Source organism: Euphorbia lathyris, chromosome 5 (assembly GCF_963576675.1).
Source record: "Euphorbia lathyris chromosome 5, ddEupLath1.1, whole genome shotgun sequence".
NCBI lineage: Eukaryota > Viridiplantae > Streptophyta > Magnoliopsida > Malpighiales > Euphorbiaceae > Euphorbia > Euphorbia lathyris.
Genome location: NC_088914.1, coordinates 71,194,219 through 71,266,307, shown reverse-complemented (window position 1 = coordinate 71,266,307; position 72,089 = coordinate 71,194,219). Strand labels below are relative to the sequence as shown.

The 72,089-nt window shown below is 37.1% G+C and overlaps 2 protein-coding genes and 1 pseudogene across 2 annotated transcripts; 1 reads left to right on the top strand and 2 right to left on the bottom strand.

The window, feature by feature from the left end:
- Positions 1-11,499: 11,499 nt before the first annotated feature.
- Positions 11,500-12,975, bottom strand: LOC136230564 (lysine-rich arabinogalactan protein 18). Its single transcript, XM_066019669.1, has 2 exons — positions 12,304-12,975; positions 11,500-11,772 (listed from the first exon to the last, which is right to left on the bottom strand). The coding sequence occupies exons 1-2, from the start codon at positions 12,862-12,864 to the stop codon at positions 11,692-11,694; spliced, it is 642 nt and encodes a 213-aa protein (XP_065875741.1). The 5' UTR covers positions 12,865-12,975; the 3' UTR covers positions 11,500-11,691.
- Positions 12,976-19,728: 6,753 nt separating this feature from the next.
- LOC136231371 (uncharacterized) lies at positions 19,729-22,705 on the top strand (annotated as a pseudogene).
- Positions 22,706-23,308: 603 nt separating this feature from the next.
- Positions 23,309-39,917, bottom strand: LOC136228584 (suppressor of RPS4-RLD 1). The gene is made up of 24 exons (XM_066017011.1): positions 39,583-39,917; positions 39,327-39,436; positions 36,532-37,355; positions 36,385-36,429; positions 36,088-36,189; positions 35,926-36,006; positions 35,467-35,533; positions 34,969-35,069; positions 34,777-34,884; positions 32,368-32,438; positions 32,122-32,178; positions 31,706-31,814; positions 31,521-31,601; positions 30,720-30,806; positions 30,242-30,442; positions 26,919-27,247; positions 26,384-26,470; positions 26,217-26,316; positions 25,916-26,007; positions 25,786-25,824; positions 25,557-25,647; positions 24,525-24,622; positions 24,124-24,433; positions 23,309-23,543 (listed from the first exon to the last, which is right to left on the bottom strand). The coding sequence occupies exons 1-23, from the start codon at positions 39,702-39,704 to the stop codon at positions 24,145-24,147; spliced, it is 3,291 nt and encodes a 1,096-aa protein (XP_065873083.1). The 5' UTR covers positions 39,705-39,917; the 3' UTR covers positions 23,309-23,543; positions 24,124-24,144.
- Positions 39,918-72,089: the final 32,172 nt, after the last annotated feature.

Here is a 72,089-nt window from a genome sequence, read left to right as displayed (position 1 = left end):
CCTCTACGAGTATGTTGAGTTCAGCAGCACTGATCATGTTGACGACAAACACCTAAGATTTGCCTTGCCAGATGAGTGCTTCAGTAAGACCAGCCATGACTTGGTGAAAGGTCTTTAAAAGGGCTGTGTCGTAATACTGACGTTGAATATTGGTATGACGAATGTGGTTGAATGTTTGTCGTGTGATAGACAGCATCTCATTCTGTTTTATTGCATCAGTATCCATCTCTTGCTTATTCAGATTCAGCAAGCGAACATCTTCACCAATTTGCTCCACTGAGCACTGATTGTACGAGACCATTTGCTCATTGGTCTTAAGTTGCTCGGTGTGAAGCTGAGCAAAAAGCATCTTTACCTCATCAAAGGTTGCATATCCAGGTTGCACAGCTGACAAGATCTGTATTTGCTGTTGTAGAGCGTTCAAGTGTTGCACAGTTGTCAGCTGGATCTTGGCCAGCCTGGCGATTGAATCCTGCTTAGCTTGCTGTGCTTGAAAAGAAATGATGACATTCAGCAAGTCCTTGAGTCCCTTAACTTCGTTGAGAAGCTGAGTGACCTGGGAGAGCTGAGTAGTCTCAATAGATGAAGACCCAGCAGCAGGAGGAGTGGACTGTTGAAGGTCTCTGATCAACGCTTGCACTGAGTCAATGATCTTTTTGCCGGACTCAGTGGCATTCAGATAGCTTTGAGAGCCTTCAGGTACATCAGTGTGACCGGTATGAAGAGGAGTCAGAGGAATGACATGGTCAGTGACTGGAAGTGTTGTACCAATCTGCACTTGTGGTTCTGGGATAGTTGATTGATCGGCAGAGATGTTAATAGGAGAAGTAGAAATGCGAATACTGTCTGTGCTGACGGGGGCGGATATGTTTGGAGTCAGCACCATGCTTGAAGAAATAGCATTTACAGTAATCGGCTCAACCTGACTTATTGAGGTGGCAGAAGCATTTTGGTCGGTATGTTCCTGTTGAAAAGAAACAGAGGCTTGCTTTTCTAAGGACGCCGATGCAGTAGAAGTTGGTTGGCGTTTGAAAAATTTGATCTTAACTGTGGAGGGGTCCTTGGTTGGCTTTGAAATAACAAAGTCAGGAAGAGTTGGTGGTGGCACAGGAGGTTCACTGACAGTCTTCTCACTGGCCTTAACCAATTTTCTTCTTCTACGTGGTGGAGTGTTACCGTGAATAGCATCTCCTGAGTGAGAAGGAGAAGATTCATGTTGCTCATCATGAGGTTGGTCAGTTTGCACTTGGACTTGATCAACATTGTGTTGGTCAATTACTTGCTCTTCTCCAGCAGCCAACACAGTATTGGCATGCTTAGTCTCATGTTCACTGGCTGTCTCCTCATAGTCCTCAGCGTCATCCTGACCGCTGGCCTCTTCTTCTTCTTCTTCTGTACTGTCACCATCGAGTTCCTCCTCAACTTGTGAGATGAAATGATCATCCAGTTGTAGCTCATGTTCGTCATGCTCAGCTACTGTACCTTGACACTGGGTGAAGTGAGAGTCACCAGGTACAACGATGTCAGTAGGTATAGCGCCGAGTGGAGTCAGTGTAGAAGGTTTCTGCTTCTTCTGAGGTTGCTCAGTAGTTTCCTCAGTTCCAGGCTCACCTTGCCTACTTCGTTTCTCAGCTGACTTCTGCCTTTTAGCTGGAGACTCAACATTTTTGGAAGGAGTCTCAGCAGCTTTTCTTTTTCGGGAAGCTGGGGCCTTAGTCCTTCTTCCTTGCTTTGGGACAGCAGTTCCCTCAGCGGCAGCAGCAGCAACTTTACCTTTCTTCAAGGGCTGTCCGAACTTTAATGCTCTCAGCGAAGCCGTTGTGATCTCAGATCCTCGAGTCATCTCCTCATTGACAAGATCAACTTTGTGGTCAATTAGGATTCTGATGATGATCGATCCTAGCCTCATCGTACCAGTACTTCGTAGGAAGCCAGCGACAAGAAAGACTGGCATATTGATTGGTGTGTACATCAGCATATGCCATATAAAGCATTGCTCGAAGTTCGTTGCTGAGGTAGTGCAGTTGATCTTCGGATAGATGAAATAGGTCAGCAGATAATGAGCCATCTTCTGGTGCTGACCCATAGATGAAGCTGAGATTTCTCCTGAGTGGCCCTCAGGTTTGCAGAAGTTGACCTGGTACCTAGTACCATCCTGATCTCCTGATCTCCTTAGCCTTGCTCCCTCAGTCTTTAACTGGAGCAAGTTTCCTAGGTATAAAGGGTTGATGAAGATGGTTTTCTTTTTCACCTCGGTGACCAGGTAGTCCTGGTTGTCGTTAGCAACGCGAAGGTTGTGGTAAAATTCACTCACAAGTCAGGGTAAGTATAATCCCTAATTGAAAATAGCCCAGTCCATCCATTCTGTGAAATCCACTCGCAGAAGGGTTGTTTGTTTTGTACGAAGGCTTCAGATACCCATCTTGAGGGCTCAACTTTCCATTCACGGACGTTTTCGAAAACCTTTGAGTAGGTTCTGACTTTTACAGGCTTTTTCTGACCAGCTTTTCCTTTGCTGGGTGTTGGAGGATTTTTTGTAGGTTCATCGGAGCTAGGTTTAGAGTGACCAGCGCCGGAGATGTTGAGAGAAATCCTAGTCATTGTTGAAGATTTGAGAGCTTATAGGGGTTTTTAGAGAGAAAGAATTTCTTTGCCAGAGAGTTCGATAAGCGTAAAGAATAAAAATGGGGAATTACCTATTATTTATAGAGGTGAGAAATGGATCTTATCGAATCCATGTGTCAGTTTTGCCTCGGGATTGTGAACCGACAATAATCCTGGCATTTATGACACATTCGGCGCGTACGTCATCCTAGGTGGCTATACGCGTGCTTTTGCAATTATTCTAACGGATATAACACTCAACGTTTATAATACTAATCGTTTGATATTCTGAGTGGTCAGTATTGCGTAATGGGATGATTTCTAAGTTTAAGTTTAAACTAACTTACTCAGTGTGCAAGTTTACTCAGTATTTGCTGTTTAATTAATTTCAATGAGTACACAGCAAAAACAATCATTCAGCATAGTAATTCACTCAGCATGCATATTCATTTAGTTCAGGAATTTACTGAAGAGGATTAAACATACCAATAGCTTCTCTCAGTATGCTGAACTGCTCACGGGCCAGTGGCTTCGTGAAGATATCCGCAAGCTGCTCGTCCGTTGGGACAAATTGATGTTTACTCAGCGCCGCTGTTAAAACCTTTTTTCCTTAGAAAAAGAAGTCTGCCCTAATTGCGAAAAAGTTTAAATAGTTCCTAACCCCCATTGGAACTATACTTGCAACCCTTCAAGGGACCAACAACGAACACTCGGTTCATAAAATCTATGCCATTGGGTGACAATGGGAGGCACTAGAAATCCAGGTCTTAAATAAAGACATATGTAGTGTTCAAAACCTCCAAATGACAAATGACAATCTCTCGCTCTGGTGGTCTTTCATCGTCCGAACACATCGGCAATATAGTACAACATCCTAATCGTGGCGCAGTAAAAAGGAATATCACTGCATTCAACACAGATATAGCAGCATATAAGTCATTCGGACTCACCATCCAGTGAGATTGACCACACCCCGCTCATGTCCATCTAATACGCGTGAGGGCATCATCTAGTCGGTTCCAGAACACTGGCGCATACAGATCACGGTGGGCTCGTACCTCATTTTCTATAAGCACTCTCATCAGCTTCCACTCCTCCTGATTATTTGTGACAGCGTCGGCTAAAACACGAAATCCACAGTTACCATCTGATACAACATCTAGGTATCCAGTAATATATGGTACGATTAGTCCCTGAACCCTATGTAAATGTTGGTATCCGCTGATATCCGCATCAAATCCGGCTGCAAATATGAACATATGAAGTTCGTCAGTGATAATATATTTACTTTAACATGAACTTATTTATTACGAAAATAAAATATACCCGGCATCTCGTTGTTATGTACAAAGGACGATAAGCTTCGACCTCGACTACAACTACTCCTCGAAGTAGAAGATCGAGCACGACCACGTGCACCCTGACTGCACTCCCATGCACTCGGATTCCGCTTCGTAGATGAATTTCCCTTTGGTCTACCCCTAACTGTGTCTTTGACCTTGGGTTCTTTGTAATTTCTTTGATCCGGGTTAATTTGATCATTGATGTAGACAGATATGCTTGAAGGAAAATAGGCTAACGTATAACAGCGGAAATATAAAAATTTTAACCTATTTCCATTAACCCCAAGATCCGTTAACCGTTATTTCATACAAAGAGGGATAAGAAGAAATACTTTTTAGATGTTCTATCTACCGTTGCAAACGAAGTGCCCACAACTCTTACTTCGAGTTCCCGAGCACAAAACAAAACAATAGAAGATCAAGTTAGAATCAACCGTTTATTAACAAGCAAAGTAGATTGTCTCTAATTAATCAACACAAGATCAAGGAGAAAGAGAAAGAGATAAAAATTAATTGAACGGAAGGAAGCGGTGGAAAATCTCGTCCTCGAGCTAGGGGTCGAAATTCTCTCTCTTCTTCTAAGGGTTGGAATTCGAAAATCTACATAGGGGGGTATTTATAATCTTTCTTGTATCTAATCCTTAGTTAGATAGAATTAGGTTTATTGAATAAGAATTCAATTCGGAATAGAATTCTTAAATATTATCTATTAATATATCTAAATATAAAAGATAATAACAATAACCTTATTGGATAATAATAGGAGTAATATAATCTAATTAAAACTCCTAACTTATTTATCCTTTAATTAATTTAATTCATAATCCTAATCTAATTAGGATTAATAAAATCAAACTAATTATTTATGTATCTACATACATAAATCACCCCCCTTAAGTAATTGGGCCTTATTGGGCTCAATTGGGCTTCCGACAATTAATTAGCATATGTCTCTCTTTTGGGTTCCAAGTCTTATGTGTGACCCATTAGGTTCTTATTGCTACTAGCCGTATGCAACTTATTAAATTAATTTTCAAAGAATTATATTTAATCTTTGCATAACGGAATGTTGTACAAAGTATGTGATTAGCAAGTCCGTAATCATTCCCCTAGAGCTATAAGAAGACAGGTTGATTCTGTCGTTGACCTTTCCGTATTAGTTACGGTATAATTCGATCCTTTATCAACTACGTCCTTGAACTGAATCTTATGACTATGGGTAATGTCAAGTCACATATAGCGAGACGTTCGTTTTACTTGTTCTGGCCGAGTCAACTCCAATTAGATAGGTTAAGAGAAATCTCATTTCAATCTTAAGCTATCACCTTGCAAGGATTTAGAGTCAAGACTTCCACAAGCGATCCATGGACATATGTCCCATTTATCGAGAGTGATAAATGCTCAATCCAATGTATAACGATCCCGCAATCACTTCCTGTGATACCCAACCTCTGCTGTTCACACCCCAGAGTCATCTCTGTTAAGGATCGTGTTACAACAGGATCAAAGCGTCACATTCAGTAATCCAGAATGACCAATTAACATTCCTTTGAGTCTGAGGATTATTTATACCTATTAATACCAATGAGATGAACAGGTGACAAGGATGAATCTACCCATCCTGTTATCTCAAGTCGGGTCCCCAATCCTAATGAACTACTTTTCATCGGATTCATGTAACTGTCCAGATATCTATATATATGAAGCTTGTGAGATCAGCTTTCTGTCGGACAGAAGACATTGTTACATGCAAGTCTCAATAGTGATATGTCAATCCTAAACATATTACTTGACTTGGGGTGGTTTTAAGTTTGTTAGTTTATTACAAAGTTTCGTCTCACTTCATGCTTGTATGAACACTTTATAATCACTTTAAACAAACTTCGGATTTCCTTTTATTAGACTTTATTTAGTGCTTAAAAGGGATTGCCTTTATATAGTTATAAAACATATATCTCATTAAAACAAATGATATAAAGAACACTTCATTTACATTAAGTTTGTATCCTAGAACAATTGTCTATAGGACACTAAACCCCAACAATGCTACACACCATTGCAGGATCTAATTTGTCAACCTTTTCCACAAGAGAGTGAAAAAATTGGTGATCCTCGGACCCGTCACCATATACGGGAGCAGTAACTAGTATGTCACTCAAACCATCAAATGCAAGAGCTCTCCAAAAAGGATGGATGCGCTCCACACTAACCGACGTATTCGACTCAATATATTTTTTAATTTCACATGCACAAGGAATACCATGAGTCATGGGCAACACACATCCGCATTGCTGAAACACATCCACACTCAAATCGCACATACGTACCATCTCATCATACATTACCCGCAAACAGTAATGTGAAACATGTAAGTTGAGGTACGTGAAAGGAGCTACACAGTGAGACACTACAGATCTTCATCTCGAGTCCTCTAGTGAGTATCTGGTTATATACAGTAAAACACATTACAAAACTATAGTTAACTCGATGCCAAGCCAAATCGTCGTCTGTTTTGCCCAGTTAATAGCTTCTTGGTATGACTCAAACATCTGTACAGGAAAAAAATTCCGCACTGTAATCGACACCGTTACCTCTGAAGTCTTCTAACGGAACCTGCAAATGATAGCTAACGAACATTAGACTCAATTACGATCAATTTCGTCAATTTTTCGGTGCCTAAACTCCTAAAATCTAAATTTTAAGGTACTGGACATGTGAACATCACGCCCCACCACAAGGTGGGCGTGTGGCTATCACGCCCACCTTGTGGTGGGGCGTGATGTTCATACGCCCCACCACAAGGTGGGACGTAATGTTCACACGCCCGACAACAGAATTCCGAATTTTTTTCTAAAAATTTAACAGAAATCATTATATGCTCAATCAGAAAAATACATCGACTTCAGCAACTTGGTCATTCTCGTCTCTTCCCGGTGATAACAGATTGCTCGCCATTGTACGTGTAATCTTTGATTTCGGAAAGAAATGAGTTTGAGAGAGTTTAGCGATTTTGAATTTTTGCTATAGGGCGGTTTTGTCTTTTTACGAGGCTGGGGGTGGAAAATTGGGGCTGGGTATAGTAATCCACACAAAAAAACGTAATACATCATTTAGTGCCGATCTTGTCCAAAAAGTTTGGTGGATCCATGAACTTTTAAAGTATCTCGATAGTCTATTGAACTTACGTAAAATGTTCAGTTAGCCCACTGGATTTACATAAAATATGATTAATTAATCACTAGGTTGCAAAAAAAAAAAAAAAATACAAAATATATATTGTACACGTCTTATATTGTTATTACATAATTCATAGATAGATTAAAAATGAAGTTCTTACTTGCTTAACTATAAAATTTGACTTCTCTAATATTAGAATCGCATACACCAATCTTGGTCGTTTTACTTTTTTTTAAGATGTATACATATATTTTTCTCATTTAAGTTTCTTTTTTGCAACCAATTGATTATATTTTACGCAAGTTCATGGGGCTAACTGAACATTTTATACAAATTTAGAAGGCTATTGAGACATTTTGAAAGTTCATAGGGCCAATCAAACTTTTTGGATAAGTTTAGAAGATAAATGATATATTAAGCCTATAAAAAATTAAAAAATGCCTCATGAATGAAATTTCATTATTTTGCATTCGAAGCCAACAAGAGTGAAATACTTTTGCAATAATGCAAAAGATGTTTTAAAATTGCTATATTGTGTATTTGGGATTTTAACTTTCATTTTTCATATCTTTTTAAACTGAAAATGTAGCATGCTAAAAGCTCAGTTTAGAAATGAGTGAGTTAAACCTAAAAATGTTAATTGATACATAATTTACACGTACTTTCATATAGACTTAAAAGAATCTAATAATGCACGAGACAACACGTTAGGATGTAGAGTAGAAAGTAGGCGGATTCTTCGGATATTTTGGAGGTGCTTGATATTTCCTTACATGATTTCCTGAATCCGTGCAGGGTTTTTTTTTTTTTTTTTTGCAAGGAATAACTTTTCCGGACCTAGTCTCGGGTAGTGACTCCATTCCTTATAACCGGTCCTATCGAGTTTATCCAACGTTCCAATTGAGACCAAGTTCAAATAGTGTGGTAGGCATTATGGAGAGGATTATCCGCTAGTGAGAACACGATCCGAGTAGTGCCACCGACAACATGCAAGAAGTTAAAACGTTATAATCTTCTTCTTCTTTTTTTTTTTTTCATTTCTATTCCCTCTTCCCCTCTAACATGTACAGATATCGTTTGTTTTTTTTTTTCTTTCTTAGAACTCATTTAGATCACTTTGGCCTTTTCTTGGATGACATTTTTCGAACAAAAATTGAGAATCCTTGATTTTCCAGAAATGGGTTGTTGATGTTTAAGAAAGGAAAAATAAGATTGTCTTTGGTTGTTGGTTCATTTATTTGGACCCCTTTTGTTGGACTCGGAACCAACTAAACTTGGATTTTGACCCAATTGAGGACTTGGATCTGTTGACCTGATTCTGTTGATTTGACCCGATTCTAGATTTGGACTTGACCCAATTCTATTGGATTTGATCTGGTTCTACTGGACTTGAACCGATTCTGTTTGATTTGGCCCAAATTCTGAAATTAGACTCCGGTTTTTGGAATATAATTTAGGATCAAATACATGAATATCATAATAATTAAGTATAAAATTACAACTAAGTCATATCATCAAATTTAATTCTTAATATGTCATTATTCTTTATATATTATGATTTACACCATAGTTTAAAAATTCTAGACTTCAATTTATAAATCATAAACCCTAGAAAATATATTCTAGACTTCTAATTTATAAATTCTAATTCTTAAATTATATTAAAAGTACTGATTTTACTAGTATAATCCAAAATTATAACATAACATAGTTATAAATAATTGTAAAAAAAAAATGAATTTCTGTGTAATTTTTAGTATAATTTAGATTTGAAATGGTTGTCTAATTGTTGAAACTTCTGAGATGAATGTGGTGCCCGACTTTGCTTTTAGGAAGCGGTAAGTGTTGGTTGTCGTTTTAGTGAGGAATCTAAAAACACCTCTAACATTAACAGTTTGTCTTTCGGACCGTTAATATTTTCATATTCTATAAAAAAAAAAACCAAACATAATGTTTAGACCACTCCAATCCAATATCAAATTGATGTTGGGAAAGAGATTTGATGATAGTTGGCTTTCCAATCATCATCAAACCGTATTTTCATTTTGATAAATACGGTTATTCTTCCACAAATTTGATGTTACATCGCAAATAATATTTTATTGTTTTTTCTTTTTCATTTGTTTTTTATATATATAAATATAATATTATACTTTTTGTTATATAAATATTATTATTTGAAATGAATCTTTTGTTTGTAGGGAGTAAATGAGAAGATGAATTGTAGCAAAAACGTTGTAGCAACATCAAAACAAAGAGAGAAAATGAAGAAAATACAATTTGATGTAGCAAAAATAATGAAATGTGTTAGAGATTATCGTAAGCTTTATATTTAATGTTAGGACACTCGTAGATATTTATTTCATGCTACGTATGATTCTAGATGTAAGAATGTATGATATTCCATATTGTTTAATTATGGAGCTATATCACTCCTTATAAATATAAGACAATCTTCCACTTTTGATGTGCTTCTTAGAATGGATTAAGCCTTTATTTATATGCTATCATAATCTTGTATTCAATGTTGGGTCATTGGTTGATATTTACATCATGCTCTAAAAGATCTGGGCATGAGAGAGATGTTAAATATAGGTAAAAAGCATCCTAGGTTTATAGTCTTTCATTTTTTGGTTCATTAAACTCTTAATCTTTTATTTGGATACATTTAGTCCCTGGTCATTTATTTTTGGTATCATTAAACCCTTGATGACCAAAAAAATTGCTTTTGAACATAAAATTCGGTTAATAAATTGTTCTTCATTGCACATGCATTCGAAATTTGTATTTTTTTTACTAACAGTTTTTGATGTATAATGTGGTTGTAGGAAAACTGTAAAAACCTTAATTCAAACTATAAAAATGTTTTTTTTAATAATTTCAAATACAGATGAAGTTAATAACATATTTTTAACATAACTAGATGTTCATAACTTACTAATTTGGTCATAAAATGCTTAATGAGATAAAAAAAATAATCAATGACTTAATGTATCCAAATAAAAGATCAAGTTCTTAATGAACCAAAAAATGAAAGATCAGGGGCTCAATCATGCTTTTTGCCTTAAATATAATGTATTGCTTAAGTAAAAACTATATGGTTATGTGAGACAAATCTCCTTTTTAAAATACCTTTTAGAGGGAATCATAAGCTACTTTTTACATTGGTTTGCTCGAAATCAACTTATTTGGTCTCGCATAACAAGTATTCTCTTGCATGTTACTCATTGTTTCTCTCCTGATACAGTGGCAATGAGAGCAAAAATCTCAATCTTCGGCCCTGGTTATTGTTCTTCTCAATTTTCTACTGTTACGGCTCCCCAACAACGTTGCTTTCTAGATGTGAGTTTTGTTGTAGGAGATAATGGCTCTTTTGGTTGTGTTCTTCGAATTTCGTTGCATGTTACTCATTGCTTAATTTATCTTCTAATGCAGTGGCAATTAAAGCAGAAATCTCAATCTTCGACCTTCGTTAGTGTTCTTCTCAATTTTTTGTTGTTACGACTCTCAGACAATGTTGCTTTGAAGATGTGAGTTTTGTTGTAGGAGATAATGACCCTTTTGGTTGTGTTCTCCGGGATTTTGAAAGTACTAGTGTGGACGTGATTGATAATTCCAAGTGCAACAAAGGCTTTAACGATTCGCCGTGCTCTACAATGGGCTTATTTTACATTTGGATATTCTTTTAGAATGCTAATCTATATTGTATAGATACGGACATAGAAATGGACACTAAAAACGTTTTTCTAAAATACAACCTTCATAAAATAGACTTTAAACGAAATCAGACACGAATACAAAAGGTAAAAATGCTATTGAAAATGAGTGTTCGTCCAACATAGATGCCACCTTGTTGTCAAAGCAATCTATAATAGTTCTCAAGATCTGCCGGTGCTTGGCATTACTGTTGCAGATTGTAAAAAGCTCTTACACGAGCTTTTAGATGTCAATATTTGTTTAATCAGGAGAAACTGGTAATGTAACAGCTCATTTAGTAGTTAGATTGGTTGTTTCATCCAAGTCCATATGGAGAGCATTCTCTTTGTCAATTTTCATTTAGAGTTTACCACATTTAACAAAAGTTCATCTCAAAAGCCCTTAAATTTATAGAATCACGAGCATGTCAAATTTTCCTTAGAAGATCAATATTACTCAAAACAACATAAATAAACACAAAATACAAGATGCTTGAAGACTCAATCATTAATTGTTATGATTTTTCTTATCCAATTAATTTTCTTCTTATTTATTATTCAATTAAACTACTTGAGTACTGGAAGCTTGAGATAACCTAGGTTAGGAGTACGAACACATAAAAGAAAGAAAAAAGTTAAAATGTTGATGAAAGAAACGAATAATGTCCTACTAATGACAATGAATTAAAAATAAATAAATTAAAATGTTATAAAAATACAAAGTTTACCCTCTCTCAAAGAATACTGAATACAAAGCAGAGCTGGTAATTTCTCATGATACAACAATAATTTAACAAAGCAATTGATAAATTAAAAATATTCAATCAAATAATTTAAGAGAACAAAATGGGAGTAATTAACCATCAACAGATCTAGAAGATCAACCCCATCACTGCCCATCCCAATGCTAGCCCTGCCACCATCTTCGGCAACCTCAGCGATTCTGCTCCACTCTGCAAATTTCCAATATCCATCAATTAAATATCTCATAGCATAACTTTATTTTGTCTTTACTAACTAGATAACACCAAGTTTAAGTAATAATTTCTTCTTAATCTCCTTTCAAAAAAAAAAAAATTCTTCTTAATCTAATCACGTGTCACGTGCAGAGATAGATCCACAAGTCCATTAAATTTAATCAATATAATCATTGAGCGTGCATCTCACGCTCTCCGACGTCAAGCAAAACCGGTGGCGGCAACCAAGTACCGACATCTATGATCGGCTCATTTTAGTATATTTAGTTAGTTTTTGCTAAATTGTGGCCAACAGACTACACTACACTATCAGTCAGTCTACACGTGAGTCCAACTAGAATGCAGATCTTATCATCTTAATTTCTAGTGCCAGAATGAGAAAAGCCATTGATGAAAGTCGGATCTAAGCATTTTAGACCTAGATCTGGGAGCACATTGTACTCCGGCGATGTTAGAGATCAACAGAAAAGAAATATGGAAAACATTAAAATTGAAATCGGAACTTACATCGTCGGCCACACCGACGGGACCAGGTGCATTGGCTTCTGCACTAGGTACAGGTGCGCCAGTTGGTGGAGCAGGTGGACTTGACATATCCGGTGAGGGAGCTGGAGAAGTATGCTTCTTAGATTTCTTCTTGCTCGGGGTTGGGGCAGGAACCTCTGCGGTTGGAGCAGCCACCGGAGCTGGAGGAGAATCCACAGGAGCGGAGGCTGTCGGTGGAGTACTAACCGGAGCAGGTGAAGGAGGTGATTTGGCAGGAGATTTAGCTGGTGGAGAGCTCACTGGAACCGGAGCTGGTGGTGCGCTAACTGGAGCGGGAACTGGTGGTGAAGTAGCTGGAGCAGGCACAGTAGATTTCGATGGAGAAGCAGCCGGTGTCTTTGCCGGTGGTGACGATACAGGAGCTGCAACTGGAGCAGGTGTGGTAGATTTTACAGGTGCTTTAGCAGGAGCAGCTACAGGAGTAGCCGTAGAAGCTTTTGGAGCTGCTGAAGGAGATTGTCCGCCGACACCGGCAACGATTACGCACATTAACGCAAGAGCAAACATACTTCCGCGGTCCATATTTTGAAGCAGAAAGAAATGAAGAAGAAGAAGTAGTAGTAGAATAAGAAGAAGAAGAAGAAGAAGGAGAAGAAGCAGCTTGGAGTGTGTGTTAAAACTTAAAAACGACAATTATGAGCATACAGAATATATATAGGCCCGTTTTATCTAAAAATGCAAAACAGAGATCTAGATCGTTTAACAAAAGAGGGGGACCCACACCAGCTTAATAGCCGTTTGATTAAACTAATGATTAAACTTTTGAACCCCACGAAATTAGGGAATCAAAACTTAGGGGAAATTACATCTATTACCAATTAAATTTAATTCATTTTCATAGTATACCACTAAACTTTAAAACATGACATAAAAGTTAGTTAATTTTATATTTTTCTCATATTATGACCATTAAATTTCAATTAATGCCTCAATTCGCCCTTGGTTCATTTGTTCTGTTATCCCCTTTATCAATCTACTCTTCGAATTCATCTACTTCATTTGTTCTACATTGAGCTTTACAACGTCGCTGGATTCTTCGGGTTCCTCTTTCTGATCTTTTCATGTTTTATTTTTCCATTTTTTGTCTCATGTTTCTCACAGACTTGGTAAGCTCGAACTCCATCTCTCTAATTTCGATTTGTCATTCTTCAAGGCTCTTGACTATAAATTCATTTTAATTTAAGTGATAAACTCGGTTGAACCATTATCGAAAAATCTCAAGTTAGGAAAACGATCGGCTCTAATACCCACTGATACAGATTTTTGACGAATGAGTTGATTTTGATCGTAAATCAGCAAAGATGTTCTTTACTAACTGAAACTAGAATGAGTGGATACCAATATTTCACGAGCTAAACACGTAAGAATTGTAAAATCTTCATCGTAGAACCCTAACACAAGCTCTCAAAGGTAAAATTAATATTGGTTGATAAAAGGTTAAGTCTTACTAAGAAAGGGATGAATTTATATCATCTCAAAACCTAAAGATGAAATTACAACAAAGGGTATATAAAGTTTAAAAAGGCAAAACGGGATAAGAATAAATGAATGATATGAATTGTAAATAATGAGTGATATAAGTTGTAAATAGGAGGAAGCTGGAGTGAGAGGCAAGACTGATTTGTAAAACTCTTTAAAAAGTCAACACAGTGTGTAGGTTTTATATTCGAAAAATGATTGGTGAATTTTGTAGTCCACACATCGTATGGGATTCCCACACGGTGTGTGAATTATAAAATGAGAAACAAGAACTCTTTATTAGATTCACACGGCGTGTGTATTCTGTTTTCACATATATGTCATGCTCTTTGTTTCAGTGTGTTGCTCTTTTAATCCGTCTTCTTCCACCATTCCTTTTCTCTCATTTTATCGAAATGATGCCTCCATCAATTAGTTGATCCATGACCGCAGAAAAGGCAAAAGGTTCTCCACAATAGAAGAAAACCCTAGGAGCTCTGTCGAGATGGGGAAAATAATAATGGTTAATCCATAAATTGTTGTTTTAAAATAAATATTCAGAGAACGAACACTCTAAAAATTATGATTTTAAAAAATAAAAAACATAGTTCTATAATACATGATATATTAAACAATTTTAATTTTTAAAAATTTTCATTTTAATCTTGTCAACCACAATTTTGATACGTTATAATAGTTGGATAATGTAAAGTTTAATGACCCAATTGTGAAAATGAACAAAGTCGAATAGCCATCAATGTAATTTAGCCAAAAATTAGCGTGTGCGTGGCGAGTGAACACAGTCTGGCTAAGGGGTCCACAAAGTGATGATGATTGATGAAATAGTGGTAGATCAACGCATGTGATTAAGGGGGTAATAGAACGCGTTACACGTAAGTAATTCCTACGTCTATTCTATTTCATCAAATTTAGAATTATATGATTCTATGCTTAGGTTTGCTACGGTGTTTTTTTGCTTCAAGGTGGAAATGGTACAGCTGTTATGATTAAGGTGGGGACATTTCCCAATCTGACAGACCAATTATGGACGACCACGTGCTTCGGTTGCACTAATTGTATGGGTAGCTTTAGTTGGATTTTCAGCCCACCGCCAAGATTGTGGGGCCTGCTGGAAAGCTGGCTTGGTTACAGTGCCTTAATATAACACAACTTTCATGTCTTTTGGCAGTTTTTACAAATTTGTATTATTTTCTTATTTTATTAATTTTGCCTATGTGAGGAAGAAGCTGCTCCGATAAAGCAAGTGGAGGTGCATTTTTATTATGTTCTTCTATTTCCTTTTTCAATAAAGAAAATAAAGTTGAGGAAATATAAGGCAAAAAAGTATCTGAGATGATTTTTAATTTTTTTGGTTAATTAAGTTTTAATATTTATTTGGAAATCTTGTAATTTTGATCTTATTAAGCTTTTAATGACAAAAACAAATCAGTTTAATATAAAATAAAAATCTTATTTTAAACAGTAAATATATATAATTTTAATATAAATGAAATAAATAACAATTTTTCAATCGAATTAGATGTTTACAACTAATTAATTTAACAAATAAAAATTTAATTTGATAAAATATAAATGGTTAGAAGGTTAATGTATTCAAATAAAAGATGAAGATTTATTAAATCAAAAAGCAAGATGATGTTTTTTTTTTTTGCCAAAATATAAGGGTAAATTACACCAATAGCTTGGTTTTTATTAATTATAGTCTCTTAATTTAGAATCCAACATTATAGTTTTTGAGATTTACGCTTTACTAATATAATAACTTATTTTAACTGAACGTTAAAATATCCGAAGATATCAAAATAATCGACAATGACTTTAAAATATAAAAGTCCAATAACTAAAATTGTTTAAAAATTATATTTCTCACATATCTACATTTCCAAATTTTTTAGATTATTATTTTCAGAGTTTTTTTTTCTATTCACCAAACAATACATAAATAATATTAAAATAAAAAAGTTTAAGAATTAAACTTGTTTAAAATCCATTATTACAATTGAGGGTTATATATTATTGGAATAGTCATATCAGTGGCGGAACTAGGAATTTAGATTTGAGGGGCTAATTTTAACCGTGCGGTTGGAGGTAATTTTTCAAAGTCTACCCCGTCGGGGCTTGGCAAAATTTTTTTAACCTCAAGCACGTTAAAACAGCATCGTTTTGGTGTGTTGACTAAAATATTAAAAGTGCTCAACGAGAAAGTAGTAGATATATTTAATTTTTTATTAGTTCAATGCTAGTTCCTAAAAATTATAACATTTTTACATTTTTTTAATTTTAGTGTTAAATTTTTTATAAATTAAAATTTAATTTAGAAATTAAGTTATTTGAGTCTTAAATATAAGAAATTAATTTTTTAATGAAAAAAACATAATAAAAATAAATTCAAAAGCATTATAAAAATAAAGAGTATTTCAAATAAATAAAAACTTTCTAAAATAAAATGAAACCGGTAAAAATTGAACCTAAAATCTCTTGAATAAAAATACACATTTTAAACAATCTCATCTACTTCATACTATTGAAATAATATTACATAAAGTTATATAAACGCAGATTAGAAGGGACTATAAAGGGTGGAAGCATCAGTATTCAAGGTTGGAGCTGGTGGACGGAGGAGCTCCGCACTCCCTGAGTCATATTGATGGTAAAATGGATCATTATATTAATAAACTGTAAAATTCAAGGACTATAATCTTCGTTTTAAAAGTTCATGAGCTATAAGTAAGGAGGAAGTTGAGGGTCATGTAGATTTATCCAAAAATATCCCTTTCATACAATCTGACAATCACAATTAGAAAATTCCTTTTTTAGTTGTTTGCTTTAAATATTTGGTTTGGTTTTTATGATACATGTGGGTCTCATAGGGTTCTATTAAGGACAGGTCCATTAGAGCCCAAATTCCAGAAAGCCCACGTCTATTGGGCTTAAGAAGCCCACACCCATCTGTAGCCCAGAAGACCATCGCTCTGCTACAGAGGTAAAAAGGTCATTCCAAAGGGCCCACGACCTGTAAAAGGAGGAAAACCGAATTGAACCAAATGATCGAAATACACTTGAAATCATAACAGATTCCAAAGCCGAATTCTAAAAAAACGAACCGAAAACCTGAATTTAATTCAGTGATATGTTTGGAACCAAATAATGCATATCCATAAAACCTCTCAAGCAGGAGAATTTTTACGGTGGACCGGGTGTAATGAATCTAACCAAAAAGAGAAGCATGCTACCTCGTTGGGAGATGAATGTTGTAAGGAAAAAAAATACACAATTATCATGTTTCTATCAGCAAGGTTCAATGGATCGGGATCATAGTAGAATTTCTCCTCAAGCAATTTCAAGCATTGTCTATTATTAGACTATCAAAAAAACTATAATATTAAACATGCATATTCAAGCTTATGTGATATATTTTTATATTATAATATTTTAATTATTTATATCAAGATGTATTATTTTTTCTATGAATGAAACAATTGTCTTTCTTCTTAAAAGCAATAACTTAAAAACAATAATTAAAAGAAAAAAAATTCTTAAAATTTTAAGACAATCTAAATGGAAAAAATTAAAAAGTCATAAAATAAAAAATTAATGGAAAATAAATTCTATTATAACTCTTTCATCTTCTTTTAGCAATCTTTATCTTTATAATATCCTTCTACAATTCATTCACTTCTCTCTCTCTTCTAATAAAAAAAAAAAATTCACTTCTCTCTCTAACCGCTCTTTTTTTTCATTCTTCTACGTTTTTCATTTTTTTTTCTTTTATATTTTTTAATATTTTCTAATTTATATTTAATATTATTTATCTCGATTTGAACTCTAAAAAAGCCTTCCACATCTATTTTTACAGATTTTTTGATTATGTGTTGTGTAACAAATATAATTAGTAGAACACGACATGTTAATAAAGTAAAAGACATGAGCATGGAGGTGGCAATATATTTAGGTTTGGAATTTATATTGAACGAGTTAAAATTATGTGTTTTGTAAATATTATATTTTGAAATTATCCCGGCGAATCGCAGAGGAAAAACAAAAACAAAAACATATTCGCTAAATCTCATTTAAATTAATCAAGATCGCATGCATGATAAATAAATTAAATAAAGTGTATCGCTCTTCTTCAAATTGAGATTAGAGACATTAAAACAATCACAAATTGGTAAAGAGTTTCTACTAAGGCGACCTCTCTCCACAATCTCACGCACATAAAGCTTATTGGTTAGATCATGTATTAGCACTGGTGTTTAATCAATTAGGATTTATAACTTTGTGAATTTAGAAACTCACGAAAGAAGAACAACTTTTACTTTTTTCGGTTTTTGTTTATTGTAAGTCTGATTAGTTAATTGGAAAAATTCCAAACCTAATACAAGTAGTAAAGGGGGTGGCACACATGGATATGGATTAGGGGGAGTTTTTCCAACTTTAAATTATATGTAGTTTAATTAGGATAAATCCAATCCAATTAGATTAATTTCTAATTAAATTAAGTTCTTATTATCCCTTTATATATAATTATATATCTATTAATAACTATATCCAATATAATTATAACTTACATTTCAAATTTTATTTTAATAATTAAAATAAATTTTCTAGATATCAAACATGTACTAGCCAAAAATCTCTTTATGTGTGATTATCTAGGTTCATCTAACGTTGGTAATGGGTCCAAAACAGATTTTAAATCCATAAGTCGTAAGCGGACTCTACCAAAGTATTATAACTATCCAAATTAAATGAATGCCACATATATTCAATATATACCTAATTGTAATCTTACATGATCGTTTGCTTTTCAATATCGAGTCCAACATGAGGCATTGTATAATTATCTCTATTGTGCTCGAAGTTCCTTGATCTTTAAATGAACTGATTAGATCAAATAAATAATAACTCTCATTACATCATTTGGATGACATGGACTATATAATCTCACTAGCCAAATGGGTAGTAATATCTATTCTCATGTAACGAGAGTGGTAATTTTCTCCCTTCATTGTCCCTATTGCGGACCTTGAAAAGGACCCGAAACTCGATTTCGAAATGAATAGTTGGATTATATAAATGAAATGGTTAAGAAAGAAGAAGTTGAGAGATTGTAGATATTGATGTGTACACATGTCAAGAAATGAACTGCAATATTAAAGTTGGGTGAAACATGGGACTAATCATGATTTAGTTCTTGGGACTGCACGGCCGCATTTTCTTGAGACCACCGCCACTTGTTTATATATTCACATTCTGGGATTTCTATATCTTTTTCAGTTGAAAACCAACTCTATATGTCAGCTTTAATTTGGTTTTATCATTGGATGCCTAACTCAATTTCTTAAACCTACAAAATGTACAACATCATGCCTCTCTACTAGTACTAATTCAATGCTCTTTCAATTCAAATTCACTGGCATAAATTCAGATTAACTTTAGCTTCACGTTATCAAAATTTCGAAAAAACTGTTTTGACTATTATTTGTCTGCCACATCGAACTTTCAAATAAATTGTAGCAATTTTATATACTTGTTTATAGATTATTATACATTAAATAGTTTAGGCACTTTGATAACAAAAATTGTGATTAACTTATATATAGAAAACTTAGTTCTTAGCATTTTAATAAGTTTTTAAAACCGGTGTCAGTAGCACACATAATTGAATCATATGACTAAAATTGATCTTACTTAAGTAACCAATAATACAATACCCTGAAAAATATATAATTAATTACATAATGTTACTATTTTACTGATTAATTAAGATTTCACCTCACATTAAATTATTGCAGCGGCGCATTGGCGTGACACATGAACATAGTGAGTGAGCTTGGTGTGTAACAAAATTTCTCATTCATGACAAGACCAGGCAATTAGTTTTACTATAATTAAGCTGATGGTCACTATACTGCATTATATTGTTATTAAAAGATGTTATTTTATTGTTAAGGTTCATACATTTTACCTAATTTGTGGAAAATGGGCAAAAGTTACTTTAAAGAGTCACTCTTCCACCAGAATTCAAACCAACTTGGGCTTCTGTATTTCCCATTTCTCATCCAAAAACCTCCCATTTTTTTCCCCATTTTCTTGAGTATTGAAATGGCATCAAAATACCAAAAAAATCCACTCAAATGCACTTCTAAAATGCTCCATAATACATGCACAAACCCTTTCTGCTTCTTTTGCAGCATGAATGAACCAGACCCATCTCTCAGAAGAGCAAAAATCACACAATGCTTCAAACAAATGCCTCTCAGAGATGATCAAGAACACGTTTTAGCCTTAAGCAGCCTCTGGAATATCGCTATGACTCAACCTGATGACCCGGAATTCCCCTATCTTGGCATATTTGAATGCATGGGAAAGATGATTGAAAGAGGCATCAAAGACAAACAATGGCTTCTCAAAGATCAAAACATCTATATCCCCTACTATGCAGCCCATATAATCGGTTCTTACACCATGAACACCTCCGAATTCGCAGAGCAAGCAGTCAACTCAGGCGTGGTTCATCCTCTAATTGAGCTTCTTAGAGGAAAAATCACATGGATAGAGCAAAGAGTAGCTGTAAGAGCCCTAGGCCATCTAGCAAGCCACGAACCCACCTTTGAAGCCATTGCTGAGCATCAAGAGATCATAGAGAAAGCAATGGAGTTGGCTTGCAATTGTTTCGAAACGGCCTACAACAAGTTTCTAAGGGTAAAAAATAGAAACCGGTTGAAGTATCATTCAGACCTGCTCACAAGAGGGGTAGGAGGTGTAGAGATAGAGAACAGAAAGGCAGAAGATTGGGCTAGCCAGATACAGTTTTGGTCTCTCTATCTATTAAACTGCTTTGTCTGTAAAGAAAGATTTCTAAGCCTAATCTGCAAGAAACACTTCTTGAATGACTTGTGTGGAATGTGGAGTGGATTAGGGAATTGCAGAACTTCACCTGGTGGAATTGGAGTCTTAAGAAGTTTATGCAACACAAAACTTGGAAGAGAAAGTATTGCCAATTCGGAAGAAGTGATCATGAATCTCTGCCACACTTCCAGATCTTCTGATGATTGGCAGGAAATGGCTATAGAGTGTCTTCTCTTGCTGCTGAAAGATACAAGTACAAGATATAAAGTAATTGAAATAGCAGCCTTGTTTTTAGCTGACTTAGTTGAGCTAAGAATGAAAACTGGAGATGCAATCACACAAACACTTCTACTCGATTTCCATAAGATCAGATACGGTGGACTGAAATTGAGGAGCAAAATTGCAGAGGAAGCATTGAAGAAAACATGGGAGTTGAAAGTGGAAAGAAGAAAAAAGGAGAAGCTAATGTCTGCTGAAGAAGTGGAAGAGAAGAAAGAGGTAGCCTGGATATTGAAAAAAGATGGAAACAAGAAGTTCTGGTGTGGACAAACTGAGAAAGCTATAATGAAGTATACTAAAGCTCTTGAGTTGTGTCCATTGAAGATGAGAAAAGAAAGGATAGTTCTTTATAGTAATAGAGCACAAGGTTATTTGTTACTGAGAAATTCAGAAGCTGCCATTAGTGATAGCACTAGAGCTTTGAGTTTATCATCTGCTGCTGCAAATCCTCACAGTAAAAGCCTGTGGAGAAGATGTCAAGCTTATGACATGGAAGGGTTGTCTAAGGAGAGCTTAATGGATTGTTTAATGTTCATTAATGGCCGTATGAAAGCTGAGAAAACCAGCAAGAATGTGCCACACTACGCAGCAGTTCGTATGATCAATAAGCACATGAATGCCACGTCGCCTTTTGCAACTGTGAAAGAAAGTAGACGAATGCAAAGGAAGGAAATGGGTGATGATGATGGAGATGGAGATCAAACAGAAGAGAGGTGAAACCTGATCTGTACTCCTTTTCTTTTGTTTTTAAATGGCTTAACCCGACTCAATAAAAAAAAAACTGATTATCTAAAATAGATCAAGAAAAAAATGTAAACAAGTTCAAGAGCTTGAAGGAAGTTCAGTAGGTCAATAGACCATTTTAAATAAATTCAGTGAGCTAATGAAACATCTTCAAAAACCGGACCAAATTCATGTACTCCTAAACTTGCATTTTCGCTTTTTACAGACATACTGTCTGAAAGCTATACCCACTACTTATAATATGCCAAAAGTTGTGAATTGTTTTTGTTTTGGCCAGGCATGCCCACCGTTCTAGAAGAATCGTAGGGTGAAAGAGATTGCACAAGAAGCATTAAGTAGGTAAAATGGAGAAGAGAAGCAATAGAGAGAGTGATGAATCAGCTCGTAGAGAATGTATTTGCAAGAATCGTAGTCCAGATCCGATCAATCAGACCACTAAAACATAAATACATTTTAATAATATTTGAATTGGTTTAGTATATAATTGACACCTAAAGTTACCTCTTTTTACATTTATCAATTTTAAAGCTCACACTCTTCTTTGTTGACATGACATGGAATGTGTTTAGGTGAAAGTTTGACTCGACGGCGTCATGTCAACTTTAAAGTCTACCAAATCGGCAAATAAGGGTGTCAGATGTACAAAATTGACAAGTTTAAAATATATGTTATGTGTCCGAATACAAGCTCAAGATATCAAATAGCAACACATGACAAGTTTATGTATATAATTATGCAATAATCCTTTTTGAATACCTACCTGCCATGTATTTATATGTATGGATTGGTATGCATTTAATACTCGAGGCCTTCAACTTTTGGGCCAACAGCTTAAGGCAAGATGATTGACATGTATCAGCAACCTAGCATCCACAATGTATTAGGATTCCATGTTTGATATCCGAGTGATGTGAAGTTGAGTCTCAGAGGAAGATCATACATCTTTTCTAATAACCATATCTGTTTGTTTTTTTGTTTGCTTAATAATTGAAGGATACCTCAACTCTTTCCTCCATCTTTTCACTAGATTACGACCTGTAAACTAATAGGGACAATGCCTACGAGGCCCCAGGGAAGCTAATCAATCTTTTATTATACCTAATCTAGATTTTACATTTATGATATCCTACCTAACTCACTAATTCTATCCTTACAAGATACCATTAACAATAATTTATTTCCAAATCCAACAATTCCCATAAAGTAATACTTGCTTTGTTACCCATTATGGGGTGGCCCTAAATTGTTTGGTATTTTCCCAGTAGACATTTGCAACAAGTTGATTCACAATAATACATCCCAAAAGTTGCTCAAAAATGCAAAAACAGCTGCCAAAGAACGACAATTACCAATCCCAGAAGGCCACAGATAAGGCATCTAGATCATGCAGAAGCTGAGGGCTATCTTTTTATTTCTTGGATTAATGTATTATGACATTTATGAAATCATTATCACATTGAGACAGGCTCAATTCTCAAAACATCACCGCCCAAAAAAAATAAGCTATGACAAGAATTTTAAAGGCATATACATACCATAATCCAGCCTCACCTAACTTCTTGGCTATTTCTCATTGAACTAGTGGAGCGAATTTAACGTCAGACATGATAAATAGATTGAAGGAACATAGACATTTATTTAAAGGTAAAGAGAACAATAAGATTAAAGCTTGAAAAATAGTATTATTCTGTAATGCTGTACAATACACAATTGCACAATAGACATACATTCTTACAATAATGTTAGGTTAGAATGGATGCAAAGGGACCTTGTGTGTCTCTATGTGTCCACTGGAACCCTCCACTCTAGGAAAGACCAACTGCCTTAAAACGCATTGCTTTCCTTCACTGCATCAAGTTGAAGTTTAAGTCAGTTAAGAATTGAGTTTGAATTTGAATCATTAGAATCAACTATATAGAGGATGCTCCAATATGGGGAATGTGCTTCCATGGAGTATCTGTATCACCTTCTCAAAACATGAGAAACAAGCCTGAATAACAATTGGAACTGATTCGTCACATATATACCTATGATGCATCATGTTATGTCAACAACAACAACAACAACAACAACAACAAAGCCTTAGTCCCGAAATGATTCGGGGTCGGCTAACATGAACCATCATATAAAACCGTCAAAATCAAGTCGTGTCAGCGACACAGATTCGCTCCCTCCACTCCGTCCTATCCACTACCATATTTTCCTCAATTCCCAATAAACTCATATCACTCTCGATCACCCTCCTCCAAGTTTGCTTAGGTCTTCCCCTTCCCCTTCAAAAAAAATTATTGAAGGACAGATCTCTTGTTGGCATTGTAAATTCTAAAAGAAAGAGTTTGATCTTCAAGGCAGAGGAAATCATAAAAAAATTCATTTTCATATGCCGACAATAGGAACTCACTAAACATATGAATGCAGCTAACCCACCTCTGAAGGATTCAAAGGAGCTCAATCATCAAATGAACTAAGAGCACCTACAACTGATCCTACTGTGGGAAACGTTGATGCCACATCTGGATAATCTTTCCACGATGTTGTAACCTTCAGCGATTCATACAGCCAACTCTTGATAGAATCCATGAAGGAGGTTGGTTCAAAGTTCAGAATGGCTTCCCAATCAACCTGCAGCCCTTTCGGGATTTTCCCCTCAAATCTCATATTAGCAGCAAGAAGCAAGCCAAGCAAAACTATAAATCCAACAGCAGCAGATCCTCTAGACAGTGGCATAAAATTGTACCTGAAAATGTGTTCCTAGTTATTTACTGGAAGAATCATAATATTCCAGACACAAACCAACCCTTTTATGAATTGAGAGTGATGTAATATACCAGTAATATGTCATCCTTAAAACTGCATCTCTAACATTTACAAGTACATCAACATCAGTAGACCCATAAGTTTCTCCACAGTAAGTACTGCATATAGTCTGCCAATCCAAATTTAACAGTATATTAATAATTGGAAAACAATAAGTTTCAATATCAGCAGATGATCTATATCAGGTAAAAAAGAATATCCTGAATATGAATAAATCGAGTTGAAGATTTCAGCACAAGAATTAAGGACAGAATCCAAAATTACAAGGATCAAATTCAAAGGCACAACACATGCTAACCCCACCCCAACATACATGTGTGTGTATATGTTTATATATTATCAGGTATTCACTTGCTTGTCATACGCTCATCTATGAACAAAAGAAAAATAGAGCTAATCAGAAAGCACAATAAATTTTCCCTACTGGAGTTGTATTACTTTTAAAATATAAGCATATCAGCAGATCCAATGCATAATGCCCAATGTTGATGCTAAAATAGAGATTAAGCTTTTCATACAGTTTCAAGGTCTGAAAAACTGCTCTACCAAACCAGACACTCATATGTATCATATTTGAAGTATAAAATCATCATCTTGGCATAAAAGCAGTTCTTCAAGGAGACAACATCATCAACAGACAAAAAAAATGCAATGAATATATACAGACAACGTTGATTAAGTTATGCAAGTGGGGATGTCTGAATAATGTCAAAAAAACGGAAGAGAGATCAATCATGCAAAGGGAAATTTTCCAAGCATTAACAAATAAAAACTGAGAGGGCGAGCCTTGGCGCAACGGTAAAACGTTGTTGTCGTGTGACCAGAGGTCACGGGTTCGAGTCTTAGGGGCGGCCTCTTGCCAATTAAATTGGCAAGGGAAGGCTTGCCCCCAATACACCCTTGTGGTGGGACCCCTCCCCGGACCCTCGCTCAGCGGGGACGCGTAATGCGACCGGGCCGCCCTTTTTAACAAATAAAAACTGATCGATTAACAATAATGGTCAAATCGTTAGGCTAATATCTTGAGAACTCGATCAACTCACTTCCCATGCCGTTGCCATTTCAGCATCAAATTCATCCCATCTGGAAGGTGTGCAAGGTGTTCGAATTGCAAAGTCAAATCCATGGTCACCCCTGGAAGAATCATTTGATATTAATCCATCATTGAAAAAAAATGATGAATATGAATGTATGCATTAAAGAAAGCGAAAACGAAAGTTAAGCAGAAATACAAATGGGAAAGAATTAGGAAAAATAAGCATGAAGACTTACATTTTTACCAGAGTAATCCTAGTCCCTTCAAGCCGCTTCCTAAAAGGAGAATAAACAACCAAGAAAGATGTCATCAGAAACAAATTCATACACATAATACAAAACATTTAACATCGTATGTCAAGATTACCCCTCAACTGCAGTACTGTTGCACCATGTAGCCAACCAGAAGTCCTCACCAACCACTTTGTAAAGATCAGAACAGGTCTTTGCATCCAGAATCTGTTTGATCAATGACAATTGGGAAAAGGCTTATTAATAAGAAAGTATATATTAAGGATCATAGAATTCAATGACCTTACTAATAATTAAAAGTAGGAAGAACCAAAGCTCAATCAGGCACACCATGAAATCTTTAATACCAAGAAGTAGATCAACAACTTATAAATTTACATTATCCACACAAGAAGAAGAAGAATCTAAGTACCCACATCTTGTAATTTCTCATCAGTGGATATATCAATGACTTCATCCTTTTTGTTGTGCACGTACAACTTATCCTTCATGATCATCTTTGCAGCATTTAATGTTCTAGAACATCAAAATTGATGAGAATTTTAAGACATAATCAATCATAACAGAATTAAATAGGGTTCACCTTTCATAGTTCGGGTAATAACGAACAACTTTTGCTTGTCCAAGAATCAACGGCGTGTGAGACCCAAATCCAGAGTTGAACTCCTCACTGAATTGCAGGAATGCACAAATTCAGTCCAGAAGAAAATATTGGAGCAAAGAGTTGAGTCAGTTGTGTGTCATTCATTGCAAACCTCTAAGAATACAAAATCTCATACTACTGACGGCAAATAAGTATTCTAGAGCCAATATTGTAGGATACAAATCCCAGGTTCCTCAATATCACAATAATGTAATAAGAAAACGTTGATACAATTTACCAAATTTTTTATGACCAGTAGTATTAAAAGTCTATATAATATTTTAAGTTCAACAGTGATCCAACAAACCCTGATATTACATCAATAACAAAATGAATATAGCTGAATAAAGTAAAAAATTCTATAATAACAAAGAAAATTATATAATATGCTTAAGCACAAATACTCCGTATAACATGCAATCCCACATATTTCATTGCATTTTGATGGATGGGACTTAGTAGATCACATTGTTACCTAAGTTTGTTAATCCAGACAACTGGGTCACATGGTTCAGAAATTTGTCTCCATTTGACAGCCATCGAGTATACATCCTGCCATGACATTTTATGACGACCGGATGACCGGTCTTCAGCAGTTCCATGTGAAGTTGATGTTTCTGAAGAACTGCTTGTACTACAACCAGCACCACCTCTATTCTGACTAGACATGTTAATCCTTCTCCTAGCTCTCTTCCCATTTTTTGAGATGCTTTTATTAGAATGTTTCCATTCAGCTTGCAAAGAACGCCATGCTTTTGAAACCTTTTGTGCAATTTCAATAGCTGCTAATCCTGCCATACGATGCTGAAACATAACAGAAGAAAATCACAATAGCATATCTGATCTATAATAAGAAACCAAAATCATGTTCACTTATATGCATCTTATTAGCAAGAAGTGAATTCAGGTGGGACTTCAACCCCATCCCCCAAATAAAATGTTTGGCACTGAGATTATTAGCATGTCACCCAAAAACTGTAACTAGTACATTAAAATTTAGAAGGTTACAAGTTGCAGAACAAAGAAATGAACTGACAAAAATGGCAAAAGAAGCTCTAGATCAACAAGTTAGAACAACAGCTGTTTATCAGGGGTACTCCAGATGCTCGGCAATTACATCACATGGTGCTAGATTCAAAACAATGCAATGCAGGGGCACTTCCCTTGTATAGTGCAATAGGCCAACTTCAGTTCACAGCCAAATAGGATATTGGAAGACAGAAATATGGTAATATGGAAATAGGATATTGGAAGACAGAAATATGGTAATATGGAAATAGGATATTGGAAGACAGAAATATTCCGCAGAGCAATTTATATGTGGAGATTTTGGTTTAAGAAAAAGAAATCATTATTAGAATTGTAAAACCAGTTTCTCTTCCATATTCTCGCATTTGCTCGACCCTAAGAATGATTTTTTTTCTGTTCACTGTTGTATAGCAGTAGAGAATGGTAAATCAATAACCAGTTTTAGTTTTCAATCAATGTTTTGCTGAGAAAATTGTACAAAGACTGCACTCTCTCTATAATTATTTTTTGAATAGGACCAGAACCAATGGATGTCAGGTGTCAAGTCGGGTCATGTCAAAATCGTGTTATGTTATTTGTATATTTCATACAATTTTATATGAGATAAACATAACAAAAATGATACTGTCAAACCTGTCGTCTCAAATTTATAAGTTAATACTGCTAGATTTTAACACTCTCCATGTCTCCACAACATGAACAACTCAGGCATGTGACATCTCCAGCTCAAGTGTGGTGATTTTGGAGGGACATATAAATCAGAGGTTGGAGGGCGAGCCTTGGCGCAACGGTAAACGTTGTTGTCGTGTGACCAAGAGGTCACGGGTTCGAGTCTTAGGAGCGGCCTCTTGCCAAATAAATTGGCAAGGGAAGGCTTGCCCCAGTACACCCTTGTGGTGGGACCCCTCCCCGGACCCTCGCTCAGCGGGGACGCGTAGTGCGACCGGGCCGCCCTTTTTTTTATATAGATCAGAGGTTGGAGAATTGTCTAATCCTCATCTGTGTTTATTTATTTTTCACTTAACTTTCAGATTTATAACATAATATGGTGTGATCGTGCAATTTCAGATTTATAATATAATATTGTGTGATCGTGTAAGAGATTAACACTCCTCATGTCTCCACAATGTCAACATCTCAGGTATGTGACATTTCCCGCTCTGGTGTGATGATTTTGGAGGGACATGCATCAGAGGTTGGAGAATTTTCTAATCTTCATTCTGTGTTTACTTTTTTCTTTCTTTTTTTCCTTCCTGTGCTTTTCAGCTAGATATATATTGCTTCAATGCAACATTTTCTTCCCTTTATTTGTGCTTGTGCATGGAATCCAACAGGCAGGATTGCTTCTTGCATCTGGGTGTTTTTCTCTTTATTAAGATTAATCGCTCTGTCTATCAGCATATATCGATCATAGGTTAATACTTTTGCCTTCATACTTTTCTTCCCCTGTATAATGAAGGTATTTCTCCATGAGATTTGCCATGTTTATTTTACCAGCATTTAGTAAACTTCTAATCTTCAGATATGGAGTATCAAAAGGTTTTGCTCCCTTCTCCTTTTGTCAATTAAGACACATCAGTCTGAGCTTAACTAGTATTTCCTTACACAGTTCAGCTTTGACAAGGAAATGAACCGAAGTTGATTATTGGGTTTGATTGTACATTTCACTGACAGTAATTTAATACTTGTAAGATTTGGAATTAGGAGAGAAGGTTGAATTTTAACTTGCTGTTCTATCACATTTACAATTTCAAGGACCGGCGGTTAAAATGTACAATAAGGATAATCAACAGTGCACGCTCTCTGTCCTTTTCTCCTAGAAAACTGCAGGGCTCTCTCTAATTTTTTATCATCTCTGTGGAAGCTAGTCTGATCCCGCAGGGATATGACGACGAATAAAGACAAGTAAGCAGTGATTCTACCCTTCCAAAATACTTGCAACACTTCTTATTCAGTTCTGAAGATCTTACATAGGTTGTTTGTACTTCATATATATAATTATGTTTGTCTAACTGCTCTAATAATCTGAAAGTCTACTTGGCTAATAATTTATATTTTGCAGTAGCCAGTAGTAATGTGAGGGCGAGCCTTGGCACAACGGTAAACATTATTGCCGCATGACCGAGAGGTCATGGGTTCGAGTCTTAGGAGCGGACTCTTACCAAAATAATTGGCAGGGGAAGGCTTGCCCCCAATACACCCTTGTGGTGGGACCACTCCCCGGACCCTCGCTTAGTGGGGAAGCTTCGTGCACCAGGCCGCCCTTTAGTAGCCAGTAGTAATGTGTGGTCCAGGCAATCGCCTTAAACTATTGGATAAGAAGTTAGATGTAGAGTTAAAATCGTCAATGTCATGACTACTGGAAGAAGTTTCAAAAAGAAACAAACTTTGATCAAGTTAATTTAAACACCACAAAGATTTGGGATCATGTATGCATATTGCATAAATGAACTAAGACAAACCAAAATTCATCCTCACTATAAACATTAATTTCATCAGAGACCGAGGTTCACTCATTCAAAAAAAGAAAATAGCAGAATCAGTGTGGAGTTCAGCACATGTTTCTAAAAAGATCAAAAAGTATGGATGCAAGATAGCAGTCTATTGCAAACCCTAATAGTAATAAATAAATAAATAATAAAACATAACAACTTAATCATGAGTTTGAAATGGAAGGGAAGCACTTTCTCTAAATTAAGAGAAAAACGAAATATGAAAACTAAGCCAAGAAATCAGAAGAACCATATCATTGTTCTTCAAATTAATTACCTGGCGTCTGTTGGGTAAGAAGCCCAGGCAATCATATTGAATCTTCTTGCCAATTGAATCAGCAGCCATTAGAAGAGCTGTCTTCTGCTTTGTAATGGAAAAATCTTGCTTTCTCAGCTTGCTCCTTTTCGGAGAAAGAGGAGGTTGCCGGTAAACCTTCTCACATACATCCTTCGGATGCAGCCTTTTGCACCAATACTCCTAAATTCCATTATGACATGCACACAACAAAAATACACAAGTGAGATATTAACATTTGTTTTGACAAATAGTGGATGATGGATGCTTTCATTTTTAAAGCATGTGATTGTTCTTTATCAGCCTGTAGACCAGCTCTCTCTCAAATATATGAAAAAATATGTTAAAAGGAACTCCCAAACAGGCCCTCAAAGAAGTGAATATATTAAGGAAGGAGAAGGTAAATATAATAAAAGAAAACATGTAAAAAGAGATTTTATTAATTGTTTCTTATTATTACCTTAAATAGGGGATTAATATCTCCATCAATATCAAACCAACAAAATTCACTGTTAATTTTAGAAGCTGTATACAAAGCAAGCTCCTTCTGCAAAAGATATATAGCAACTAAAATTAGAACTGTTTCATTGAAAGCGAGGTTTATCGTAGGTACTAAAATATCATCTTCTTGTTGGTCTGTTGCACTTTCTATCAATCATATTGACAGAGAATCGATATTCACACTCCACAAACTGGTTAGAATTGATAATGTGAACATACAATCACACACACAATGGTAAAATAGGTATTCCTTGAATAATGTAAAGTAGATGGAATATAGAATTCAGGGAAGAAATAAGAAAAGATAAATGGATCAAGCTAGAATTAAACCCCAAACCCCCCCACCCCCGACCCCCCCCCCCCCCCCCCCCCCACCCCTCTCTCTCTCTCTCTCTCTACACTAAAGGCAGAGCCTCTGCATTTAGCAGCCAGTAAAACTAACAAAAATACCTAACCTGGATCTCCTAACCAACTCCTATATATACCCTTCCTAATTCCCGGAATACCCTCCAGCTCATCCTACCAAAATAACTAACTGTCTTGCTGACCCTTTGTACCCTCAATCCTCCTAGTATATACTTTCCACTCTTTGGGCCTTTTACTACTCTGACCCAGAATATTTGCAGCCTGTTCTCTATCACATACAGAATTATGTTATAAACAAATACCAGATAGAAATATTTTATTCAATACTAGGATGTGAACACCATGACTGGGATACAGTTCTCAAGATGTTATAATATGGTGGATCAAACCACACCTGGTAGAAGGCTAAGCATTGGAGTACAAACTTGTCCACTGAGTCTAGTTCCATATCTAGGGTAGCATCATAATCCTTCACCTGTGACCATCAAAATATGAAACAAACAGATTTATTCTAGTGGATGATGTATGACTTCCACTTCAGAACAACAAGAAAAGATAGTTTCATCAAAAACTTCTTACCGCCTCTGAATATTCTCCAACAGCGTGGTAGCAGGAACCTCGTAAATACAAGGACTCTATGTTTGACTTTTCAAAAGTCAAGCCCAGAGATAAATCCTTGATAGCCTTCCTGTAACAGTAGGATAACAATCAGAAAATTATTTCTGGCCACCACTAACAAGAAAATGATATCTTTAATAAGAGAGAATATTAAATAAACAAACGAATACTGAAAACAAAGAAAATTATGGGTTAATGATCTCTCAATCCTTTATATATGGAGAGGAAAAGGTTGACATTCTCCATATATAGAACTTGCACAAAGAAAATTATTTTCAGTTCATACAAGTCAGAGAAATGGGTTAACGGAAATTTTATTCCAAAAGAGTAATATATTTCTAAGAAAATGGCCCTTTCCTGTAAAACTGGAATAATACCTGTGGTCTCCCATTCCATGCAGCAGTACCCCACGCAAGTGATAAGCCTTTGCAAATCTATTAAAAGGAGGAAGTATATAAGTCATAATAAGAGGAAAACTGCGCATTGCAACCAGAATCCGAAACCCTCTCAATTATGTCAAAATCATCCAGATGAAGGCATCATCGTCACAACCAGATATTGGTATGTTCAGCATAACATATTCAGGGCCAGTGTGAAATGGGGCAGAGTCTGTTTGAAATTACCTTATATCAATCTGATGAATCTCCTGAACACATTCCAAGGTTTTTGTAGAGTTTGCTAAATCCAGGTAGAACTGTCATCAATATATACGTGCAACAACAGTAAGTAACAGTTAAAGCTTCTTCACAAAGAAACCTGCGATCTCAATAGAAAAACGTGTACTTAAAATTTCTGAAACTGAGAAATTTGCAAATGGACATAGTGTTAACGGTTAGGCATCTCTTTATAATTCTTATAATACACAAGCAAGAAGTTGAACCCAGACAGATGCATGTGTTTTTCTCAAGTAAGTTGAGACAATAAATCAATACAAATAGCCATTATTTTTGCAATTTTTAGTATTAACTAATGATGCTATGATAAAAAAAAAAAAATTCCACATGAAAGGCTTTTTTATTCTGCTTTGAATGCCTTGTGGAAGCTCCAAACAATAAGTCAGATGCATTCCAGATGCTAAATGATCAAAGCTCAAAAAAGACATCTTCAACATAAAGTTGGAATATTGTGTAAATCTCTATATGTCCTAGAGAGGCAAAAATAGACATTTAAAAAAGAATTACATGACATTGAATGGAAAGCTTGGAACAGCAAATCATCTGTTTCAAAGGCTGATAGCACCTTCCAAGCAGAAGGTCCTTAATACGTATTTCTCACCAAAGAGAGTCGTGAACTCTTTTATGATAATCGCACTTCACATTTCCTAAAATTAATGGCTTTATTTTACATTTCATTTTACCGATCATTAATTAAAAGATTAAGAATTTAATACTACTTAAATTAAGAACACTGCATAAAATAAAGGGAAAAGTACAAAAAAAAATGACTGTAATTTTCCCTATATGCAAATAGAGGTATGTGGTATGTTCTGTTAACAAAAACACAATATTTTAAATTACACTATTAAGTTCCGATGTGTATAATTGACAACTAAGGGCATTTTTGTCTTTAAAAAAAATACATTTATATATCGACAAAACATAACCCCCAAATCGAATTGCAAACTTCTTCCCATCCCTAAAATAATGAAAATGATTTCAGTTTCTTAGAACCCTATTCCCTAACTCGATTTCATTCAGTTTCTTCCCAACCTATTTCCAAATCAATTTCAGTTTCTTCCCAACCCCAATCACCAAATGGGAGAGCTGTGTTTTGTAGATATGTAAATGTATTTTTTTAAAAGAAAAAAATGCTTTTGATTATCAATTGTACACATAATCAAAACTTAACGGTGTAATTTAAAACATCATGTCTTGTTAACAGAAGAGAACAAACCTCTATTTGCAAACTTCTAAACAAAAGCCTGTGTTTGCAAATAGGGCAAACCAGTCTTCTTTTTTTGTCCTTTTCCCTAAAAGAAATATTATATGAAAGATATATTCATTATTATTAAAATTAAAATATCAAGTTATTATAGATTTGATTACCTACTTTTAATTAAAAATTAAAAATACACTAAATAATAATATAATTTTATCACTAAGATTACTTTTCATGCTTGCATTAATATAATAAAAAATTATATAAATCTTGATTAAATAACATATATGTAAATTAATTAATTAATGATAGAAGGGTTAAAGTTGTCATATTGTATAAAAATTAACCATTAATTAACAAAAATATGGATTGATGGATTAAGTAGTTAGTTCTGTCAAAACTCTGGGACTCTATAGTGTTTTTCTCAAAACAGAGGGGCTGACTAGTGTAATATGGAAAAACTTAGGGACTAATAAAATATTTACCCTAAGTTTCAGTTACCTTTTTCGCAAAATAAGTTCTCTCCATCTCTTATTTTTCGACTGATTCACAAGTTGACTAGCATAATTTGATAGTGATGAGTCAACTCGCTGAAGTCGCACAAAAATGAAAGGTCCAGGACTTATTTGGGCAAAGACCATAGTTGTTAAAGGCACAAGCCGCACTAAGGTGCTAAGGGGTCTTGGAGCCTAGGATCAAGGCCCAATGCAAGGCACGCGCGCCTGAGGAATATGAGGCACAGAAAAAAAAAAAAAATACTCTTTTACTAGTTGAAGCATAAACAAAAAAACACACTTATAACCACACAAACAAAACAAAACCACATAAAAACATAATACTAAATCATAAATGTCAAAAACACCACGTTAAGTTCATACTTCATAGAGACATTAACATATACTTAACATCTTAACCTAAGTACCCAACTGCTACTAATAACCATTCATTGTCACTTGATGTTCTTCGGTGTGTCTGTAGCAGTTTCTGTTTGAGTGGAGTGAAGGAGACTCTTATCAAGTAAACTAATTTCCTTAGATATCAAGTAAAAAATAATGCATAAATCATGGCATCTGACACAAGAGCGTGCTGTCTGCGTCAATAAAATATCAAGTAAAATAATTTCCTTAGATATGATGCAACAGTTGCACAATTACCTGCGTTAGATGGGCCCATCCCTCAAGGAAACTCCGATCAAGTTGGATTGATTTTAAATGTGCCTCTTCAGCCTTTTTATATTCACCAATTGAAGATAATGCTAAACCCTATGAAGTACATGCTTGTTCAGTCTAAGCGTACAAATGTAAGATCTAAAATGATGAACAAAATATCACATGATCAGAACTGACCAAATATGTATAGGCAGATTTGTTATCCTTATCAAGCTTCACACAGGTAGATAGATCTTGAACAGCAGCATCAAAATCCTTGAACTTGAAATTAACAATTCCTGCATTTTACATGTTTGTCAATGCTCGGCATAAAACGTATAATTACTTTGACAAGTAATATTTACTTGAATTACAATACATAAGAGATTCAGATTTGCTAGCACGCTACTGACAATATCGGGACAATAAAGTAGAACCCAAATGCATTATGACACTTAACAAGCAAAAAACAAATCATTGTTTACATCAACAAACTACAGATGGATTTATACGACCACAAGCAACAATCTTCCCAATATACTCTCGACATGGTAGTTCCTCTTTCAGGATTAGCAGAACAAACAGAATAAAAGAGACTAGAAATGAAAGTGCGCGCAATATATCCCCTCTTGTATTCAGAAAGCTGATTACATATTTAAAAACATTGTGAATGACCTAGATTTTTAAGAAGATTACCCCGTTCATGTAATATATCTGGTGAGTTTGGTTCGAACTCTAATGCCTTGGTTAAATCTTGAATTGCCTGCAAGGAAATGACACATGATATCAAAATTACGATTTAGTATCAATAATAAAAGAAGAAAGAAAAGAGAAAAAAAAAGATAATAAGTAACTAATCACCAAATCACTCAGCTCTAGATTCACAAACAAAAAAAAACACAGAACAATTTGGGCCTTTGAAGTTCCTTTGATGCCTTCATCTAGTCCCTTAAACTAAATAACTGCACAGAAATTCAGTTCTTGCATGCAAAAAACAAATAGTTTAAACATCCAGGAAGAAAAAAAAAAGTTGTCGTCAATGGCCAAGTGCATATCTTTTTCCAGTTTTCTGTACAAGCATGCTACGATATGAACTCTTCATATGGTGGGTTATAAAGACGCCAATATTTAATGAATGGTTATAACTATTCTCACCTCTACAGGTTCCCCTAAGGCAGCTCGGGCTTGCCCTCTTCGCTTCCACGCCTCACCAGCTAATGGATTTGATTCAATAGCCTAAGATATCAATCAAGTAAAATCACTTGCAAGAGAAACTCGTATCTTTTCACATGTCTTGGACATTGATGATTTAAATACCTTTGAGAAATCAACAATAGCAGCCTCAAGTTCTCTTTGGAATGCATATGCTGTACCTCTGCCAATTAATGCCTCAGGATAAGTAGGATCCTCTCTCAGTATCTGATTAGGCAAAAAAAAAAAAACACTAGTTCATTCAAGTATTATATATGAATATTGGAACATGGAACATGGTGACCAATCCCACACTTTTAATACACCCACGGCACCAAACATAACACAACAAGAAGATAGATTTGAGATGCATTCCTACAACACAGAATACCACCGATCTTATGCACGTGCCAAACAGTTTACCTGGTCAAAGATAGATATTGCAGAAACATACTTGCCTTCATTAACCTGCAAGAAAGCAAAATGCAAAACATAGACAAAAAAAAAAAGAAATATGAGTAACAACAAGAGAATTACGAACCAAAATCTAACAGGCAAATTGACATATACCTGTGCTATACCCCTTGACAGGCGAAAATCTACTGTTATGGACTTTGTCTTTGAAATCCTAGTCACAGAGAACTTCTTATTTCTCTTGACTTCGTCACTTCGTTCATTAGGCATGTCCTTTTTACTACTTGATTTGCTGCAAATTTCACTTGTATCACCAGAGCTACTAGATATCATAGATGATTTACTTGACAGGTCTGGTTTAATGCTTAAGTTATTACAAGATTTGGAATTACAACTCAGATTATCAACAATATCATGATTTCCATTCATCATTCTATCAGCCTTGTTACCCACTTCAGCTTTTCCACTTAAGTTATGCTCCGACCTGCTGTCCATTTCAGGTGTATCCCCCAACTTGCTACATAATTTGGTTTTATCAACAAACTTGTTGTGATTTGAGTAAATCTCACCAGATTTTCCATTCAACTGAGGAACTGATTCAGATACAAGAACAGGTGACTTCGCCCCAGCATTATCTCTTAAACCATTGAACACTTCCAAATTATCTCCAAACTTGCTGCAATCCTCAGATAGGGACTCATTGAATGACCTGTAGATATCACTTAAATTATGTTTTTTCTTAATGGTTTCACTTGATTGGCCATTCATATGAGGGGCAACTTCAGTTATGCTCAATGAAGATCTAGATTCTGTCACATGTTTCTCACCATTAATGTTTTTATCCCGTTTTGCAAACTTAAGAAGCTCCTCAAGTTCCAGCAACTGTTTCAGATCTGCAGATTGACGTAAAGCATGTTCATAACCTTGCTCCCACACCAAAAGAGCGTCTTCTTTCCTTCCTAATGATGAAAATGCACGACCTGGACAACAAAAATTAGATCATAAGGATAACATCACAAGAGAGCCTACAAACCCCAAATGTCTAATCAATTCGCATGGTGAATATCTTTGAAAGTTATATCTCATTATTGTATATTGTCATAGAACCAATTGAACTAAAAGCTCAAGCTGATAGTTAAAGGTCCACTTCATATTAATATCTGACACACCCCACTGGGCTTGAAGCATGCACAACACAGGCCCATATTACCATGTCCTGCAATTTAATCAACAAATGGGGTTGCCAAGAACCGAAACCTAGACCACTTGGTCAAAGTGGCTCTGCTACCATATCATGGAACCAATTGAACTAAAAGCTCAAGCTGATAGTTAAAGGTCCACTTCATATTAATATCTGACATATCTTAAAGTGTTTATGAGAAGATAGTCTAAATAGATCATTAGTCAGAGAAAAGAACTTCTTAGGCAAGGAATATACCACTCTTATTTCATAAAATCATAGTTTTCTATTTTCAAGAGGTAAAGAAGTTTGAGACTGCATAAAAAAGAACTTTCTCATTTCGAAATGTTTCATTCCATTAATATTCCCCTCAGTTTATTCAGATTTTTACTATTGCAGTCCCTGAACAAAAAGTCATTTCTGTTCAGTACCTCAATTATTTGGCTTGATGCGTGCTTTTACACAAGTGTAATCTAATGGAAGCCAATAAAAGATTGGATAAGCATTAGATGGATGTCTACTTCAATTCAAAACGTCCTTGAATTTTTCAAAATCTTGCATTCTGCACTCAAATCAACAATTCTATTCAGCACCGGAACAGTTCAATTTAATCCAATTTAGTACAAAGGAAAATTAAAATTATTTGCTATAAAAACGACTTCATCCTCTAAAGTATGTGATCTTATAGGAAAATGGCTTTTGTCTTTTTTGTAGGAAATTATTTCCTCTTTAAGTTATGATTTTCCACAGATTATTTTTTGAAATTTCTCAAATTCAAAAATGTAAAAGTAAATTAACAAAAAAAAAAAAAGCAAAAAATAGACATGCCTGCAAATGCGCACTCATCTATTTAACAATTTGTAAATATGTAGTCTCATCTATTAACTATGCCACTGTCATTTCAATTTCTCTTAATTTCCAATTAATTTTATATATCAAAATTAAGCAGTGAAATTAATTGCTTCTCTCAAAATGCATTGCAAGTGAGTAGAACTAACTTTTCCATGTTAAAAACACTTCTATTTTATATTTTTAAGAGATAAGTGCCAAACTAAAGGTCTTGGTAGTAATGTTGAACATGTAAAATGGCATCCACCACTAACTGATAACATTTCTAACTTCTCTATAAGAATAATGAATCAACAGCCATATGAATGTCTATGCCTATTGATTCAGAAGAAGAAGAAAAAACGATCACATTACTTACATAAAAAATGTAAATTTCAAATAGATGCTGAGAAGATCTTTTATGAGTTACTCTTAAGTTATTAATCCTACATAACTAGACAGGTAATACCAATGCAGTCTCATATGTACCTGCATAGACAGAACACTATAGGCAAAACTACCAAAGCATTTCAAGTTGTCAATGGGATGATCCAAAAATATACTAACTGAAAACTAGAGAAGAAGAAGTATTTATGCTTATGGACAATGTAAAATCACTGTGGTCCAACAATCTACAAGCAATTTCTAAATCTATTTCCAGTAATACATTAATCAGTCAATCCACCCGATCCATACTAATTGAAGGAAGTGTATCATAAATAGGATATTGGAATGGATTGCTTAGCAAGTCCAGCTCATTGTTTCACAGTAATTATTGTGAAACCTAATTCAATCAGCAAAGTACTGATTCCAAGTATATAACTTACAAGTGGAAGAATACACAAATTTGAATTGGCTGAAGCAATCTCTAAATAAAAGCCAGGAAACGCAAATGAAGCTCAAATTGGTAGGACGAATCAGAAAAGTGAATAGAGTACAACACCTTTGAGGATATAAGCTTGTAGCAGCGTAGGATCCAGCTTTAACGCCTTATCACAGTCCTTAATCACATGCTTGTGGAGCTCCAATTGACTGTAACAAAATGCTCTATTGCTGAAAACAAGAAGAACAAGAAGTTGGCATAAGTTTCTTTCAAAAAAAAAAAAAGAAGAAGTTGGCATAAGCTAAAAGAATCAATCGGGCATGAAAATTGAAAGATCAAAGAAGCAAGAAAACAATTAGTAGACAAATGCACACACCAGATGTCTTGAATGGTACAAGACTGCGCAAGAAGAGAGTCTAATACTCGAATAGCCTTGGACCAATCTCGACAGGCACAGAGCTTAGCAAGCTCAACTCGCTCGGAGATCGCCGTGGTCATTACCAATCTTGCGAGTCAGAGTTTGTTTAGGTGGTCAAATTTTTCTTCCTGTAGCTCGAATGCAGAAATTCGAAGCAAGAGGAAATGGAGAAGGGTAAAAAGGTAAAGGATAAAGGAAATGGAGTCGAAGGAGGCGAGTGAAGGACAGAAAGGGGTGGAAGGAAAGGTGGACCTGGTGGTGGAGAGAAGTCGAACGTGGAGGAAGAGGTTTGTACGTGCGGATTACACGTGCCAACAGAAGATTGATCTCTATTGCTTCGTTAACTTCTTTCGCCCGCCATCATCTACTGTAAAATATAGTGAGCAGCTAAATACCGCACTCAAATTACTATCACCGCCTTCATTTGGACTTTTTTGCCCTTCTCATAATTTTGATCAAAAACTAAAAATTCTCTCTCCAAAATCATAAACCCGAAAAACAATAATTGAAATTATGAAAATAATTGATGTGTAACAACCTGAACCACGAAAATGCACGATTACGAGTCGGAAACATTAAAATTTATGTTTTTTTTATCAAAGAACTCACGAAAATAATACATATTTTTCATGACGATTTTGTATTTTTTGTCACAAAAAATTGGGGAATTTTGCATTTTTCGTCATAAAAAATTGAACGATTTAGTATTTTTCGTCACTAAAAATTTTACGATTTTGCACATTCAAAATTTGGCCTAAACGGATGCGGCATCCGTTCGGCCCATGGTGGGGGCGGACGTGACACTCCGCCCCACCAATGGGTCGGTCGGAGTGCCGCGTCCGCCCCCACCATGGGCCGAACGGATGCCGCATCCGTTTAGGCCAAATTTTAAATTTTTCTCTCAAATTTTTTTTCTCAAATTTTGAATCAAAAATTATGCAAAGGGTAAAATTGTCAAAAGATAGCGGTAGTAAGGAATTTAAGGGCGGTAAATAGTAATACCCAAAATATACCAATGAAAGAAATGAAATCTCTGAAATTTATAGTTTTTTCTTTTAAATTACATTTTATCACTTCAATAAAAAGAAAATATAGTAATCATTTGACTATAGAGTTAATGGAAATGGCTTTTTTTTTTTTTTTTGGTAAAAATGGAAATGGCATTTTAACAATTTCAATTCTTAAATTTGTTTTTTTTTTTATTTTGAGATTATTGGGATTTGATAGGAGAGAAAAAATTGTTGATTAGTAATTTTTGTGGTTTTATAAAAAATATTATTCTAAATTATTTTAATTTATTTTATTTTGAAATTGCTTTCACTTTGACTTTCCATTATGCATATAGCTAGTATTAGGAAAGTGTATCTTTTGATATATTCGATTGTTGACTTTGTGTATCTTCTAAAATTAGAAAAATTTACCTGTAATAGTCTAAATTTATGCTATTATTATTATTACATATATATTGTCTATTGTAAATCAAAATCAACGAAGGAATTACTTTCCAACATGGTATCATGAACCTATATTTTTTTTTCTCTCTTCTCAGCCTCCCTTCATTCAGCCTCCCTTTGCGTCTTTCGTTTTACAGCCACCATGACTTCAACACCCAAATTTCACCTTGCCCTCTCTATTACGAAAGTTAAATCTTTCATTCCTCTCACGTTGGACAATGAAACTAACCTTTATCACTTTTAGGTGGCGTTGTTTAAAGTACAAGTAAGGTACATAACCTCATGCATCATATTATTCACTACAACAAAACATCACTTGTGCCTAGGGATGGCAACGGGTAGGGTACCCGCGGGTAATGCCATTCCCAAACCCTTACCCTTTTATTTTTTAATTACATGTACCCGTCCCATTACCCTAATGGGTATACTTGTTGCATCCCATATCCGTCCCATTTAATTCGCGGGTACCCTTACTCGTTAAGAATCAATAAATAAAATAAAAAAATTACAAATTTAACAAACTATAAATTTAATAAATCATATATCTAAAAATTGAATAAATTGAACCTTAATTAATAAGAATAAAGTAGTTTAGTGGTAACACTCAATTATTGAAAAATAAAAGGTTGAGGTTCAAATCTCACGTCTTACATCTAAAAAACAATGATATTTATTAATATAAAAAAAATTATGACGGGTACCGGGTACCCTAAGGGGTATCCCCATACCCGTCTCATTACCCTAACGGGTAATGGTTTTGATCTCACACTACCCGTTGTCATTCCTACTTGTGCCACGAATTATGCCACCTGAATTAAAAAATTGTGGCATATTTCTATTTAGCCACGTGAAAAAAAAAATTACTACAAATTTTAGGATTACTTGATAAATTTATGCCACATGTAAATAGATTCTGTGGCAAACATAAGCTTATGCTACGAATTTTGCCACAATAATTTGTTTCCCGTGGCTAAATCAATTATGCCACGGAAAAGATTTACCCGTAGCATAAATTTATTTTTGCGACTTCAACACCCAAATTTCACATTGCCCTCTCTATTACCAAAGTTAAATCTCTCATTCCTCTCACGTTGGACAATGAAATTATCATTTATCACTTTTGGGTGGCGTTGTTTAAAGTACCAGTCAAGGTACATAACCTCATGCATCATATTATTCCTCCTACGGAACCAACGCTAAGGCCAAAATCGATGCATTGAAGGCAACCGATACTGATCTCTTTGATCGTCTTGATGCGGTAGTGTTGCAATATGGTACGATCTCTCCCAAACTCCTTCAAGCCATATTATTCAAAGACGACACCGCAACAAAAGCTTGGCAACGGTTGGAGACCATCTTTCAAGATAATATAGCCTATCGAGCCACTCATCTCAAGGAAAGAACTGGCTACTATCTCCTTTGAGAATTTTACTAGCACGGATTCATATTGCAACCATGTTAAATCTTTCGCAGATAGGCTGGCGGATGTGGATGCTCCGGTGGCGAATAGCAGACTTATCTTGAGGCTCATTAGTGGATTACTCGAAGTCTATAACGTGTCAATTTCCAACTCACAAGTGAAACAGTCTTAGTCAACATCTGACTAAAGCTGTCTTACACTAAGATCGGCCAAGCTGACCAAAGCTGAGTTAATAAACTCACTAAAATTATTAAGTCAGCAAGATTAATTAGCGAAAAAGTTACATTAGTTCCTAACCCCCCCCCCCCCTGGTAGGGACATAAAGCCTAGTGGTAGAGTTTATTACGACGATTTAATGTGTATTGCGGTGAATGTGCTATTTCTATGGATGTGGTCTTTATAAATTGCTCTTGACTCTACTTAGACGCTACGACTACTTAGGGGCAAGTGTACCCCGTCGTATCAAGTAATAATCCGGTTAAGACCGGGTATCGAATCCACGGGATTTATAATTACAAGTATTAGACAACTCGGTTTTGTATGTTATTTAAGCAGTAATTACTTTGGGGTTAAATAAGACACAACTACACACTATTCCTCACTATTGGCGACACAGATTTATGTAGCTAAAACTCTATGAAGTGGGATGAATATGATAAGTTATAACCATGATAAATAATGACTCTAATTGTATACGGATAATAGTTTACTCTTGCAAAGACGACCAAGTGTAGTAGCACCGACCCGTGAAGCACTTAGACTACGTGATTCCTAGTCAAGGCGTGTCTAATGCGGGGGAATTAGAAACTAGGGCCCGTAAGTTCCGTGGCTTGTCAATTCCTACGGTTTCCGGTTTGTCACTTCCGGTAAGGCAACACCTATATAACTCCCTAGAGATAGCCCGAATGGCGGCGGTAATCGCGTTCTCCTACACAATGATCAATTATCAATATCAAAACAAGCAATAAACATCAACACATAAAGGGAAATAGAGATTATAAATCGTAAATTATGAATATGGAAAGTGATTAGATGAAATACAACCAAGCCTAGTACATAGGAAGAGTACAAGCTAATTAGCAAGTAAAAAGGGAGAATCCGCCCTTGGAACTAGCTAACCGGACTCAAAGCCGTCCCCTAGGTCGTGGAGGTGGAACTCTCGAGCTTGGTGACGAATGGCGGAATGGAACGTCAATGGAACGCCGGAACAACGAACAAGCTCTCGAGGGGGAGAGTTTAACTTACAAAATCTGAATCTAAATTACAAGGAAAGAAAAGAGTATAGTGTAGCTCTCTAGTATGTAATTCGTGTCAAATGAAGTTCAAGAGCTTCTTATTTATAGACATCAAGCAAGGGCAAGTTTGTAATTTCACAAAGCACAAGTATGGAGCAACATTATTTGGTGCAGAAATCCCATGATACGCCCCGCGTAAATGCCCATTCCGTCAGAAATCTCCTGCATGTGGACCAATTCGTTGTTTTGTTGTCTCAAGTACGCCCTGCGTAAAGGATTGTACGCCCCGCGTGTTTGAGTCTCTGGAGTTTTATTGCTTGAATTGGTGCTTTTACGCCGTGCGTAGCTGAAGTACGCCCCGCGTAAAAGAGTCTCTGATCTTTTTATGTTGAAGAACTGCCTTTTACGCCCCGCGTATATGGTGGTACGCCCCGCGTAAGGAGAGTTGACTCTGGGAGACAATGCAGTCTGACTTTCAGGATTAGGCCAATTATTGCCGACATGTGTCATACGCCCCGCGTAGAGTGGCATACGCCCCGCGTATGCTGAGTCAGTTCCACATGGCTTCTGCGGATAAGGCAATCATTACCGACACCATGTTTCACGCCCCGCGTAGGGGATTATACGCCCCGCGTATGGAGTGGATTTTTGCTCCTTTCTCGTACCTGAAATACAAAACTTGAGAGCCGAGTTAACTTGACGTTTTTATTTCCTAAACTAATCAAAAACGAGGAAAATAAACTGAAAGTACGAGATTTATTTTTATTTCTTTATTTTATCAAAAACACTTTATTTTTATTTATTTTATCCAAAATCAACCCGTAAATCACGCTAAAAGATAGGGGTAAAATACCCCTATCAAACCTCCTCGGACTTTAAAGTTTTACTTGTCCTCAAGTAAAAGAGATCGAAAGACAAGGGATTGAGAAAATTAAGAAACAAACCGAAGGTTGGTTTTGCCAAGTGCGTGATTTCAAAGTTATGGTTTTGTGCAAAGGTTTCGGTAAGTACCTACGCAAACAATTGAGTACAAAAACTTGTTTGAAACCTCCATGATCAAGATTTAATAGGCAATATTAACGGGGGTTGATTATCTTTTGAGAACCCGATAGTACCTCACCAAGGGATTTCGCTCTTACGCTCAATTTTAGGTGGGTCGGTGTTTTATCGCTCTTCTTTGCACTTACTCGAGATCATGTTGAATTTGCATTTTTATCCGGGTTTTTCCCCTTAAAATATGGTTAGACAATATTAAAAATGAACCCGGAGGGGGGTTGTAATGTGGGTGGCTTCTTTAGTGGTTAGTTTAAATAAACTCGAGTTCAAAAATACCGTCTTGTGATTGCACCGTATCATTGCTTATTTCGGCCTTGGCGAATTTTACAAGACGTACTTCAAAATTGCTCGGGTGGAGCTTTGAAAATGCCTTATTATTTATTATATCCTTTGTTTTGATAGAGGCACAAAAACAACATTTTGAGAGCTAATGGTGCTCATTTGCTAAGGCCGTGACTTATTTCGGGTAATTCGGGTGCAACTTGATTATGTCGGTAATTGAACAAGAGGAAAAAGGGTTAAATGTTAAGAGGGTTTTAACAAAAGAAAGTTGGTTAATAGGCTCGAGGGGGTTTTCTAATGTTTAATGAAAATGAGAAAAATAAATTAAGAAAAATTAGCCTAAGTGGGTTCAGTTTATCATCTATTGCCTTTTTACTACAATAAGTGTACTTAACCCGGTATTAGATGCAAATTCTATGAGTCGAATGAAGTCAAAGTTCTCGAAAAAATGTGAAAGAATTAGAGTTCTCGTACGAACTCTTTTAGGCTCAAAATACCTCACAAAGATTCGGGTTTAAATTGTGTACTATCAAGTCTTCACTAAATTCTCAACTATCCCGTTTTTATTGCCTTTTCAAAGTTCATTATGGAGATAACATTCGGGTTTAAGACTCAATGCCTTAGTTTAGTACTAAACCCAAGTTTTGTACAAATTCCCTAACTTTAAGATCAAGACTAAAATTTCTTAATCGAATCATTCCTTTATGTTCCGACACTTTTATTTTTGATGACAAATAACGGAACTTTAATTAATTTCCGAAGGAGGGATAGCATGTCGGGAAAATTTAAAAGAGTCAATAAATTAGTTTAATTATTATTAAATTTTTATTTTTGTTTTTGGTAGTGCAAAACAAACGTTAAGTGCGGGTTGCACGTCCCTCCGCGTTATTTAAAATGACGCCTATTCCAAGGGCGCCGCAAAAAGAAACTAAAACAAAAACAAAAATAAAGCTAAGGAAGGGAGAGAAGAAGACCCTAAGTGGCCAGGGTGCCCTACGCGAGGCGTGCCCAGGGGGGCGCTCCGCGTAGGGTGGCGTTTACATCCTTTATTTAGACAGAGACATAAGTACGCGGGGCGCAATAGGGAGGGTGCCCCACGTAAGTCGGTGTTTTTGTTCTTTTTGGAGTCAGAGACTCAAATACGCGGGGTGTAATAGGGGACGCCCCGCGTGTTTGAGGTTCTGAACTTTAGGAACCACGGAAAGGAACTTATACACGGGGCGTAAGAGGGGGTACGCCCTGCGTAAAAGGTGTCTCTTGCAGAATTTTGGATCAGAGGCACAAAGACGCGGGGCGTGCATAGGAAGACGCCCCGCGTATTGTGTCGAATTGGGATTTGGCTTTCCGTGGCTGGGAAGCGAAACGAAGAAAACAAGGGGAAATCGAACAGATATATACAGGGAGTTTGAGAGAGTCAAACCAATGCTACGTTTAGAGTCGGAGTAGCTCGACTTTCCTTTCCGATGTGCAAGCTTACGGTGGTGCGAGGAGTGTGGTTTCGCCTTGTTGTGGAAAAACGCCGCCGCGGTATATCTTTAGATGGTGGCCATTGACCCGTAGGGTTGCATTGTCGGAACCTTGGATTTCGCATGCCCCGGAGGGGTGCACATTGATGACGGTGTATGGTCCCAACCACCGACTTTTCAATTTTCCGGGAAATAACCGGAGGCGAGAATTGTAGAGGAGAACTTGATCCCTCTTGTTGAACTCCCGAATTTGGATGTGCTTGTCATGCCACCGCTTGGTACGTTCTTTGTAGAGTTTGGCATTTTCGTATGACCCCAAGCGGAGTTCATCAAGAGTATTGAGTTGGAGGAGGCAGTGTTCTCCCGCAGCCTGCATGTCAAAATTTAAAAATTTCAGCGCCCAATAGGCTTTATGTTCCAATTCCACGGGTAAATGGCATGATTTTCCAAAAACTAGACGATAAGGGGACATCCCGATGGGCGTCTTAAACGCCGTACGGTAAGCCTAAAGAGCATCATCGAGCTTCAAGCTCCAGTCTTTTCTAGAGGAGCTAACCGTTTTTTCTAAAATACATTTTAACTCTCGGTTAGAAACCTCAACTTGCCCACTAGTTTGCGGGTGGTAGGGTGTAGAGACCCGGTGTGCAACCCCATATTTAAGTAAGAGTTGATCGAATTGTTGGTTGCAAAAGTGGGAACCCCTGTCGCTAATGATAGTCCGAGGGGTTCCGAACCGAGTGAAAATGTTTTTCTTTATGAATTTCCCTACCGCCTTAGAGTCGTTTGAAGGTAAGGCAACGGCCTCCACCCATTTGGAGACATAGTCAACCGCTACAAGAATGTAAGCGTTGTTATGCGACTTAGGGAAAGGTCCCATGAAGTCTATCCCCCAAACGTCAAAAAGTTCGCAAACTAAGATTCCTTGTTGGAGCATTTCGTGTTTTCGGGAAATGTTTCCGCTCCTTTGACAAGCGTCACATGATTTGACGAAGTCTTGGGAATCTTTGGACAAAGTAGGCTAATAAAACCCACATTGTAAGACTTTTGCCATAGTCCGACTAGGGCCAAAATGGCCCCCGGCTCTTGGGTATGACACATATATAACACATGATTAACCTCTTCTTCCGGTATACACCTACGAATAATATTATCGGCACAAGATTTGAACAGATAGGGTTCTTCCCAAAAATAATGCTTGCATCATGAAAGAATTTCTTACGCTGCTCATATGTAAGGTGCGGGGGAAGAATATTACCGGCTTTGTAGTTTGCCATATCGGCATACCAAGGTAAAGATGTTACCGCGTAAAGTGCTTCGTCGGGAAAGGTCTCCTTAATCTCAACAGCTTCCGAAGATTCGCCTTGCTCGCCTTGTAAGCGAGAGAGATGATCGGCCACAACATTCTCCACTCCTTTTTTATCTTTGATCTCGATGTCGAATTCTTGTAGGAGTAGGATCCACCGTATCAAGCGTGGTTTGGCGTACTGCTTAGTCATCAAGTACTTGAGAGCTGCGTGGTCAGTGTATACGATAATTTTGGATAACACAAGATATGACCTAAATTTATCGAAAGCAAAAACAACGGCAAGCATCTCCTTTTCCGTGATGGAATAGTTTTGTTGGGCCTCATTAAGCGTTTTGCTCGCATAATAGATAGGGCGAAAGAGTTTATCCACCCGTTGGCCCAAACAAGCGCCTACAGCCAAATCACTCGCATCACACATGAGTTCAAAGGGGAGGTTCCAATTGGGTTTCACCATGATAGGTGCATTAACTAGTTTTTCCTTTAGCGTATTAAATGCAAGTAAACATTCGGGGGAAAAACTAAATTCCGCATCCTTTGCAAGGAGTTGGGTCAAGGGGGTTGCTATCTTAGAGAAATCCTTGATGAATCGTCTATAGAACCCCGCATGACCCAAGAAACTCCGAATTCCCTTAACGTTGATTGGTGGAGGTAGTTTTTCAATTACCTCGATCTTGGCCGGGTCGACCTCGATCCCCTCCCCGGACACCTTGTGTCCCAAAACAATGCAATCTTGAACCATAAATTGACATTTTTCCCAACTGAGCGCAAGGTTAGTGTCTTCGCAACGTTGGAGGACCTTATCAAGATTACTTAAACAAATTTCAAAGGACGACCCAAAAACAGAAAAATCGTCCATGAAGACTTCCATGAAATCCTCAATAATTTCGGAGAATATAGCCGCCATGCACCTTTGAAAGGTGGCGGGGGCGTTACAAAGCCCAAATGGCATCCGCCTATATGCAAATGTCCCATACGGACAAGTGAATGTCGTTTTTTCCTGATCCGAAGGATCGATGGGAATTTGCATATAACCGGATAAGCCATCGAGGGTGCAAAAGAATTTATGACCCGCCATTCTTTCCAACATTTGGTCGATGAACGGCAGGGGAAAATGATCTTTTCGGGTGGCTTCGTTAAGTTTTCTATAATCAATGCATACTCGCCACCCGGTTACTTTCCGTGTGGGGATTAATTCCCCTTGATCATTTTCCGTCACCATTGTGCCCCCCTTTTTGGGAACACATTGGACCGGGCTAACCCATGGACTATCGGAGATAGGAAAGATTATACCTGCGTCGAGGAGTTTGATTACCTCGGCCTTCACTACCTCTTTCATATTGGGGTTAAGCCGTCGTTGCGGCTGCACGGAGGGCTTGACTTTATCCTCCATAAAGATGCGGTGCGTGCAAATGGTGGGGATGATCCCTTTTATGTCGTGAATGGTCCACCCAAATGCGCCTTTATGTTTTTGTAATACCGCAATGAACGCCTCCTCCATTTCCACTGTCAAAAGCGAAGAAATAACAACCGGTAAGAAATTAGGAGGTTGTAAAAATACGTATTTTAAATTAGGAGGCAAGGGTTTGAGTTCCAAAGTTGGAGGTTCCTCAAGGGAGGTCTTCGGCTTGACTTTGCTATCCCGGTCTAACCCCTCAAACCGGCTCCTTGCCAACAGACATCGTTCTATTTCGGAGGAGTATTCAAACGGCTTATTCAATGGCTCCTCATCCAAATGCTCAATACCATCCATTTCCGAAGAGGTTCCCGCGGAAGACCTATCACAAAATTCTTCAACGAAAAGATCAATGGAGTCCACGAAATTTACAGAATTACAATCCGCCATGGTATTGGATGGAAATTTCATGGTTTTATACACGTTAAATTCTACCTCTTCGTCTTGCAACCGTAGGATGAGCTTACCTTCGTGGACGTCAATGAGAGTCCTACCTGTTGCAAGGAATGGTCGTCCTAGGAGGATCGGTACCGAATCGTCTTCCGCCATATCGAGCACTACAAAATCGGCGGGGAAAATGAACTTGTCCACTTTCACTAAGACATTCTCCACAATTCCTTTTGGCCGGGCAATGGATCTATCGGCCAGCTGAAGCGTCATATTGGTAGGCTTAGGTTCTCCCAAGCCTAGCTTCCTGAATACAGATAAAGGCATTAGATTGATGCTAGCACCTAAATCACATAAAGCTCTCCTAAACTCAATATTACCAATCGTGCAAGGGATGGAAAAACTACCTAAATCCTTGAGTTTAGGTGGGAGTTTGTTCGTTATAATCGCGGAGCATTCCTCCGTGAGCGCTGCCGTCTCATTATAATCCAAATTCCTCTTTTTGGCGAGGATTTCTTTAAGAAACTTCGCATATATGGGCATTTTCTCCAATGCTTCCGTAAGTGGAATGTTAATGTGAAGTTTTTTAAAGATTTCCAAAAACTTACCGTATTGGTGGTCCAATTTTTCCTTTTTAAGTCGTTGTGGAAAAGGGAGCTTCGGCATGTAAGCTCCAATTGGGTCACACACATTTTTATTCTTATACAAGGAAGTTGAGGGTTTTGGATCCGAACCGGGGTTGCTTACCGCTTCCGGTTCATTACTTACCTGTGGAGCGGGTGGAGTCACCTTTGGAACCTGTGGTTCCAAGCCCTTACCACTACGGAGAGTTATTACTTGTGCGGTCTCCCAGTCTTTTGGTTTCGGGTTTTGTTCGGTGTTAGTCGGGGGAGACCCATGTTGCCTCCCTTGTTGTTGGCGACTTAATTGGGCCACTTGCTGTCCCAAGTCCCTGCAAAATGCTTCGTTGTTAGCAAGACGGGAAGATATTTCTTTAAGGAGATCAATTACCATTGCGTCTTGCGTATTGCTAGGGGGTTGTGATTTTTGCCCTTCTTGGTCATGAGGGAATTGGCCCAACCCTTGTTCCACAAATTTACCATGGGGTTCGGATGGGGGCTTCAATATATTCCGCTCGTTATCATAAGATGGAATATGTTGAAGCCTCCTTCCGTTATTATTATCGTTATGGTGGTGATAAGCATGCGTGTTAGGATAGGAGTTATAATGAGAATTATACCTTTGTTGTCCCCCTACATAACTTACGCTTTCGGTGTCACCGGAAAAAGGGCTTCCGGCTTGACAATCCTTACTTTGGTGGCCACTACCACAGTGAGAGCACACTAAGACTTGTGCTGAATTTTGGAGGCTCATTTGTGCCATTAAGGCGTCTAGTTTCTTGTTCATTTCGATCATGAAGATTGTGGGAGCCTCGTCTTCTACAGCAAAAGTTTGATGTTGCGAGGGTCCGGCAAGCCGATCTTCTTGCCATTGGACGCTTTTCCTAGCTAATTCATGAATGAGCTCATACGCCTCGCTTGCCGGTTTGCGAAACAAATCCCCACCTGCGGCGGAATCAATGGTTGCATGATTAGTCGGTGTTAGACCATGATAAAAAGTACTTACTAAATCATGCTTATGGATATCGTGATGGGGACACCTTCGGAGCAGCTTTCGGAACCTAGCCCAAGCTGAGTGGAGAGGCTCGTATCTAAGTTGCCGAAAGGAAGTGATATCTTTTCTCAATTTAACCGTTTTAGAGGGCGGGAAGTAGTAAGATAGGAATTCCTTCTCGAGTTCCTTCCATGATGTGATCGATCCTGCCTCTAACGAGTGCAACCATTCCAACGCCTGTCCTGTCAAAAAAAAAAGGAAATAGCTTTAGTTGGACGGCCTCAACTGGAACATTATTTTGTCGTGAAGTTTCGGTACACATAAGAAATTTATCAAGGTGTTCATTAGGGTTTTCATGGGGTTCCCCTCCGAATTGACCGAATTGTTGGATTAATTGGATCATGCTAGTCTTTATTTCAAATGTGTCGACCGGAATGGTGGGGGCAACGATTCCGTGGTGGTTTTGAGGACGATGTGGAGCAAGAATCTCCAACATCGAACGCGTGTCGTTGCCTTCACCATTACGGTCGTTATTCACGGGTTGTTCCGGCACCCTTTGGTTGAGCTCGGGCTGGTTAGCTTCATCATTGAGATTTGCCATTCTCTCTTTTCGAATCCTACAAAGAGTACGTTCAATTTCGAGATCAATAGGAATAAGAGAATCACTTTTCGATCGGGTGTGCATAAAGTAAAAAAGAAGTATAAAAGGTTATCAACAAGACAGAATAATGTTAGTAAGAGTATATATAAACAATTTATACAAAAAGAATGCTTAAACTAACAATGAAACGTTTTTGTCTAATATTGTAGGAAATTATAAATCCCCGGCAACGGCGCCAAAAACTTGGTAGGGACGTAAAGCCTAGTGGTAGAGTTTATTACGACGATTTAATGTGTATTACGGTGAATGTGCTATGTCTATGGATGTGGTCTTTATAAATTGCTCTTGACTCTACTTAGACGCTACGACTACTTAAGGGCAAGTGTACCCCGTCGTATCAAGTAATAATCCGGTTAAGACCGGGTATCGAATCCACGGGATTTATAATTACAAGTATTAGACGACTCGGTTTCGTATGTTATTTAAGCGGTAATTACTTTGGGGTTAAGTAAGACATAACTACACACTATTCCTCACTATTGGCGACACAGATTTATGTAGCTAAAACTCTATGAAGTGGGATGAATATGATAAGTTATAACCATGATAAATAATGACTCTAATTGTATACGGATAATAGTTTACTCTTGCAAAGACGGCCAAGTGTAGTAGCACCGACCCGTGAAGCACTTAGACTACGTGATTCCTAGTCAAGGCGTGTCTAATGCGGGGGAATTAGAAACTAGGGCCCGTAAGTTCCGTGGCTTGTCAATTCCTACGGTTTCCGGTTTGTCACTTCCGGTAAGGCAACACCTATATAACTCCCTAGAGATAGCCCGAATGGCGGCGGTAATCGTGTTCTCCTACACAATGATCAATTATCAATATCAAAACAAGCAATAAACATCAACACATAAAGGGAAATAGAGATTATAAATCGTAAATTATGAATATGGAAAGTGATTAGATGAAATACAACCAAGCCTAGTACATAGGAAGAGTACAAGCTAATTAGCAAGTAAAAAGGGAGAATCTGCCCTTGGAACTAGCTAACCGGACTCAAAGCCGTCCCCTAGGTCGTGGAGGTGGAACTCTCGAGCTTGGTGACGAATGGCGGAACGGAACGTCAATGGAACGTCGGAACAACGAACAAGCTCTCGAGGGGGAGAGTTTAACTTACAAAATCGGAATCTAAATTACAAGGAAAGAAAAGAGTATAGTGTAGCTCTCTAGTATGTAATTGGTGTCAAATGAAGTTCAAGAGCTTCTTATTTATAGACATCAAGCAAGGGCAAGTTTGTAATTTCACAAAACACAAGTATGGAGCAATATTATTTGGTGCAGAAATCCCATGATACGCCCCGCGTAAATTGGTCTATGCCCCGCGTAAATGCCCATTCCATCAGAAATCTCCTGCATGTGGACCAATTCGTTGTTTTGTTGTCTCAAGTACGCCCTGCGTAAAGGATTGTATGCCCCACATGTTTGAGTCTCTGGAGTTTTATTGCTTGAATTGGTGCTTTTACGCCGTGCGTAGCTGAAGTACGCCCCGCGTAAAAGAGTCTCTGATCTTTTTATGTTGAAGAACTGCCTTTTACGCCCCGCGTATATGGTGGTACGCCCCGCGTAAGGAGAGTTGACTCTGGGAGACAATGCAGTCTGACTTTCAGGATTAGGCCAATTATTGCCGACATGTGTCATACGCCCTGCGTAGAGTGGCATACGCCCCGCGTATGCTGAGTCAGTTCCACATGGCTTCTACGGATAAGGCAATCATTACCGACACCATGTTTCACGCCCCGCGTATGGAGTGGATTTTTGCTCCTTTCTCGTACCTGAAATACAAAACTTGAGAGCCGAGTTAGCTTGACGTTTTTATTTCCTAAACTAATAAAAAACGAAGAAAATAAACTGAAAGTACGAGATTTATTTTTATTTCTTTATTTTATCAAAAACACTTTATTTTTATTTATTTTATCCAAAATCAACCCGTAAATCACGCTAAAAGATAGGGGTAAAATACCCCTATCACCCCCCTTGGAACTAATCACACGGGACCAACAAGTGGTATCAGAGCTAAGCTCACTACTCAAAGATATAACTATCTTGAGCTGATCCCGATAAATGGCTGAGAACATCACTCGTTTCCTTCCCGGGAACCAAACAACATAGATACTCCCAATTAGTCGGCCTCCCCTATTCTTTGGATCCAATTATACATTCTGGAAGAATAGGATGAAGAACTTTATTCAAGCCACAAATATGAGTGCATGGTTTGCAATAGTTCAAGGCCCATACGTGCCATATAAAACTGTTAACAATGAGAAAGCTGTTAAGAGTGAAACTGAGTGGTCAGAAGATGACCTTAGAAAACTTCAAAACAATGCTTCGGCTATCAATATGCTTCACTGTGCTTTAGATGCTGCAGAATACAATAAGATTTCAGGTTGTGAGTGAGCACAGGAGATTTGGAAAAAGCTTGAAGTAACCTACGAAGGCACAAGCAAGGTTAAGGAATCAAAAGTAAATCAGCATATGAGGTTATACGAGTTGTTCGAGATGAATGATAATGAGGACATCTCGGGAATGAACGCTAGATTTACCAACATTATAAATGAGCTGAAAAGACTTGGAAAGAACTTCATCGAAGAAGAACATTTGAAGAAGATCTTGAGAAGTCTTCCCAAAAGCTGGCAGGCCAAAAAGACTGCAGTGGAAGAAGCTCAGGACCTGACTACGTATAAGTATGATGAGCTGATCGGATCGTTGCTGGCTCACGAGATATCAATGAAAAACTTTGAAGAAAAAGAGAAGTCAGAAGACAAGAAACAAAAATCACTTGTCATGAAAGCTGACTCCACCGAAGCTGACTCATCTGATGATGAGGAAATGGCAATGTTCACCAGGAAAATGAAGAAGCTGTTCAAGAAGAATGATAGGAACAGTAAAAAGTCATTCAGAAGAAATGATAAGTATAAAGCTGAGCCCAGCGACAACAAATATAAGAAGGACAGCTCAAAGCCTGTCACATGCTTCGAGTGCCACCAAACTGGGCACATCAAGTCAAGATGTCCCATGCTGAAGAAAGACAAGAAGGGCAGCAGAAAGGCTATGGTAGCCACATGGAGCGATAGTGATGAGTCAACCTCATCAGAAGCTGATGCAAATGAAACAGCAAATATATGCTTCATGGCCGATGATGCTAACCGCACTTATTCTGAGCAAGCTGACCTCTCTGATGAAACTGACCAGGAGGAAAACAATAATGAGGTAACATCCTTACTTTTGCTTAGAAATGAGATGATAAATGGCCTAAGTGATTTATATGCGCTAACTAAAAAATGCAATAAGAAAGTAAAGGCACTCAGCAGGCGGTGTGATGAGATTGAAGAGGTCAAGCTGAGTGACCTCCGATATCTTCTCCAAGACAACTCAACTTTGCACAGTAACATAGAACTTATGCACAAGTTTGTCTCGGAGGTCCAATCAGATTCAAAGAAACTGAAAAAGGATATCACTACCCTACAGAGCCAAATAAGAGGCTCAAATAAAAATAAATCCCATGCTGAGTACTCAAGTACTAGTCAGCATAAACAGTTCACACAGTGTGACTGTTGTGAAAAAAAGGGGCACACAAGAGAAGTGTGTTGGTTCAATAAGCGGACTGTCCAATGCGACTTCTGCAGAAAGAAAGGACATACCACTAAGGTATGTTGGCATGCTCACCACAATAATGCTGACCACACTCAACATCACCCTCAAAGGGTAATTCATTGTGACTTCTGTGGCAAAAGTGGCCACACTATAAAAGTATGTCGTCATAAATTAAAATATGATTTTGCACCTGTTTATGCTAACAAACGAGGACCCAAAAAGAATTGGGTACCTAAAGATGAATAGTCTAAAATGCAGGTGAGCCTGAGATGCATGGAGAAATCAAAACTGTGGTATATAGACAGCACATGCTCGAGGCACATGACTGGTGATGAAACTCAGTTCATCACACTAGAGCTTAAACGAGGTGGGAGTGTAAGCTTTGGAGACAATAAGAAGGGTAAGATAGTCGGCTCAGGTACTATCGGAGGTAACCCAACTATTGAGTCAGTCTCCTTAGTTAAAGGTCTCAAATACAATCTGCTGAGTGTAGCTCAGATTTGCAAGAGCGGCAGAAAGGTTGTATTTGATGATACTCAGTGTCAAATACTCGAGGGAAAAACAAACGAATTGATTTTAACTGCCCCTCGTGTAGACAATGTATACATGCTGAGTCTAGAAAAACAGTTTTCTAAAAATATATGCTTAGTGTCTAAAGAGGATAACTCCTGGCTATGGCATAAAAGACTTGGTCATGTAAGCATGGACCTTCTTGCCAAATTAGCTAGAAAGCAACTAGTTGAGGGATTGCCCAAACTTAAATTTGAAAAAGATCAATTGTGTAATGCTTGTCAGCAAGGTAAACAAACTAAAAAGTCATTTCAAAGTAAAAATATTGTCTCAACCAAGAGGCCATTGGAATTACTACACTTGGATCTTTTCGGACCTGTCCAGCCACTCAGCTTAGGAGGTAAGAAATTTTCCTTAGTCATTGTAGACGATTTCTCTCGGTACACTTGGATCATCTTGCTGAGTAGCAAGGATGAAACATTTGAGATGTTCACAACATTGATTAAGAAACTTGAAAATGACAAAGACCTAAAAGTAGCTCACATTAGAAGTGACAATGGTGGAGAATTCAAAAACCAACAGTTTGATGAATTCTGTGAAGCTAGTGGTATTGACCACAATTTCTCTGCTCCTAGAACACCTCAACAGAATGGGGTTGTTGAAAGGAAGAACAGAACAATTGTCGAAATAGCTAGGACAATGCTGAGTGAAAATAGGCTTCCAAAGTATTTCTGGGGTGAAGCTGTCCACACAGCATGTTACATTCTCAATAGGGCTTTAGTTAGACCTATTCTTAAGAAAACTCCATATGAACTTTGGAAAGGACGAAAGCCCAACATTGGCTACTTTCGTGCCTTTGGGTGTAAATGTTTTATACTCAACACAAAAGATAATCTTGCAAAATTTGATGCCAAAGCTGATGAAGCGATCTTTTTAGGGTACTCAACTAACAGCAAAGCATATAGGGTGTATAATAAACGAACTCAGGTTGTAGAAGAGTCTGTCCATATTGAGTTCGATGAAGCTGACCCTGCAGGAAAGTCAACTCAGCTCAATGAAGATGAACCAAGCTCAGCTTCCGCTAATCAAAATGGAGCCTCTGAGTCATCAATACAAGGGCTGACCAAAGGTAAGCAAGAAATTGAAATAACCTTTGCTGACCAATCTATTCCTGCAGAGATTATAGAAACACCTGTTCCAAGCAACTCAACATTGCCCAAAGAAATAAAAATTCCAATAGGACATTCGGAGAAGTCCATTCTTGATGCTGCTGACAACAAACTGATGACAAGAGATCAGCTTAGAAAGTATCTCAGCAATGTTGCCTTCGTCTCAATGCATGAGCCAAAGAATTTTGCTGATGCTGAGCACGATGAATATTGGATCAATGCTATGCAAGAAGAGCTTGATCAATTCACAAGAAATGAGGTATGGGATTTAGTACCTAAGCCTAGGAATCAAAAGACCATAGGAACTAAGTGGGTCTTTAGAAATAAGTTAGATGAGCAAGGCAACGTAGTCAGAAATAAAGCCCGACTTGTAGCCCAAGGCTATAGTCAGCAAGAGGGCATTGACTACGGTGAAACCTTTGCACCCGTTGCTAGGTTAGAAGCTATACGTATACTGTGTGCCTATGCAAGTTTCATGAACTTTAAATTATATCAAATGGATGTTAAGAGTGCATTTCTTAATGTCTTTATAAACGAAGAGGTATATGTTAGTCAGCCTCCAGGGTTTGAAGATCCAAAATTTCCAAACCACGTTTATAAACTCAAAAAGGCCCTATATGGGCTAAAGCAAGCTCCAAGAGCTTGGTATGAAAGGTTGACCAACTTCCTGCTGACCAGGAATTATGTCAGAGGCAAAGCTGACACAACCTTGTTCATTAAGAAAAAGGGTAAAAATACCCTACTTGCACAAATTTACGTAGATGACATAATTTTTGGTGCTACTGACGATTCTATGTGCAAAGAGTTCAGTAACAAATGCAAACTGAGTTCGAAATGTCTATGATGGGCGAACTCAACTTCTTCCTTGGACTTCAGATCAAGCAAGGTAAGAATGACATCTTCATAAGTCAGTCTAAGTACGCCAAAGAAATGCTAAAGAAGTTTGATATGGAAGAATGTAAACCCATATCAACCCCAATGGGTACTGACACTGTCCTTTGTGCTGACGAAAAAGGTAAGTCTGTAGATAGCAGGTTATATCGAGGTATGATAGGCTCTCTACTTTATCTTACTGCCAGTAGACCTGACATTCAGTACTTAGTATGTTATTGCGCAAGATATCAAGCTGACCCCAGGGAATCTCACTTAATAGCTGTAAAAAGAATTTTCAGATATTTGCAGAGCTCAGTTAATGCATGTTTATGGTATCCAAATACAAGTGACTTCACACTGATTGGATATACGGATGCTGACGACGAGATAAGCTAGAACGAAAAAGCACTTCAAGAGGATGTCAATTCCTAGGAAGCTGTCTGGTTTCGTGGTTCAGTAAGAAGCAGTCATCAGTAGCCTTGTCTACAACTGAAGCTGAGTACATTGCTGCTGGAAGCTGTGTGGCTCAAGTCCTATGGATTAAGCAACAGCTTGAGGATTATGGTGTCAAAACAGAAACAATAGAGGTCAAATGTGACAATAAGAGTGTCATTGACTTATCTAAGAATCCAATCCAACACAGCAGGATGAAGCATGTCAGCATAAGACATCACTTCATCAGAGATCATGTACTCAAGGGTGAGATCAAGCTGACCTACGTATCAACAAATGAACATCTTGTGGATATCTTTACGAAGCCCTTGGCTCGTGAGCAATTTAACATATTAAGAGAAGCTATCGGTATGTCTAATCCTCTTCAATAATTCTATGTGCTTAATTGAATGTTGAGTGATTACCATGCTGAGTGATTTGTGATAAAAATAGTAAATGTTGCATGCTGAGTTAAACATGACATGAAATCACCCTATGCTGAGTAGACATACATGCTGAGTGATTATCCTAAGCTAAGTTACTATGTCCACAAATAACTCTCCTACGTAAAACTGACTACTCAAAATCTCAAACGTTTGATATTCTTAATGCTAAGTAAAACCCATTTAAAACATTAAATGCTAGCACACGTATTAATAGCCACCTAGGATAACGTAAGCAATAACGAGAAAACCCATGCGCCGAACGTGTCATAAATGCCAGAATCTCTGTCGGTTGATCATCTCGAGGTTAAATGGCTAGTTCAACGAATAGGATCAATTAGCACCTCTATAAATAGTGGAAGTATGCCCACTTATCACTCTTTATATTCGAAATCCTTGGCATTCAAATCTCTCTCTCTGAATCCCAAAATCCTCTCAAAGAATTCATAATCATGACGAAATCCCAAAATCTTTCCGGTGGCGGTAACAACGACGACCACACCGACGAAAACCCTAAGTCTCCTCCTCAACAAGGTCAGCATGACCTAACTCCAAACAAAAACCCTAAAACTGACCTCGCAACCTCTTCAAAGAAGAAGAAGAAGGACAAGCAGCCTAATGAAAAATTCTTCGTTAAAGTGTACCCGAGCGTAAAGAATCATGAGGTTCTCAGATGTCGATGGTTCTCTCCAAGCTTCATAACAGATGAGCAACCATTATGTGAATGGATTGAGAAGAATGAATGGGCTGGACTCTTTTCACTTGCTGGTAGAACCTACCCTAGGTTAGTACGGGAATTTTACTCCAACCTCTGTGTTGATGGAAATGATGCTGACCATCTGGTAACCCACGTTAAAGGTAAGAAGCTAACGATTACCCCATCATATCTCGCAACCTTACTAAATCTGCCAAACACCGGAACGGAATTCAAGACTACCAAGGAAAAGCTTGACCACACTGTAACGTTCTGTAAACCAGCAAAGCACAAAGGAGAAATACCCAGTACATGCATGGGTCAAAATCAAAAGATGGCTCACTATCTCCTCACTAACTTTATCTTCCCAAAAATCAACTCAGCATCATCAGCTTCAAATTTCGAGCAGTGCTTCATTTGGCACATGCTGACCTACAGCCCTCTCAATATGCCCGTATTTCTGGTAGGAACACTCCAACGAAGTACTATCAAGCTCAAGCTGGGTTCCCTTATAACCAGAATCCTCGAAGATCATCAAATCGACTTGATTAATGAAACAGAAACCTTGGGAACTGAAATCACGGCTGCCTTGTTGTTTGGGTTAGTATATGACCAACCTATCAAGCCCAAAAAGGGAAAAGGGGTCATCGAGGAAGCTCAGGAGGAAGTTGGTGATGAGCAACCTCAGGAAGAGAACATCGCTATAGCTGAATCTGTTGACCAAACCAAGCGAGAAAAGAAACGCAAAGCAATCCAAACCAGCTCAAAAGATGTTGATGCTGTTCCGAAGAAAATTCGGATTGTCTCTAAGGGAAAGAAAGTTGATGCTGAGCAGGGTAAGTCAGCAAAGAAAAGAAAGAGGCAAGATGAGCCTGATGAACTGGAAAGTGAGGAAACCCCTCTGAAGAAGAAGAAGAGAACTCCTGATCTGAGTCCAGTTGATGCTGTCCCTCTTGGCTTTGCAGTTCCTGATGATTCCCACTTCATCAGAAGCCAAGAGATTGACCTTGAGCAAATTTCTGCTGATCAAGAAGCAGAAGAACTAAGCAACAATGAAGGTCAGCATGATAATGATGAGGATGTTGAGCAACATCAAGAAGCTCATTCTGAGCAAGAACAAACAGGGAATATTGAGCACGTTGAAAGTCCAGCTGTACAAAATGAGACAGTTGATGCTGAGCTCCCAGAGCAAGAAATGGTGATGGAAGGCCTGAACACTGATCTCGGGGTAGAATCATCTTTTGATTCCATTCCTGCTGACCTTTCTCCTCTTAAGACCAAAAAGTTAAAAAGGCTTAAGAAGAAAGCCTACATATCTCCAGTCATTGACCTCCTGGATGATTCGCCTCTAAGGGATCAAATCACTGACCTCACGGATACTCAATTTAAGTTCTTCTCAACGCATCCTAAGCCCTCTACACAGGAAAAGCAAGCCTCTGTTACTCATACTGAGCAACACGCCAAGACTCCAGAAAATCCAAACCAAGCCGAGCGAGAGCTCGAGGTCCTAGCTGCTCAAAGTGACAAGCAAGCTAAGGAAATTCCTACTCAGCCTGAGGTGCCTCTTCCTGCACCAACTCAAGTCCATGTTGAGCAGGTCAATATCTCTGCAGATCCACCTCCTTCCCATCACATTTCGCATAATATTGAGTAGTCAGTTCCTGCTGCTAATCACAATCAAAGTCCAGCTGCTGACCATACTGGCACTTCCACTCAAGGACAGCACCAAACACCTCCTCAATCAGGTGCTACTAGAATCCCGGCCACTGAGCTAAATCCTGAGGCACAATTTGCCTATCTTCATGCAACTGAGTCTGGACGTCGCATTATTGACTCAGCTCAAAATCTTCTCCAGGATTTAAACACTTCTCATGCCGATGCTGCTGGGTCCGCAAATGCTGAATCATAAGAATTTTCATCTGTCGCTCAGCTTCTCAATGAGATCAACAATCTCAAAGATTTAGTAAGTGTCATGACCTCGGTCCAAACACAGCAACCCAAGCAAGAATCATTTGTCAAGCTGACCGAGCTAATATTGATGATGGTGAATCATATGAATTCACTTTAGGGACAAATCAACGCTCTACCTACAGTCAACATGGGCTATGCTACCTCTGCTGTGTTAGGTCATTATTTTACCAAGTTGTCTTCTGAGTTGACTGGTACTCGTGAACTTCTCTCCTCATCTTCCCAATGTTCGATGGATGAAATTAGCGAAGATGTCCGTCTTCTAAACCTGAGTAAAGAGGAAATGGAAACTGACTTGGTGAAAACCAATACTATCCTCCAGACCACTCAGAGCTTATTTAGACATGTGCGTCACACAAACACTCAGCGTGATATCTACGATAAGGTTGTACTTCACATGTACCATCAATCTTATGCTCAGCTAACTGACGCAATATCTTGGCTAACTAAGTCACAGGAATACATACTCAGCATAATCAGCGCATCTATTCGCGTCCCTGGTTCAGTTCTGGATGATGGAGTCCCAGTGCTTGATGGGTTATTTGAAAGCACGAAACGTCTCAAGGCATATTCGGTCAAGCTTACTCGTGCTGCTCTCAATGATACCTTCATCCCTCCTCCGTCTGATGGTGGCAAAACGGGGGAGAAAGCACAAGCTGATGGAACTCAGGCAACGGTAGGAGAAACTTCGGGCAGTCAGCAAAAGAGGAAAGCCAAAGACAAAGGCAAAGGGATAGCTCAAGTCAATAGAAACTAGATTAGCCTTTAGCCTTAAGATTGACTTGTGTATTTTGTGCTGACCATTTATATCAACTTAAGCATCTTTTCATTCATACTGTTTTGTTGATAAGTGATGCTTACTATTATATTATATGCTGATCTGTCTAAAATTGAACAAACAAATAAATTCAAATTAAAAATATACTCAGTACATATTAACTCTGATACATCCACACATAAACTCTGATACCAAAACCATTCATGTATCAAACTGAGTAAACATTGAACTCTTCTGAAAGTTGACCTAGGTTCATCTGAATTAGATCTTAGAAAATCTAGGATTGAACTAAGTCAGTATAAACATGTCTTCCCTAATTACTCAATTAAATCTTAGAAGGTTTAGAGTTAAGACAATATATGCAACCCTTACGGGGGAGTAATTTCAGAAGAATAAAATGTAATCCAATCATGGGGAATTTCAATACTGAGTTCCATAAATTAAATATTTTGCCAATATCAAAATGGGGGAGTTTGTTGAAACACCTTTCCACAAGATTTTGATTTGACAAAATCATTTAAGTTTAATCCATTATTAAGAGACAATTAAATTTAAGTGCTTTGATTTAATTGTACTAATCCGTTTGTTCAATATTGAGTATAAATATAAATGCAAAAGGAAATAAAAATTAAGACAGGACAAAGTCAGCATGAGAACACAACACAAGCTGAGTGACGAGCAACTCAGCACAAGAGAAGATAAGTCATCTTCAAAACAACAGCCTAAGAAAGAAGCTGAGTGGAACAGAACTCAGCATAAAAGAAGTCTGCTTCAGAACTAGATCTTGCAGAACGAAGCTGACCATGGAAGCTGAGTGAAAAAGAACTCAGTATGAGAATTGGTGACAATCAAAGACAATGATTATCGAAGTGAAGCTGAGTGATCTTCAGGACAGCATGAATGATCCGTTAGCTAAAAGACAAATCCGACAACTGTCTGCACCAATAATAGAAGCCTTGGAATTACGCAAAAGCCAAATTCCGAGGTGCATGGGTCAACTGTTCGTTGCTATAAGACAAACTGCCGCATGAAGACAAAGTCTGTAGGAAGAAGACAAGCCTGACATCTGAAGAAATCAGAAAACATGATTGGCCTGCACATCTGAAGCTGACCAGAAGGTTGTCCCCCAAAAGAGCCGTTTTGGATTCAACGGACAAATCAAATTCAAATCATTTGATCCTCAAAGTTCAACTATAAAAGGACAAGCAATCCTCTTGGATTATGGCCTGAATATAGAATCTACAAGAGAGAAAAATACAAGTTCAAATCACTCAAAAACAAGAAAGAAATCTTACACCAACTTTCTATCCATGTGTAAATGCTAGATTGATTGTTTTGTAATCATCTAAAGTGTTCTTTATCTGAAAAAGAGCAAATTGTATCAATCGTAAATTGAGAGTGTTGTGCTGAGTGTTTGGTTGTAAATACTCAGCGGTAGAGAAATCTAGGTGCTGAGTTGTAGCACTTAGTAGGAGTTGAGTAGACGAATAGAGGAATGTACTCTTGCATATTCAACTGCCTTGTAACCGGTTTGTGCTCTACCTTTAAAGAGCTCAGTATTGGATTTTAAAAGCCCGAAGAAGTCTGGGGACTGGACGTAGGCGGAGAGGCCGAACCAGGATAAGTGATACTGAGTAATTTCTAACTCTCTTAAAATATATATATATATATATATATATATATGCATGTGTTGCTTGTTATATTTACTCAGCATATAAAACTATTTAAAGCTGACACTGAGTAAATTAGAGTGCTGAGTTGGAAGCTAACCACTAACGTGTCAATGAAACAGTCTTAGTCAACATCTGACTAAAGTTGTCTTACACTAAGATCGGCCAAGCTGACCAAAGCTGAGTTAATAAACTCACCAAAATTATTAAGTCAGCAAGATTAATTAGCGAAAAAGTTACATTAGTTCCTAACCCCCCTTTGGAACTAATCACACGGGACTTTGTGTACCTTTTTATTATTTTCCGGTGCAATTGCTAAATCGCAATTTCCTCTTCATGTCCAACAAATTATCACATTGTAAATTTTTAATGGGTCGTTGAAATTGTGTTTTGACAAAAGAATGAAAATTATCAAATAGAGAGAACACTTGGGATTTGTTAGAAATAGGAAATGTCCATAAACATTTACTAGTCATCAAGAAATAGCACATAGTAATGATGTCTATTAGAACTAGCTACGGGTGACATCCAAAGATCGCTATGAACTATGTCAAATGGAAAAGCAGTAAACGACATTGAATTATAAAATGGTAAACGAATATGTTTTTCCAAAGGACAAGAATCACAAAATGATGGGTTGGACTTACCATTCAATAAAATTCTGGCTACGAATAGTGCTTAAACTACTAGGTCCCAGATGTTTGAGACGGTTATACCATAAATCAGAAGATAAAGCAGTAAAGACAGAATTGGTTTTGGAGGAGGTGGTCCGATTTGTGGTGGAGATTGGATATAGATCCCCCATATTGTTACATCTCATTATTTTGTTTTCCGTTCGTAAATCCTTCACACAAAGCCAAATGGATCAAATTCAATGGAAACTGAATTATCAGTTGTGAATTTGCGGACAAAGATAAGATTTTAATTAACTTGGGTGCATGCAACACATTATTTAGTGTTAAAGGTGGGCGAGGAGGGGTAAAAGTGGTGTTTCTGTAACCGTGAATCAGAATCAAATGCCCATTATGGGACCTTTGTTTTGTCCATACCTTCCGTGAGGGTAATCATACAGCTGACTGGATGGCGAGTTTCGCAGAAAAATATCCGTTGGGTTTACACGAGTGTGTTGAGCCTCCTACATGCCTCTAAAGTATTTTATTCGAATATACCTGTGGTACTAGGTTACCTCGAATGACTTCTCGTTAGTTAGTTTTTAGTTTTTTTTGGGCTCTTTAGCCTTCTAGTGTAACAAAAAAAAAATTTTCTTGAATTAAAATAAGAGGAGAGTGTACCTGGATCCGAGGTCATATGAAATGTACCACCAGTATCCATAAATCAATTTCCATCCGGTGAAGGAGCTAATGTGAGGGTGTGCATTGCTGCACCAATGTCCATAGGGGTATAGCCAACTGTCGATGGTGCAACAGAGGCTGCATAGGCCTGTTAAGATCTGGGCCCAAGCACACCCAAAGAATCTTGCTACCGTGTGGGGCGTGGAGGTGGCCAGTATTGGTCCGTAGGATAGGGGCAAGGAGGGAGGCCCACGGATAAGCCCACTGTCCATATGGAGAAATATTATAGGCCTGTTGAACATGGGCAAGATGTGGGTGCTGCCAATATTGGGCATGACCAGTGCTCCCACCGCCGTAGCCCTGACCACCGCCACCGCAGTTGTAGTTTTGGTGACCGCCACCACCTCCATTGTCGTTATGATTATGTCTCTTTTTATTTTTGTGGTTAGGTTTTATATGAGAGGAAGAATAATTAGATGGATGGGCAGAATAGTTGGGATGATCAGAGTTATTACCACTTGTGTGGTTGCCGCCGGTGGAAGCAAGGAATGTCGTAGACCTACTGGATTCTTTCAAGGCGTGATTTTTGAGCGTTTGCTCCACTAGTTTAATCCGAGATCGAACACCTCCAAAGGAAGGCAAAGGATCTTGGTTTTGGACATAACTCTAATTTACTCAGTGTCAGCTTTAAATAGTTTTATATGCTGAGTAAATATAACAAGCAACACATGCATATATATATATATATATATATATATTAAGAGAGTTAGAAATTACTCAGTATCACTTATCCTGGTTCGGCCTCTCCGCATACGTCCAGTCCCCAGACTTCTCCGGGCTTTTAGAATCCAATATTGAGCTCTTTAAAGGTAGAACACAAACCGGTTACAAGGCAGTTGAATATGCAAGAGTACCTTTCTCTATTCGTCTACTCAACTCCTACTAAGTGCTACAACTCAGCACCTAGATTTCTCTACCGCTGAGTATTTACAACCAAACACTCAGCACAACACTCTCAATTTACGATTGATACAATTTGCTCTTTTTCAGATAAAGAACACTTTAGATGATTACAAAACAATCAATCTAGCATTTACACATGGATAGAAAGTTGGTGTAAGATTTCTTTCTTGTTTTTGAGTGATTTGAACTTGTATTTTTCTCTCTTGTAGATTCTATATTCAGGCTATAATCCAAGAGGATTGCTTGTCCTTTTATAGTTGAACTTTGAGGATCAAATGATTTAAATTTGATTTGTCCGTTGAATCCAAAACGGCTCTTTTGGGGGACAACCTTCTGGTCAGCTTCAGATGTGCAGGCCAATCATGTTTTCTGATTTCTTCAGATGTCAGACTTGTCTTCTTCCTACAGACTTTGTCTTCATGCGGCAGTTTGTCTTATAGCAACGAACAGTTGACCCATGCACCTCGGAATTTGGCTTTTGCATAATTCCAAGGCTTCTATTATTGGTGCAGACAGTTGTCGGATTTGTCTTTTAGCTAACGGATCATTCATGCTGTCCTGAAGATCACTCAGCTTCACTTCGATAATCATTGTCTTTGATTGTCACCAATTCTCATACTGAGTTCTTTTTCACTCAGCTTCCATGGTCAGCTTTATTCTGCAAGATCTAGTTCTGAAGCAGACTTCTTTTATGCTGAGTTCCGTTCCACTCAGCTTCTTTCTTAGGCTGTTGTTTTGAAGATGACTTATCTTCTCTTGTGCTGAGTTGCTCTTCACTCAGCTTGTGTTGTGTTCTCATGCTGACTTTGTCCTGTCTTAATTTTTATTTCCTTTTGCATTTATATTTATACTCAATATTGAACAAACGGATTAGTACAATTAAATCAAAGCACTTAAATTTAATTGTCTCTTAATCATGGATTAAACTTAAATGATTTTGTCAAATCAAAATCTTGTGGAAAGGTGTTTCAACGATAATGGCAAAGAATTTGACAATGGCCTTTTTCAAAATTTTGCATGTCAAAATAGAATGCAATTTTGTCTTTCTTGTCCCTATATTTCATCCCAAAACGGAAAAGCCGAGTGTCATATCCAATCAATAAACAATATTATCCGAACATTTCTTGCCTATGCTTCCTTGCCACCCTCTTTTTGGCATCATGCTTTTTCCATGGCTACATATCTTCTAAACATTCTTCCAACCAAACTATTAAATTCCTCTTCCCCAACTCAACTTCTCTACTAAAAAGATCCTTCGTACTCTCACCTACGTATTTTTGGATGTCTTTGCTTTCCATTATTTTCTCCAAACACTATTTACAAATTGCAAGAAAGATCCACCTCTTGTGTCTTCCTCGGCTACCCTCCCGATCATAGAGGATATAAGTGCTACGATTTGAAGAGCCGAAAAATATTTGTAGCTCATCATGTGTTGTTTGATGAACACTCTTTTCCTTTTCCAATACAATTCCTCCATAACCTCCTGGATATGAGTTTTTGGAAACTAACATCAACCCTTTTTACATTCACCACATGCAACAAATCAGCCCACTTCAGCCTTCTTAACCAACTCGGCCCACTTCTCCCACCACTCCCCAGCCAAACCAACATCTAGGCCCACCACCAACCCAGCAGCACTATACTTCCCCTCATTCTTTTAATGCAATGACACCTTCACCCATGGCCCAATCACCTCCAAACAGGAACACTCCCACTAACCTACGCTCCGCTGTATGATTACTCGGGCACAACATGATATTTCTAAACCCAATCCCAAGTACTCTACCAACTTAAACACCGAAACCACCATTTCCATTTCTCCCCTACCCAAAAATCCCGTACATGCTCTCCGTTACCCAAATTGGAAAAATGCCATGATGGATGAATTTAATGCTCTAATTGAAAATAAGACATGAGAGTTAGTTCCAAGGCCTAATAATGTTAACGTGATTTGATCCATGTGGATTTTTCGTCATAAAAAGAAAGCTAATGGTTCATTTGAGAGGCATAAATCCCGTCTTGTAGGTGATGGTAAGTCTCAATAGAAAAGCATTGATTGTGAGGAGACTTTTAGCTCGGTGGTCAAATCGACATCCATTCGCATTGTCTTTAGTACTGCATTATCTCATTCTTGGCCCATCCACCAGCTCGATGTCAATAATGCATTTCTCCATGGCAACCTCACTGAAACTGTATATATGCATCAACTGTTGGGTTTTTGGGACTCGACTTTTCCTAATCATGTATGTTTGTTGAATAAGTCTTTCTATGGCCTGAAACAAGTCCCTCGCGCTTGGTACCAGAGGTTTGCAGATTTTGTTACCACCATTGGTTTCTCATATAGTAAGTCTGACCACTCATTATTCATATATTGTCGAGGCTCCGATACGTCATATATACTTATTTATGTCGACGACATCATTCTCAAACTTCTTCTGACACTCTCCGTCAGTCTATCATGGCACTTTTAAGTGCTAAATTTGCTATGAAAGATCTTGATCCTCTTAGTTATTTCTTGGGTATTGTTGTCATACATACTATCGATGGTTTATTTTTATCACAAAAACAATATGCCGAAGAAATACTAGAACATGCTGGTATGTCTCATTGTAGCCCTTCTCCTGCACCTATTGATACAAAACCGAAGTTGAGTGCTTCGAAGGATGCACCATTTGATAATCCGACCAAATACCATCAGCTAGCCGAGGCTTTGCAGTATCTTACATTCCCTTGACCATATATATCTTATATCTTCCAACAAGTGTGTCTTCATATGTATGATCCTCGTATTGACCATATGGCTGCTCTCAAACGCATTTTACGATACATTCATGGGTCTCTTGAATTTGGCCTCCATCTCTACAAATCTAATATCGACAACTTGGTCTCCTATACAGATGTCGATTGGGGTGGTTGCCCAGATACTCAGTGTTCTACTTTTGGTTATTGTGTCTTTCTCGATGACAACCTAATTTCTTAGTCTTCCAAACGCCAGCCTACACTCTCCCGTTCTAGTATCGAGGCCGAATATAGGGGAGTTGCTAATGTTGTATCTTAATCATATTGGATCATAGATCTTCTTCTTGAGCTCCATTGTCAAATCCAAAAGGCGACACTTGTTTATTATGAAAATGTCAGTGCGATATGCTTACCAAGTATCTAGTTCATCATCATTGCACTAAACATATTGAGATGGACATTCACTTTGTTCGCGAAAAGGTTACCCGTGGCAAAGTTCGTGTCCTTCATGTTCTGTCCTGATATCAGATTGCATATATTTTTACAAAAAGGCTTCCGCATGTACTTTTTGATGATTTCCGGGACAATCTAAGCGTTCGATGACCTCCGACTTTGACTGCGGGGGTGTGATAAATATTATATTATATTTGAATTTCCATTATGCATATTAGGAAAGTGTATATTTGATATAGTGGATTACTAAACCTAGCCACCATTTCCCACCCCTAGCCCCGTGAAAAGACGAAACTGCCCTTGTAACAAATTCACTAATCCTCTCAAATTCCCAAATCCTCTCAAAAACTCAAAACTCTCTAAAATCTAATCCGGACTAATTTGGTAAATAAAAAACATGGGAAATGACTAATGATACGTAATTTTGTTCGAAAATATGTTTGATTTACGGTTGTTTATAGTAAAATCAAATGATTTTTAAAATATCAATTTTTCGGTGTCGGGGCATGTGAACAATATGCCTCCACCACAGGTGGAGCGTATACCTGTGGTGGAGGCATATTGTTCACATGTCCACGTGTGAATTTTTTTTCCAATTTTATATTTTAATTATTATTATTCTAAACAATTATAATTATTCTAAAAAATTCTAAATATTACAATTATTAACATTATAATTTGAATTATAATTATTAACATTATAATTAAATAATATACATGAAGTATCAAATATGTATTAAAATATGTTAAAAACAATAAGTTCTAAACAATTCTAAATATTAAAAAATTACAACAAGTCAATTCGTCCGATCTATGGAATAATAATAATTAAAATGTAAAATTAGAAAAAAAATCACACGTGAGCATGTGAACAGTCTTTCTTAAATCTATCACACACCGATTCATTGAGGAATGGAACCGGACGAATTGACTTGTTGTAATTTTTTAATATTTAGAATTCATTAGAACTTATTGTTTTTAACACATTTTAATACATGTTTGATACTCCATGTATATTATTTAATTATAATGTTAATAATTATAATTCAAATTATAATGTTAATGTTAATAATTATAATATTTAGAATTATTTAGAATAATTATAATATTTATAATTGTTTAGAATAATAATAATTAAAATGTAAAATTGGAAAAAAAATCACACGTAGGCATGTGAACAATCTTTCTTAAATCTATCACACACCGATCCATGGAGGAGTGGAAACAGACGAATTGACTTGTTGTAATTTTTTAATATTTAGAATTCTTTAGAACTTATTGTTTTTAACACATTTTAATACATATTTGATCTTCATGTATATTATTTAATTATAATGTTAATAATTATAATATTTATAATTGTTTAGAATAATAATAATTAAAATGTAAAATTGAAAAAAAATTCACACGTGGGAATGTGAACATCACGCCTCACATTATTTAATTATAATGTTAATAATTATAATTCAAATTATAATGTTAATAATTATAATATTAAGAATTTTTTAGAATAATTATAATATTTATAATGGTTTAGAATAATAATAATTAAAATGTAAAATTGAAAAAAAAATCACATGTGGGCATGTGATAGCCACACGTCCGCATTCCGTAAGAGATTTTTTTTTTTACAAAGACTAAAAACAATTAGGGAAGTTTCGTAATTTCACGGGGCTAGGGGTAGGAATTGGTGGCTAGGTATAACAACACCCTTGATATATTTGACTATTGACTTTCCATATCTTCTAAAATTAGGAAAGTGTATCTTTAATAGCCTAAATTTGTACTATATCATTGTATATATATTGACTATTGTAAATCAAAATCAATGAAGGAATTACTTTCCAACAGTCAGCCGTCATTTTGAGATTACTTATTTTAATAAGAGATTTTTATATTAATAAACGATAAAGTTCATTGATTTTTATGTTGGATTTTGAAGATCAATGGTCATAAAAAAAAATAAAGCTAGTGGAGAGATTGGATATATTTTACTTGTAAAAAAATAACACTCTCTCCGTTCTATGAATATAAGTAAAAATATGTCTATACACTGAACAATAAAAATTAAATGTTATTGATATTTTTCTTATATACCCTTAATCAATGAAGTGTTTTATTAAATAAAACATTTAATTTATTCCATATTTAATATTCAAACTATAATAAATAAGGGTGCATGACAAGTATAAGTTGTATGTGTTTTTAGAATAAATGCAACCTATTATGATCAAATAATATAATATACCTAAATATCATTCTCACAAAGATTTTGAAAAATCACTAACTAGTATCAATTCTTTACAATCTAGACAATCAAATATAAAGATCCGGTTATTTAGCACTACTTAAGAGCAATCGATTAGTAAATAAATCTGCAAGCAAAGGACAAAGACCTGCCTTTGACGATACGTTCCATCGTTAACAAGCGGTGATCGACAAGGTCCTTTTCCCTAAGGGGGTGTTTGGTTCACAAGGGGTAAGGGAAAAGGAATCAAGAAAGGGAAACTAAAGGAAAGGAAAGGAATAACCATTAATTCCCCTATGTGTTTG

Excerpts from the sequence above, each read along its gene's own strand:
- LOC136230564 (XM_066019669.1), bottom strand. The coding sequence starts at position 12,864 with ATGGACCGCGGAAGTATGTTTGCTCTTGCGTTAATGTGCGTAATCGTT. Across the intron at positions 11,773-12,303 it reads CCGTCGGTGTGGCCGACGAT|AGTGGAGCAGAATCGCTGAG; the intron begins GTAAGTTCCGAT and ends GGAAATTTGCAG.
- LOC136228584 (XM_066017011.1), bottom strand. The coding sequence starts at position 39,704 with ATGACCACGGCGATCTCCGAGCGAGTTGAGCTTGCTAAGCTCTGTGCC. Across the intron at positions 39,437-39,582 it reads TGTACCATTCAAGACATCTG|CAATAGAGCATTTTGTTACA; the intron begins GTGTGTGCATTT and ends TCTTGTTTTCAG. Across the intron at positions 24,623-25,556 it reads AAATGGCAACGGCATGGGAA|ACTATATGCAGTACTTACTG; the intron begins GTGAGTTGATCG and ends TTGGATTGGCAG.